The sequence below is a fragment of the Canis lupus genome, chromosome 8 (assembly GCF_003254725.2).
Source record: "Canis lupus dingo isolate Sandy chromosome 8, ASM325472v2, whole genome shotgun sequence".
NCBI classification, from domain to species: domain Eukaryota; kingdom Metazoa; phylum Chordata; class Mammalia; order Carnivora; family Canidae; genus Canis; species Canis lupus.
In genome coordinates, this window is record NC_064250.1 from 42,730,703 (window position 1) to 42,800,913 (window position 70,211).

The 70,211-nt window shown below is 51.2% G+C and overlaps 1 protein-coding gene and 2 long non-coding RNA genes across 14 annotated transcripts; 1 reads left to right on the forward strand and 2 right to left on the reverse strand.

The window, feature by feature from the left end:
* Window positions 1-4,343: 4,343 nt before the first annotated feature.
* Window positions 4,344-8,364, reverse strand: LOC112657578 (uncharacterized). Of its 2 annotated transcripts, XR_004818354.2 has the most exons (4): window positions 7,011-8,364; window positions 5,995-6,180; window positions 5,716-5,860; window positions 4,344-4,636 (listed from the first exon to the last, which is right to left on the reverse strand). It is a non-coding gene; the product is annotated as an uncharacterized LOC112657578 (long non-coding RNA). The 2 variants fall into 2 exon arrangements; XR_007412389.1 differs by lacking the exon at window positions 5,995-6,180 and having other exon boundaries at window positions 4,352-4,636; window positions 7,011-8,357.
* A 20,223-nt stretch (window positions 8,365-28,587) lies between these two features.
* ZFP36L1 (ZFP36 ring finger protein like 1) lies at window positions 28,588-33,967 on the reverse strand. Of its 2 annotated transcripts, none has more exons than XM_025444272.3 (2): window positions 33,831-33,967; window positions 28,588-31,404 (listed from the first exon to the last, which is right to left on the reverse strand). In XM_025444272.3, the coding sequence occupies exons 1-2, from the start codon at window positions 33,885-33,887 to the stop codon at window positions 30,445-30,447; spliced, it is 1,017 nt and encodes a 338-aa protein (XP_025300057.1). In that variant the 5' UTR covers window positions 33,888-33,967; the 3' UTR covers window positions 28,588-30,444. The 2 variants fall into 2 exon arrangements, with proteins under 2 accessions (XP_025300057.1, XP_048969255.1); XM_049113298.1 differs by lacking the exon at window positions 33,831-33,967 and adding an exon at window positions 32,779-32,895.
* Window positions 30,051-52,726, forward strand: LOC112658070 (uncharacterized). Of its 10 annotated transcripts, none has more exons than XR_007412398.1 (6): window positions 30,051-30,190; window positions 32,802-36,272; window positions 36,600-37,361; window positions 44,256-45,616; window positions 49,445-49,550; window positions 52,363-52,726. It is a non-coding gene; the product is annotated as an uncharacterized LOC112658070 (long non-coding RNA). The 10 variants fall into 10 exon arrangements; XR_007412396.1 differs by having other exon boundaries at window positions 49,448-49,550; XR_007412395.1 differs by lacking the exon at window positions 52,363-52,726 and adding an exon at window positions 49,992-51,738.
* Window positions 52,727-70,211: the final 17,485 nt, after the last annotated feature.

A 70,211-nucleotide genomic window follows, 5' to 3' on the forward strand; every position in this document is an offset into this window, starting at 1 on the left:
TTTGCTGTCCTCTGTTACGTGCTGGGCATTTTGCCCATGTTAGCACTACTTCCCATAACCCAGAGAGGATATTATCATCTCCGTCGAACAGATGAGGAGAAACAGGTTCCAAGATGCTATCCACAATCTCACAAGATGGAAGGGACGGAACGGAATGTAAATCCAGCATTCTCACATCTCAGCGTGGATATGGGGGTGGATTGCATACACCATGGTCATTTCCTGAGTCTATATATAGCAGATTTACTGGAGTAGATGGAAAGAAAAGAGAGCCTAAAGTTCTATGGACTTCTGGATTTTTTTTAAATTATGATCTCATGATAAATACTGGAAGTGAATATAAAAATAGTTGCTGTTAGCATAGATATCTTTAATTTTGTTGTGTTACCGTCTCAGCGAAGAACACCAAAAAGATCCCCTCCTAACAATTTCCTGTTTCAAAGTAAGCAGCTGATGTAAACAGTAGTAACTGATATTCAGTGATGAACTGTGCACTTATGGCGCACAAAGCCTTATACAGGAATCTCTCCTTTGATCCACCAACAGCCTAGGCAATAGGTCCTATTGTTACCTGTTTTGCAGATTAGGAAACTGAGGTGTAAAAGTGATTTCCTCCATGTCACTGGGGTGGTTAGAAAATTTGAACCCTCGAGAGGAGGGGGTGGGGTGACAGGGTGACAGGCTCTAAGGAGGGCACTTGATGGGATGACCACTGGGTGTTATACTATATGTTGGCAAATTGAATTTAAATTTTAAAATGTTTTTAAAAAGAAAATATGAACCCTCGTGGTTTGATATTGGATCCTGTACCCTGACCCATTAAACTTAATGTTACTAGCTCTGGGGCTTCCTGGACTGAGACTAGAGCTCAAGCCAGTGAAGCTACCCAGAGTGTGCTAATTCCAGAGAGTCAATAAGCACTCAATAATCATTGAAGGAGAGAGAAGAAAGGAAGGGATAAGTAGGGAGCAAATGGGTGATTTGCTGATGGGTCTTGGGGGTGACTCACACACATGAGTTGAGTTGGCCATTAGCGAGATATTCTGGATCCTTCTAACTGCTGCTCTATGAGGGCAAGTAGGGATGGTAGGTGGATATAGACAGCTTCAGAGGAATTGGGCCCTATCTGGGTGAGCTGCTTCAGAGATGCTGACCACTCAGGACAGCATCACAAGTCTGGTGTTATCTCACACCACCCGGGGCTAGCCTGAGGGACCAGAAAGATGCCTACCACAGATGAGCCTGAGGCCAAGAGGAACATCCATGGGAGGCAGCCCCAAACCCACAAGCATTTGGGGAGTGCTGACACTGGAAGGCAACCAGCTGAGGCTGGCGAGGGCTCTGCCCCAGGAGTTACCAGCCAAGAGTATCTCAGAAATGACTGTGGTTCTCATTTCTCTGTAGAGGAAAGTCTCCTGGAGTCTTCCTACCTCCCACCCCAACCAGTCTACATTGCTCCCACTCTTTTCCTCTCCCCAGGTCCCACTTCTTCCTTCTTTCTGCCCTCCATGACCCACCCCCGCCTGCCTCTGCAGCCCCATCTCTCACTACTGCTTCCTTCCCGTTTTGGGGCTCTTGAAACACCACTACTTTCTTTTTCCCCCAAATACCCCACTTTCTTTCTCCTCCCCAGTGCTTCCATCTGCAGTATTTCCTCTGCCTGGGATGCTCTTCCTCTGGACCTCCTTCAGTTGTCGAGCCAATCCTGCTCACACTTCAGAAAGTCTTTCCCAACCATCAGAAAGGTTAGGCGTCTGCTATGTGCTTCCGTAGCACATCCTGCCTTGGCCCGTGATTCATAGAATCACTCAAGTGCTTTGAATCTCCATGAGGGCATGGATTGTGTCTGTTTTGTTGTTTTTTTTTTTTTTTAAGATTTTATTTATTTATTTGTGAGAGACATGGAGAGAGAGGGAGAGACCTAGGCAGAGGGAGAAGCAGGTTCCCTGCAGGGAGCCCGATGCAGGCAGGACTCAATCCCAGGACCCCGGGATCAGGGCCTGAGCCAAAGCCAGACACTCAGGTGCCACCCAGGTACCTGAACTGTGTCTATTTTATTCATTACTCTGTGCCTATTCCCTACCACATAGCAACTGCTCTTTGATGGTTTTCAGCTCCTCAGATAATGGTACAGTTCAGACTCCATTTCCTTCAGGGAGGCTGAGGAATGCAGTGCAGAAAAAGCAAGGCAGGGAATATTTGGATTAGCTCAAGCGTGTTACCATACAGCTTGTTGGGGCTGGAGATCTTTACTCAGGTGCCCAGACACCAAGGAGGCCAGGTAAGAGACAGAGTCACCATGCCCTCTGCTTTTTGGGTGAGAGGCCCCACTCCAAGGGTGGAAAGCCTTGTATTTCAGCTCAAGCCATTGTCTAGCTGGCTTCTTGCAGGAAGTCTGGGAGTGGGGCTGGGAGGTAAGGGGGAGGTCTATAAGCCATCCGCAGACTTCAACCAGCTGAATGCAAATCTTAGGCCAGGAACCTTGCACTGCCTTCTACGCACACAGCTCCTTCACCGGGCCCCCAGGGACCAGCAAGAACCCAAGCTTAGGGAAACAAGGCCACAGGAAAGCAAGCATCCTTATCTGTTATCAGTTTTCTTTCTCCAGCTCAGCCACTTGGCTGGAACAGCAACCAGGAGATGGGAGCTGACCAGACTCCTCCCCTTCTCTCCCTTATCTTTTCTCCCTGGCCAAGCCTCTCCTCCCCCAGGACTTGAGCTCCCTGGGGTCAGTGCTCCTACCAGCTGGAGAAGAGAGGCAGTCCTATCATAACAACCCAAGTCAAGGCCGAGTCTCTGATTGTACTGGGGAGGCTCACTCCTCCCTCCTTCCTTTCCCCGGGTCCCCTCAGGATGGGGTCACAGATGTGTTTATCTTGCTGGAGGCGATGGGGAGGGGTAGCAGGCAGCAGTCTGGAAGTTGAAGGATAGGATGCGGAGTGCCCATGGGGTCTGCAGCCCTGCCTTTAACACCTAGGGCAAAAGGGCTGCATTTTGGTCCTCATGGTGTTCAAATCTCCAGTTGGAACCAGATGGAGGAGAGGTCATTACGTACAAGATCTCTTCCTGGTCTAGAATTCTGTGACAACCAGCTAGAAGGCTGCGAGGGGGGAAGGTTGTTGCCCAGGGTGAGTCTGACTGTCTCCCTGTTTCCTCTTTGGACTTCTAATTACATAAGCCTGGTACTGACCCAGAAAGAAGGGGTAGCTGCTAATACTCTCCAGACTGTCACATTATACTGGAGGCATTCCAGCCTGAAAGAAAAAAAAAAAATCTGTGACTCTGGGGCATCAGGTTCCATGAAATGAAAATATCTGAGCCATATCCCTAAGAAAATAGATTCCTGTGCTTCTCAGACCAGCTGACCTGTGAGGAGAGAGGTGAGGTCCTCCTCGTCACCCAGCCACATGCCCTGCTCTTCCCCCACAGTAGTCCAGGGGTCCGGGGAGCAAGTCAAACAGGGAGAGTGGGCACATGCCCCAAAAGCAAGACGAGTGAGGATGCCGATAGAGTGGAACATCTGGGATTTACAACAGCGCAGTGAGAGCCAAAACCTGGCCAGGTCAGGCTGTTGCGGGAGAGACATGCTCCCTGGACGAAAATAAACCAAAGCCCTGAACATCCCAACCAGACATCAAGAGGATTCAAAGCTATAGTGTCGTGGCACTTCATTTTCTGGAGATGAGAGTGATAAATGCATGCCTCTAAAATGGTCCTGAAAAGGACACTGGGGAAAGGAATGGCTTGAGAAGCCAGCTTTGCGGCTAGACTAGGCGTGGGCAAATGACCACCCCCCAGCCAATCCTGGCCCACTGCCTGTCTTCGCAAATAAAGTTTTCTTGGAACATAGCCACACTCAATCATTTACACGCAGTCTATGGGTGCTTTGCACCACAACACACTTGCATAGTTGTGACTGAGGCCATATGATGCCTGCAAAGCCTAAAATATTTAATGTCTGCCCTTTATAGACAGTCTACTGACTCTTGGGCTGGACACACAGCATCTCAAAGAAGAAGATGAAGTCCTGACTCACCTGGTTCTCTGACCATGTCCATCTCTATACCCAAAGATATCACAACATGGGACACAGATACTCCTTGGCTGAGGCAGGAAGGATCTTATTGCTTCTTGAACTCATTTATAATTCATGCGGCAATAAAGATATGATGAGGGACCTGCTCGTAGCCTTTGGGATATACCAGTGAATGAAATACACTTGTCCCTCCGGGAGCTTATACTCCTGCGACTGGTCTATAACTCCAACTTAAGACAATTGTTCACAACTGGATTCTTAAGTCTCTATATCTCATAAGAATTAGTGAGGCCGGACCCCAATATAGCCTATAGCAGAAACTGACTTTTAGGGCCTTTTTTTACGGTAGACTTTATTACTGTTCATTAGAGGAGAATTATCCTTTACTCTCCCAGGGGGAGTTTAGGCTCAGCCATATGACTTGCATCAGCCAATGAAACATGAGCAGAAATGACAGGTGTCACTTCCAGACAGAAGTTTTAAGGATCAGTGAGTGATTCATCGTGTCTCTCTTCCCTCTGCTATGAAACCATCAGAGTCCCAGATCGAAAAGTCCCAACATTTGTCCATCAGTTGAGGGGTGAAAACCGCTGAGCAGACCTACAGCCAACACACAAAAGACACGTGGTACAAGTGAAAAATAACCTTTGTTATCATGAGCCACCAAGATTTTGTGGTTATTACCACAGCATAACCGCACATACCCTGACTTTGTTTTTGCACACTAGATGTGTCCCAGCCAAGCTGACTATATGTTTTTCTTCTAGTTCCCCACTGACTCTCATTGGGGAAGTGATCACCTGATTCCAGTGGATGACATCAAATTCTTCAGACTGCAGTACCTTCCACCACTCTGCCCATGCAGCGCGGCTCTCCCCATAAGGCTTCTCATTGTGCTTGGGGCGCCTGGGGGGCTCAGCCGGCTAAGCATCTGACTCCTGATTTCCGCTCAGGTCATGATCTCAGCGTTGTGAGATCGAGTCCCCACCCCCACCCCTGCCCCTGTGGAGCCCCGCATTGGGCTCTGAGTCAGGCTCTGGGCTGAGCATGGAGGCTGCTTAAGATTCTCCATCTCCCTCCCCTCTGACCCTTCTCCCCACTTCTCATTATGCTTGACTGTTACACTCATGATACCCCATACTTCTGTTTGTGACTCCTAAGGGACAATGTCTTGTGGATCTGGGTTGCAACAGGACATTTTTTTAAATAGGTGGGACCATCCAATGCACTTTTATGTCCTAGCCTGAAAATTCTAGGTGAGTCCACTGGATGTGCAAAGAACACATCCATGTCCTGATCTGCCAGTCTTGATAGTTCAGGATCATAGACATCAAATTTATTTGTGCTTTCTATGTAGCCAGACCAGATCTGCACATCTGGGCTCAGCCGACTTTCCTCTTCCTCACACGACACTCTAAGCTCACAGTGTTTCATGTTGGCTTCTTTGCCCCATCAGGAGGCAATTCTCCCCTGTGGTCAACCATTCTTGTTCTTTGATACATGCGCCTGTTTTCTTGTCAAAAACATTTGTCTTCTGGGCTTCTGCAAACCTTTCCTCTGCCTCTGTTACAGCCCTGGCCAGATCAGGGCAGACCACAGGTGCTGGTTGAAGTTTCTGAAGCTAGAATCCCCAAGTTGGAAAGATCAGTATGCTTGTGGAGGAGTATCGGAGCACTTACCAAGCCCAGGATTGGGGCTGCCACGTGTGCTATTTGTCAGGAAGGAAGCTGAGATCTGAGTCAGTGTGGGAAACAGGTGCTGACCTGTGGGGCTGACAGAGCCACAGAGCCACTGGCAGAGCAAGATGGAAAGCCATGGGTGTACCTAGAAGTTAGAACAGGTGAGGAAAGAAGGAAAGAAACAGATTATCGTGATGCCAATAAGGTGCCAGAAGCTCCGGTCTCCTCCTAGCCCCATCTCTTCCCTTCTGGGAGTCACAGAAAGAGGAACCAACCTACCTTTCCTTCCTGGGAACCCAGGAAAGCCAGGTGTGGGAGCACCTGCCTCTGGGAAGGGGCAGGGGCAGGATTAAAGAAGAGGAGGTGGGGCTGCTCTAAGGAGCACCCCTGCAGAGCCTTGTCCCCGCTGCTCTCACCTTGCTCGAAATCTACTAGAGACAGTACATCCAGGACTAGTGCTCAGTCCTGGAAAGAGGCAGGAGAAATGAGAGGATCAGGGTTAAGGGCCTCCGGGAAGTGGATGGGGTAGAGGAAACTGAAACTCTCCACCCTCTCCCTGTTCCTGAGCTAGTAGGTGTGAAAGCTCTCTGTAAACTGGGAAACACCACTCACGTTGAAGCACTGCCATGGCCAGTATTATTCATTCTCCCTTTTTACCCCAGGGACCAGCTCAGGTCTGCCAACCCGGGGACACAGGGTGTGGCCGCATCCCCAGGCTTGTAGGAAGCCCTGTGGCCTGTGGCATTCTGAGTTCTTGCCTCCCCGCATCACTCCTGGCTTGGAGGCTCATCCTTTGGTTGTGCACACTCAAGCCCCCATTTGTCCTGAAACCACATCTCCTTCACACTTCTCCTGGACCCTCTCCCATCCAGCTGGAGGTCAGCAGAGGCGCACTAGGTCTGACACAAAGAGAGGGGCCACATGGGGGATTCCGGGGATGGTTGTCAACCAAGCTCTGACGTCAGCCAATTGTCTTCCTTGTTTCCAGGGCTTTCTTCCCGGGCTACTACCTCCTCTGGTTGTCCCCAGCACTGAGTTCCACTGCCTCGCCCCACTCTGGAGCCCACTTTCCTTAGGCAACACCCCAATCGCCAGCCCTTTATCAGCTTCCTCAAAACCTACCAACCCTGTGCCCCATCCTCTCGAGCTCTGCTCCCCCCTTAGAGGCTGCCACCCGACTACTACAGGGCCTCAGAGGATGCTTAAGAAGTATCCAGCACCGTGCTAAGTGATGCGTGGCTACCACGTGGGACATAATCCTCCCCGTCCAGGGAGTTCAAGAAATAAGCACGTACCTGGGAAAGATAGTCATTCATGGTCTCCGCGGCCAGGAGTGGAGCTCTATGGTCTATTCGTGGAGGTCTATGCAGTCTGTGGAGCTCAGACGTGGGGCCCAGTCCTTCATGGAAGATGAATTTCATCTGGACAGAGAGGACGGTAGGCCTCGCAGCCCTAACACATTCCAGAGAGATGAAACCCTATCCTGTTTGGGAAAGACCTCCAGGGCTGAAGTTTTCACGGCAGCCCAATAATGAGCAGGCGGCTTGCCTCTGGCCTCCCCCAGATAGGGCCGCCTGCTGCAGCCTGGCTCCCCGCGTGGCTCCAGGAGAGGCCCGGCAGCTGCTCACAGCCCCAGGCCCATCGCCCTCGTGCCCGTGCCCGTGCCCGAGAGGACAGGCGGTGGAGGAGCTGCTGTGCTGAGCAGAGGAAACCAGCCTAGAAGGGCCTTTCGGGAAAACGCTGAGTGAACAGTCATCTGATATCTGCCTCTGGTTTCTGTGACTGACAGACACTTAATTAACCACTAGACCAACAAGAGGGTGGGAGGTGTTTGGGGTTCTGCTGGAGACAAGAGAATCCCAAGTGTTCTGGGTTAGTGAGGACGGTTAGGAATGAAAACATGGCCCGGTCGTGGGAGGAGGTGGCCCCACAATCCCGGAGCCGGTGAAGTTAAGCCTCCACACTGAGGAGCTGCAAAATGCGCTGTCGTGGTTCTGTCGTGGCCACGGGCACGGACCCAGCCAGTGCCACCGAAGGCCAGGCCCATTCAAGCGAAGGAGCAGGGAGGGTGCCCCTGGGGGGCTGCAGCTCCCCGCCCCAGGACCGGGCTTCCTAAGAAAAACACGGAAAGAACCAAGTGGGAAAGGATGTCATCTTCCTGTCTCCCCGCCCCCCCACAGGCTCATGCAAGCCTGTCACAGGCCAATGTTTACTGAGCACTTGCCGCGTGCTCCTCATCGTGCGGAGACCTCATCTGACCCTCCCCTAACTCATGGCAACTCTGCTAAATGGGTCAGACACATAACCCCCACTGCAGACGTGAGCAAAGCTCAGGAGTCTGGTGGTGCCTTCCTTGCCATCCCCCACATCAGGAGCACAGAAACAGCCTATTTCTCCCCAAAAAGGAGTCCCCCTTCTCTGAGGGTAAGGTGATCTGTAACGTGAAAATACACTCGGGGGAAACACAGCCCCGTATGCGCCACGCGACAGTGCTCCTGTAGACACAGGTGTAAGCCTGGCGAGCACAGAGAGGAGTAGCACCTCGCCCCACACGACTAAGTGGACTTGGCACTCCAGCCACTCTTCTAACTTCAAAACCGGATCCCTTTTTTTTTTTTAAGATTTTATTTATTTATTCATGAGAGACAGAGAGAGGCAGAGACACAGGCAGAGGGAGAAGCAGGCTCCATGCAGGGAGCCTGACGTGGGACTCGATCCCAGGTCTCCAGGATCACACCCCGGGCTGCAGGCAGCGCTAAACCGCTGCGCCACCGGGGCTGCCCAACGGATCCCTTTTTAATGTCATGTGGGCATGGAGGCATCGGTGAGTGGGATAGCACCACGTTGCCTTCTTTATGGCCTATTACGGGTTCATTGTTCCTGGGTGGGGAGAAAAGTGGTGCCTTGGTAAAGCAGAAGGTCACATATACCAAGAGGCTGTGTTCACAGACACCAACACACGGTCACACGACAGACAAGGTGCCGTAAGAGAGACACAGTTTATGCAAAGGGAGGCAGAGGAGCTGCAGGAATGTACCTGGACCTCTGAGGGAGCAAGGTGGCTAGTAGGGGCCCAGCCTGGGAAGTGTGGGGAGGGCCTCGTTTTCCAACTTGCCACCCTCACACTCCCTATACTCTTTCTGAAACAGTCTCTTCAACCCAGGGAGGTCCACCTGACTCAGCCATGAGACAGTGGCACAAGAGGAAGCCAAAGAGAGAGACAGATCTGTAACCAAGGGCCAGCTCCTCTCCAAATCCCCCCAGCCCACAAAGGGTGTAAGGACTGGCTCTGTTTCCCAAGCTCCTGCACGCCCTCTCCCTGCATGCCCCCAGTACTCCCGGGGGGTATGAGTGGGGGGACACGGGTCGGGGAGGGTCCCAGCATGGCTTTGAGGTCCAATAGAGACAGGTGCAGCGGAGGCAGAGAGGGGGCACCTGGGGAAGAACTGCTTGGGCAGAAAAAAGCAAACTGTGGCCAGGCCTGGCCTCTGTCCTGCACCTTGCTAAAACAAGGCGGAGAAGCACCCTGGGCTCCCCAGAAGCCCGTCACCTGCAGGACTCTACTGCGAGTCTGAACCAGTGTCCTCCCTTCGCCTGTCCCTCTCAGGAGGGTTAAAAGCCACATTTCTCCCTCTGTGATTTCTTATGCCTTAGTCTCTAAGGCTTTTCTTACTTATTTCATTATCCCAAGTAATCTCTATACCCAACGTGGGGCTCGAACTCAACTCTAAGATCAAAAGTCCACACTCCTCCAACTGAGCTAGCCCAGGTGCCCCAGTCTCTAAGGCTTTTATCCCTTGGACCGTCATTTGACTCTCTGTGCCTGTTTGTGTCTGAGAGGGAAGGGCTGGATTGTATTCATAGCTGCATCCCCCGTAACACCCACAGGCACATAGTAGGTCTCAGCAGTAACTCAGCGAGCTCCTGTACCGGCAAGTGAGGCCCCGTCCCGTGTTCCCTGCTCTCTCCCCACACCCCTACCACGGCACCACACCCACAGCATCTTATGTCTCGGTTCATTTCTTTGCCTCTGCAGAGTCCTCAACTCTTGTCCACCCCTGTTGGGACCTTCCTTGCCTAGCACAGTGCCTGTCACACAATGCTATGAGTGTTTATTCACTTACCATTTATTCCAATCCTTCCACCATTTATGTCTTATGTACTTTGTACACATTTCTTTGACTTTTTAAAAAGATTTTATTTATTTGAGAGAGAGAGAGAAAGAAAGCACAAGCAGGGGAAGGGGAAGAGGGAGAGGAAGAAGCAAGCTCCCTGCTGAGCAGGAAGCCCGATGCAGGGCTCCATCCCAGGACCCCAGAATCATGACCCAAGCCGAAGGCAATGCTTAACTGACTGCGCCACCCAGGTGCCCCCATTTCTTTGACTTTTAAGCCCCAAGTCTGTAAGACTCCATTAGTTGGGTATTCTCCCATTTTACAGATGGAAAAACTGAAATTCAGAGAAGTTAGTAGAGGACACCCAGCTTACAAGAGGCAGAGGTGAGATTCAAACCCAGGTCTGCCTGGTTAGCAAAGCCAAGCTCCCTTCCTTCCGGGCCCACTGCCTCCTCAGCCCCAGGGCAATAGCCTCTGTCCTCAGCCCCTTCAGGCCCTGTGGGCGACAGAGGCATGTCACCCCCCTCAGGGAGCCTATTTCTCCAGGGACCCAGGGAGAGGTCTCGGAGCTCAAGCCTGGAGCTTTCCACCGCTGGTGCTGGGAGTATGGGAAGCGGGTGTTTTTCTTCCTTGCGGGCCGGCGTGGCTGATTCCTACAATGTATCCGCCCTGGAGAATGACCGGAAGAAGTGGCATCCGGCTGGTGCAGGGAGGAGCCGGCCTCTTCCCGCCCCACAGAGGAGGGAGTTTTGCTCCAAAGCACCAGCTGCAGCTATCTCTCAGGTGCCCTCAGACAGGGAAGACAAGAGGGTTTGGGTGCAGGGGCTGGATTCTGACCCTTGCCTCCTCGGGGGCCCGGCCAGCTTTAGGATCCACCATCTGAAAAGTTGAAAGGCCTCTATGCCTTCTGACACTTGATCTAGAAGCTCCCAAGGAAAATGACACGGGACCCCAAGACACCTTCTAGGTGGGGGGCTGCAGGAGCTGGTCATTCATGATCACTAAGCATCTTCTAGGTACTAGCGATTTTCCAAGAGGGACCTCTGGCTTTGCCACATACCAGCTGTGTGACCTTGAGAAAGGTACTTCATTGTGCTGAGGCTATTTCCCCAACTGAAAACGGGAGAAAAACAATCCTTATCTCAGTGAGTTGCTGGAACACCACTAAGAAAATATAAGCAAGGGGCTAGAACAATGCTTGGCACATCATGAGTGCTCAGCAAACGTTCACAAGCTATGTGTTCAACAGCGTGTGACGGATACAGCGGACACTGCCACCAGTGGCAATATGCTCGTCTATGCATCGCTCCCAATGTGCAAATGAGAAAACAAACACAGATAGCTGGGGTGAAGCCAGGACTTGAATCCGGGGTTCTCTTCACCACCCTTCCATTCTCCAGAGGGCTCCTCACTCCTTAGCTCTCACGGAACAGCGAAGGCACACAGCTGCCAAGTGGCAGAGCCAGGATTCCCTCCCAATCGTGGGGGATCAGACCTAGAAAGGGTTGGCCTGGGGGTACTTACTACATTTGCTTCTGATATAATTTATTTAATTAATTATGGTTGTCTCATTGACTATTTAATGATGGCTGTTTAACAGCTGACTCACAGAATTCCCGGGAATTTAGCAATTGGCCAATACTCTTGAACCAATACTCTACGTGACCGGTCACGGCCTCAGGGCTGTAGGAAAAGTAAAGGAGATAAAGTGAGTGTCAGACAATAGTGTGCTGGAACCAGCTGTGGGATCCTGAGCAAGTTTCTTAACCATCGTGTGCTTTAGATTTTCCCTACCCGTAAAATGAGTCTGTTGTGACAAAATACATGAGAAAATGTCTTCAAAGAACCAGGCAGGGCTGGACCAACAAGAGACCAGGAACCTATGGTACAAAATTCAACAAGGCCCTCTCTCTCAGGGTCCTGCTAGGTATAAGGTTGTTACCGGGTACGCCCCTGAGTTTTCTATACTAGGTACCTTGGTGGCCTCAGCCTTGTCCCAGCCCTACTCCGGGCACATAGTAGGTACTTGCTGTTACTACTACAAAAGCTTCAAAGTGGGTGTAACCTAACAGGATAGACTAGAAGAGTTATCTAACAATGCATGAGAAACACAAGAACTCAGTACATTGTCCTGGGGCATCTGGTAGACACCTTACAAGCCTTTCAGATAATGAGGGTTGTATTTCTGCAAATAACCCCCACAGTCTGCCAAGGAGACTGGGCTGTCTTTAGAAGGTCCAGGGCTATCTCTGGATACAGTTGCTGCAAGCAAGAATTTCTTTGCATTAACTTGAGAGATAAAAAAACACTCGTCTTCAAAGTAGACTTTCTCCTGCTGAGGCGGATATATATTGTAGTAGTAGTCTCCCCTCCAAAACTTTTCCAGTGAAGTTGACATCAGTGGAAGATGGATTTGCTGACCTGTAGTATCCCACTCCCCATTGCGCACTCAGAGGTAATGATGGGGGGAGGGAAGGGTACTGAGACACCCGCCATACACATCAGCAGAAGGAAAGCCGGGGTGAGTGGGAGGCAATGAGAACAGTGTGTTTGCAGAGCATATGGGGAAGGGGAACTGAGGTTTGTATTAGGGTCTCCAGAGAAACAGAATCAATAGGATACATGGAGATATAGAGAAAGAGACTTATTACCAGGGATTGGCTCACAGGATTATGGGGGCTGAGAAGTCCCACCATCTGTCACCTGCAAGCAAAAGGCCAGGAAAACCAACAGTATAGTTCTAATCCAAACCCAAAGGCCTGAACCAGGGGAGCTGATGGTGTAAAGTTCTGGTCCTGGTCTGAGTCCAAAGGCCTGAGAACTGGGGAGCCAATGGTGTAAACCCCAGCCCTGGTCTGAAGGCCTGAGAGCAAAAGCATCAAAGTCTAAGGGCAGGAGACGATAGATGGTCCAACTCAAACAAAGAGCAGGGTTTTTTGTTTTATTCTGGCTCTCATTGAATATTATGATGGGCACCTGCATTGGTGAGGGCATTCTTCTTTCCTGGGACTACCAATTCAAAGGTTAATCCCTTCTAGAAACACCTTAACAGACACACCCAGAAATCATGTTCTATCAGCTATGTGAGCATCTCTTAGCCTAGTCAGGTTGACACATAAAATTAACCATCACTGAAGTGACATCACAAAAAGGTGACCGGAACATTCCTGATGTGTATAACATTTGGAAGGAAGACTACTAACAAATCTCTAAGTCACTTCTCTTCAATGCAGTATTTGAGCAAATTCGAGATTAAAACAGTGAGGTATTATGATAAGAACATTGGATTTGGAATTAAAAGACTTGATTTCCACTCCTTACCACCTCCGTAAACTTGGCCAAACCATTTGATCTCTAGAAGCCTCAGTTTCTGTAAAAAGTCCCTGTAAAACAGGGACTGAGATGAAGAGCAAGTGGAAGGAGAGCACTTCAAGGCAAAGAGTTTCTACATAAATGTTCACAAACCAGCCATGGGCGAGGGAATACAAGCCCATGGCTGGTTGACTGAGTATCCCCAGTCAGTGGCACCAAGGGCCAAAAAGAAGTTTCCTTTGGTTTCCAGGATGCACAGTGAGAACCGCAGGTGAGGGCCCCTCACACAGATTCATCTTCACCCATGAATATTGGAACTGCACATGCTCAGTTCGCACCCAGCTGGTCCCACGTGGAGATACTGCAAGAGCAGTCTGCCTCCTGGGGTGGAAGGAGGGGCTTCCATTACAACCACCGCAGATTTGATGTGTTAATATCAAAGTGTTCTGCACCCTTCAGCAAAACCCACACCACCAGTGAACGGGCATGGGCCAGAGCCTCTCAGTCTTTCTTCACACAGTAGTCTAGCTCTCCAGGCTGGATCACCTCCCTCTGGAGGCAAGTTGGCCTGGGGTGTCTCTCCCAGGACCCTGCCCCCTCTGTAGACCCAGCCCTTGGAACAACACCTGAATTTGCTCTCTTTGGAGACTGACGGTGCCACAGGAACACAATGGGGTTCTACACGGCAGCTCAGGTAACTCAGGAAGAGCAGTGCGGGGAAGGAGAAAAGGCCAGGGACCTGCGAGAGGCACTTTACCTGGGTGATGGTGGGGAGGTGAGTAACCCAAAAGTGAAGTTATGACCCCAGGCAGCCCAAGAAGCATTACTGATAGGCAGCTACCCTCCCTCACCCATGTCTTGACAAGAACTATCATTCCACCCAAGATAACCAGCAGGGCCATATTGTACATTGTTTGGATGTTCTCTGACTTGCCTTTTGTAAGTGTATTTCTTTTGCATTTTATGTAGGAAGGTGAATTAATAACCTCCTGGCGATGCCTACATTTGAAATAACTGCCCAATTTCTCTATGCTCAAACGTAAACTTTCTTTAAGGGTTGATAAACCAAGAGAAGCAGTAATATCCTATGTGATCCACTCAACCATGGTTTTTCTCTAAAAGTATCTTCTATTAAGGAAAAAAATTTTGCTTATTAGCTAAGCAGGTACCAGACCTTAAATAATACATGTTCTTTACTCAACTTTGCTGTTGTAACATGTCCCCGTCCAACTCTGGATGCTCTTCAGAGGAAAATAAATGAATTTCATACTCTGTCCTTTGACTCGGGGATCCTCAGCTATGCTTCACATCACCCCCTACAGCCACCTCTGGCCTTCCACCAAGTCTCAGACATTTATGTCTGGCTCCAGGGCTCCAAACAGGAAGCACACTATGTCTCATATCTGCCCCTCTCTCTCAGAGGGCTATCCCTCAGTTTTTCAACTGGCTTCTTAAAAGGGCACAACTTTTATCTTCTGAAAAAATTGTTTGAAACTAATAGAGTGTCACATGCTTTCAAAAACAGCCAGTTTTCTTTTTCAGTTCCCAATGGGGCCACATGGGGCAAATTAGTGACATAAGAACCAGTTTCTCCTGTTAACTTCCCCCACTCCCGCCCCCTCCACCCTGACCATATAAGTTAGAGTTTCTTATCTGCAAGCAACAGAAATAAGGTCTAGCCGATTCAAGCAAAATAGAAACTCACTAAACGGCTACTTCACACACTTTACATAATCTGTGGAAGAGCTAAGGAACCAAGTTTGAGACTCTGTAGCCAGAATCTATTCCCCTAAAACACACCGCAGAACTTGTGAGGACACCCCAGCCACAGGCACTGGGCACAGTGGCTTATGCCACCGGTATACTAGCCCTGGACACTGGACCCAGCTCCTAGGCCCAAGGACACACTACCCAGGAACTCAGACCGCCTCCAGAGAGTTTGCTGATCCCCACTTCTTCACATCCCTAGCTCCTCCTTCTGAGCACGAGGGCAAGTGTGTTTGAATGGCAGAGCCCAGGTCATAAGCCCGTGCCCTGGCTGCAAAGGGAGACCAGGCGAGGGAATACAAGGCCCTTTCATCTTCTGAAGTGGCGGGCTCTGCTGCCACCCAGTAGGACTAGGATGGTAGGCATTCCCTAAACATGGGGAGAGGTTCAGACAATGGCCCGAAGTAAAGCAAACATAGTTTATGTTCTCCACACCCACTCAGCTCATTGCTGCCTCTCCCACCCACATGGAACCACTGCTGCAGTACATAGACGCTTAATGTGCTATCCCTCAGAAATAATTGCTTTCCTAAAGATGACCGAAGAAAGGACAACGTTAAGCAGAAAGCAGAAGTGGAGGAGATATTACAGGACAGAGACTTTCCCACACTTGATCCAGACAGCTTCAGACTCCTACTATGTCTACAAGAGTAGAACAAACACTGGTTTTGATTGTCCACCAGACCACAAGATGCCTAAAGGCATGGGACATATGATAGATCATTTGTAAAAATGGCTACAAACGTTCCTATCCTCCTAAACGTGACTTTGCAGCTCCTCCCACGGAGAGGCAGAGTCTCTTTTCCCAGCCCCTTGAATCTGGACAAGCCCGATGACTTGCTTTGACCAACAGAAGGCGGTGGAAGTGATGCCGTGTCAGTTCCAAGCCTAGGCTTCCAGAGCCCTTGCCCGCCGACGCCCATTCCCTTGGAGCGCAGCCACGGCCGTGAGAGCGAGCCTCGGCTAGCCTGCCACGGACCAGAGACTGTCAGAGACCGGCCGGCCCCCAGCCCACCTTCCAGCTGGCCACAGACACACGAGCAAGCACAGCTGAGGCCAGAATGACCCAGCTAAGCCCAGCCCAACTTGCCACCCCACCGAATTGTGAGCTAAATAAACGATTGCTATTTTAAGCCACTAACTTTGGAGGAAGTCTGTTACGTAGCAAAAGCTGATGATACAGGACAGGTGTAGAACCTCTACAAAGCACCCCAAGCTCCAGCCATGATGCTCCACCTACATGGTCAGAAGGGGAGTGAGGGGGGATTGCTGCCCACCCACGTCCCCTCGCCCTCCCCACTTCCGCACACGCCTGTCCGACTGCCAATTGTAGCACCTGTATCTCCACCTGGGGACTCTCTCTGGCCACCGGAGCCCCCCTGCCCACTCCCACGCCAAGCGAGAAGGACCAAGTGACTCTCAACCCACAACTGAGGGATTGTTATGTGCGTACCCAGCTCCCTTGCCCCGTGCATGTGCTTCTCTGAGGCATGTGTCCTTTACTGGCTCCTAGATCATCCCGGCAAGATCAAGGTCCAGCCACCCCCAGTGATAACAAACTTGAAAACAAAACCTTTGTTGGCTGCCTTCCCTCCTCTGACTCATTTCCCCAAGCTCCTATTGGGGCTTCCTCGGATCACCTCTCAAGTTAACTACTAGCGCTCAAACCCTTATCTTGGGGTTTAGTTCTAAGCAAGGAAGACCAGTAGGCACTGAGCAGGGGCTTCCACACGGGACCACTGCTGCTGTCAGCCTCGTAGCTCTGCTTCCACGGCTTCCTCCACTCCCGTCAGGGAGCCAGCTGCATAGACACTGCCCTCTAACCCACACCCACGGCCCCTGTGCACACACACCCCAGGACAGCCCCTCACGGGGCCTCAGTGGCTTGGAGAACCATCTCCTTCACCATCTGGCTTTGTCAACAGTTGCTGCTTTGGCCTTCACTCTGCCAGCCACCAACTGTCTCATCTCGCGGTCTAGGGGGTGAAGGCAGGTGGAGGTGGAAAGACTTACAGAACAGGAGGAGCCAGTCTTGGAAAAGCAAGGTATGGAGCAGGTGGGGCTATCCTGCCTGTCTCTTTTACCCTGCCCATAGCTGGCAGGAGGCCCAACCTGAGCCCCCAGCAGGATGTGGTTCTCAGAGGAACAAGTTCAGCAAACAGCCCCAGCCCCCGGGGGCCTCAGGAACCACCTGCCCAGCGCACACATTCAGAGAGATTGACTGTGAGCTTCTTAGCTGCCAAGACTGCTCTGGGTACGGAGACAGTGCACGCACGTACATGTCACCACGCAACATGTATCTATCACCCCGGCCAGGGGTAGCTGTCTTAGGGCCCCGCAGCACAGAGGAAGCAGCGGTAGGAATGGGGTCTGGGGTGAAGCAGACCCATACCCAAATCCTGTCCCCACCCTCAAGTAGCTGTGTGACCTTGGGCACATTGGGTAACCTCTCTGTCTCCCCACTCTGAGATGGAGATAGCAGTACGTCTCTCGTGGGGTTGTTGGGAAGGTTAAGCGAGGTAGCCTCTGACACCCATAGCCCTTAATAAACCTCAGCTAGGGGATCCCTGGGTGGCTCAGCGGTTCAGCGCCTGCTTTTGGCCCAGGGCGCGATCCTGGAGTCCCTGGATCGAGTCCCGCGTCGGGCTCCCTGCTTGGAGCCTGCGTCTCCCTCTGCCTGTGTCTCTGCCTCTTTCTGTGTGTGTCTCTCATGAATAAATAAATAAAATCTTAAAAATAAATAAATAAAATAAACCTCAGCTAGTAGGACGACTGGTAAGGCGGTTCCTCTCTGTTATTCAATCGTCCGTGTTTCCCGCAAACTCCACCGGCACAGGGCCCAGCAGGAATGTACATGAGGGAGGCCGGTGGGCTAAACTCCTCCAACAGTGCTGCCGTTTGTTTGCACGTTCTTCGTTTCTATGAAGGATGGGGCTTTTTCCTGTTGCTTTTTTTTTTTTTAAACACACAGCCCTCTTGGGCTTTTATTTTTCCTACTCTTAGTGGAGATGGGAGTACAGAGAAATATTTCTCTGCCACTGGAGCAAAAGGGGTAGAAGGTCTTGGAGACTAACAGGGAGAAGTGGGGACACGGACAACCCAGACAGCACAAGCCCTGTCTTAAAAGATGCTACTTAGATCCACATGACAGGCATCTCAATCGATGCCAAAAGGGGCTATGAATCTTCCATGGCCAGATATACCAATGTTTCAAGAGATGCCAGAAAACTTGATTATAATTTTTTAATCTCTTGATTTTTTTAAATGTTGGCTCAAAATATTTAGAAATACCATGTAAGGCACGGTACATGTTAACGGACCCAAGGGCTGAACCAGATCATGGATGGTGACCTTGAGACAGCTCCATCTTTTTTACCATCTCTACGTCTCTGCAATCTGAGCTCTTCATGATTCAGGGCCACCATGCCACACCGCTCCAGTGGGTGCCACTCACATTCAATTCCTTGAGATCGATGGCTTAGAGCAGTTGCAGGGTCCCTCCCGTACCCCCAGAACCAGGCCACGGTGGAGCTGCAAGCAAGCCTCTCTCCAGACAGACACTGGCCCTTGCCAACCTCTCCCTCCTCTGACTTATTGGCACTAAACGTACCACCCAATTCACAGAGGATCACAAGCTGCACCATCCCCTCATTATCTCAAGCTCTTGTATCAGTGCGGAATGCCATCAAAGCACAAAACCCAGTCTCATTCAGGATGGCATCATTAATGTACGCCTTACCTCCCCAACTGAAATGCAAACTCTTTATGAACAAGGATCACATCCTATATCTTTTCGAACCGTGTAGCACCTTTTACACCCTATTCGTATCCAATACCTATCTATGTGTTGATGGATTCGACACAGAGGGAATCCTGAATTAATTGCTGTTACGGGTGGCATGTGGATTAACACTTTGGGATACAGAAGAAATCTCTTTCCAAAGAAAGAGGACTATGTAGGGAAGAAAGAGGAATATGCAAAGGCTAGTCCCAAATTTATCTATCAACGAAAAATGAGCCATCTCTGTGGCTTGCCTATCAGCACATGCCAGCAGCCAGAAACAGCCGCAGGGGGCTGCTTTCATGATATCACGAAGAGTAGCTTATTTTTCATTTTCTCACCAGTAAAATGGAAACATCCAAGCTTCCTCGCCATCTCCTAGAGAGGCCAAAGAGAAGGAAGAATGTATAAACCTCTTTATAAAGTATATTTCAATAAATCAGAGATTATTAGGTGTGTCACAGCTGAGCGCCCTGTTAGGTGGCTAAAGTATATCAGGAAAAAAACATTCTCAGTTGTTAATTTGTGACTGGGTTGAACTATCTATATTTAACCTGAGGATTATTTAATTAAATAGTTTCCTTGGGGACTACCTGCAGTCCTTGTGATTTGTTATGTGGAATAAAACAATCCATTTGCACTTGTATTTACTCTTCACTTCCCAAGGCTACTTAGTTGGGGTTGGTTTTTTTCTTTTTCTGTTTTAATAGCCCTAGAACCCCTAATAAAAGGGAGTTGAACAAACAGTTTGAGAACAGAGGAGTGAGTACAAACACAGAGTACTTGAATCACAAGGTGGTCCAGCTGGAGTCAGCCTTGAGATGACTGAATCCAACCCGTTCCTTTTACAGATGAGGCCACCAAAACCCCAAAAGTTTGGGTGACTCCCCTAAGGATAGGGCCAGCGAGAGAGTCTCTGCCCTCGCCATCCCCAGTGATTGCTTGCTCTGCCCTCCCTCAGCTCCTTCCAACATCTGGAACCATGCTCCTGAGGGGCCTAATCCCGTAGGATGAGGGAGGGGCTCATAGGATCAGAAGCTATAAAGCCTATACCAATAGCAAAATTGTACCCAGTATGTGCTGCGTGTCTGCTAAGTGCCAGGAGGCCAAACACCGGAGACAGAGTGGGGAACCAGGGCCCGGGTGCCTGCTTTGCCAGATTGACCTTGGAGTTTGGCAAGATGCTGAAGGAGAAAAATAAATAAATAAATGGGTGTGACACCCTCAGAGAGTGACAAGTTCTAAAGCAGTAAGCCAGGATGGTAGGACAGGGTGAGGAGAAGGGGGCTGCTTGGGATAGGGGGTCAGGGAACCTGACTGGTGGGCAGGAGGGCACTGTGGGGGCCGGGGTGGGAGGTTGGTAAGCCCCTGGCATTGGTTTGAACATCACAGCTGATGGGAAATTCCCTACCTCCAAAGGCCAGCTTGGCTTGGGCAAAAGCCCTTTCCTGAAATGAGCTGAAATCTTCCTCCCTGGGACTTCAAATTTCAGTAACTCATTCTCCCAAGTGTCACAGAAACCAGGCAGCGAATGATGTTAAGCAGTGTGTTCAAATGCAAAGCACCATCCCAAAATAAGACAGTTGTTTCAGTGTTTTGATTTTAAATGGTGTGTTTGGGAAAATACAACATACCAAGGAGATGACTTACATGTTCTCATTCAAGCTCCAGTTCATAAAAGTGTTTCAGACCACCACTTCAAAGGAGGCTCAGACAATCCACTTCTAGAGTCCCGGATCTGTCCTCGTGAGTCACCTGACATCATTAACAAGACCCATCAGGTCCCTTCTGCTAGAACTGTAGTTGGGGCTGTAGAGCATCAGCCGTGCGGCTCCATTGCCCCATCATTTGGCATGGCAAAGGAACCTTGGCTCTGTGCGTTCTGCTTTCTAAGATATTCATGGAATCATAGGACTAAGGACTCATCTGGTCCAAACCTCTTATTTCAAAGACAAGGAAATGAAAGGCTGGAAATGAGAAGTGGCTACTCAGGTTCACAGCAAATTATGGCCAAGGTGGGACTTGTCTTCTCCAGTCCCCAAACCAGGCGAGCCACAGCTGGGCAGTGGTCCTACTATAGAACTCTCGGGGTCACTTGCACGTTGGCATGGACTTCTGATCCTCCGGTGATTTTTAACGTATGTTTAAGAAGAGAAAGCCTAGATTCCTAAAGCCCTCTCAGCCTGTGGACCTACAGCCTAAGAGTCCTCCTGAGCATCTGACTGTGCGCCGAAGGGGCCAGGCCCCCTATTCGGCTCTGATGTGCGTTGGCCAGTGCGCAGGGACCATGCGTGGTGCGGGCAGACTCAGCTCCAGCCCCAAACCAGGGCAGAAACTGCAGGATAGAAGGAAAGAAGCAGAGGCAAGGACAACACAGAAACCCAAAGTATGTTGGCTTTTACCTGAGTCCAAACCAACTGCCTGGCGGCCCACAACGCCTCAGGGCACTCAAGGCTGGGCAGCAAAAGGACCAGGAACACAGGGAGAAAGAGGCCTGAGGAAACAGGCCTCTCGGAGCCGGTCACGGAAGCGGCCTGCGCCCTGCCCTCCTGCCTCCAGCTTGAGGCGGGAGCTGATGGGCAAGCGCCTCCTTCCTTTGCTTCAGGGACTGGCTGGAGCTCAAGGGCCTACAGTTTTTCTCCCTCTGACCCCTGCACTAGCAGGAAGACATGAGAGGTGAACCGGGAATGCTGGAGTGTGGACAACATCTCTCAGCAAAGGGTGCACCCCAAGAAGGCACACCAGTTCGAGCAACCATCCAGTGCCTTCCAGAGAAGGCCCACCCAGGTCCCCCCTTCAGGTGGACAGGAAGGCCGCTTAGACAGGGATCACCCTGGCCCTTAGGGGGCTCCTGCAAGAGCCTGGATTTCTCCATCACCATTAGGCAGGATGACACCCCTCTGAGGGCTAAAATATTATTCCTTCCACCGCTGGCCAGGTGGCAGCACAGCTCCCCCACCCCCACCCCGGGGACTTGGTTTTCAAGGCGGCTGCTGCACTTGAGGGTGATCCCCAGGCACTCCCCACTATTATATTGTACCTCAGTTTCCCCATTTACAAAAGAGGCAGAAAACAAGCATACCCTCTGCTCACCACTCTGATCCCCTGGGCTGTGGAGAGGGTAACCAGACGGGATGGCAACATCCCAAGAAAGGACAGGCTGAGGGGGAGACATATTCTCCTCCATGCCTGTGGGTCCCCAGGGGAGGATGAATATTAGAAACCCAGATCTGCTGAGTGACCCCAGTGCCATCTGACATCTGCCTCCCGATTGGAGTGTGGGGGATGAGCTTGTGTGGTGTGGGGTCAGACACACTAGGTACAACTATGTGATTGGGAACACAGACTTTGTCCTGAGCTTGACTTTCCCCATCTGTAAAATGGGTCTAGCAATAGTACTTGCTCATAGGTGCTATCAAATGAGACTGTGTGACGGAGGGCTGAATCCAGCACCACGCATGCATGGTAAGTCTCCACAAACACTGAGCCGTGTTAGTATGCTTATTAGGTAAATTTTGAAGAATCACCTACAACATATACACCACCCATGAATTTAAGGCAGGACAACCAGAAGGTGAGCCACAGCAGCCAAGCGCACCAGGTTGTGACACTAAACATCTGCAGAGAAGGGGCTCTGTCCCTCCAGAGGGCCACAAGCTACTCTCACACTCTCAATGCCACCTCTGTCCAGGGGCTTTCATTCCCAAAACTCCTTCCTCTCCACCTCATCTGATCCTCACCACAGCCCTATAAGGTGGGCAGGGTAGGGTGTGTTTCCTGTACCCATGCTTAGAGGAGGAAAATGAGGCTCAGAGAGGCAAAGTGATTTGCCCAAGGTCACACAGCTTGTAAGTGCCTGAGCAGGGTTACACATCCAGGCCTGCCTGACAGGGTGCCAAGAGTGAGGTGCCAAGCGTGCCTAGTTTAAGGAGGCACTCGCTTGCCCCACCCTGAGAGTGAACATCTTATCTTCTGCCCTACTGCCTGAGCCCACTAAGCAGCCTCGGGCCCTTCCCAGGGCACTGAGACTACTGTCTCCACACGCTGCCCTGGCAGATCAACCCTGCAAGAACCTGCCCCCAGACCTTCGGGTGGACAGATCTCCTGGCTGAACTAGGTGTCTCCCTCAGTCAGGATCCAAGAACATTTCCCAAAGCCTCAATACGAGAGCCACGTCCCAAAAGAATGGAATGGAACAGAGGTCAAAGGTGGTACCCTGACAGCCACGTGAGGCTTCCATGCACCCTTGAGGCTGAGGGCCAGGGCAGGCAGGCTGGGGCTGGGCCAGCCAGGCCCCTCGGAGGCCTCACAGCCCCCATCAGCCTTCAGGAGAGACGGGCCTGGACAGGCAGGCCACACGGGTGAATCCCGGGACAGGGATGCTGGCCTGCCCAGCCACGCCCTCCTCTCCGCAGCCCCTCAGAGCTCAGCCAGGCTCCAGCTTGGCCTCCCTCTACCCCACACAAAGTGTGGGAGGTAACAACTAGCCACAGGAAATTAATTTTGAATCCGCAAAGTAAAAAACTCTTTTCTAAATGCAGATGATTATATTTACTAATTAATTTTTTTTTAATTTACTAATTAGCTTGCTGGAGTCTGGATTACTCTGTATTGAGCTTTTCTAAGGAAGCAACACCTGTGCACTGAGGGGCATCTAGGGTAGTGAGCAGCTGTGTGGGCTTAAAAGCCGACGTGCTGGAATGCAAATCCCACTTTGCGTAGACAAGTTGCTCAGCTGCTCTGAACCCATTCCCTCCTTCTATAAAAAGGGAGCAGGACTGCTATCCCTCAGGTCGTGGCTACTACAAAAACCAGCCACAAGGTACTAAGTGCCTACCATGGGCCAAGTCTTCGTTTCATTTCATTTTTCCCTTTTTTTTTTTTACGAATTTCACTTTTCCTGAATGTATATGAGCACTTAAAATAACACTATAGGAGCTTACATTTACGTGTAACTTACACTCAGTAAAGTACATACATCTCCAGCATGCAGCTCCATGAACTTCCGTGTGTACCCACTCTATCTTCTAATGGAACCTCTATCATCGTAGCTGTTTTGCCTGCTTATGAACCTCATATAAATGAACTTATACAACCTGCACTCTTTTTGACTGGCTTCTTTCTCTTAACCTTATGAGGTTTTAAAATTTTTTTTAACAGAGACACCTGGGTGGCTCAGCATTGAGCGTCTGCCTTTGGCTCAGGGTGTGATCTCGTGGTCCCGGGATCGAATGCGTGCATGGAGCCTGTTTCTCCTTCTGCCTCTGTCTGCGTCTCTCTCTGTGTGTCTCTCATGAATAAATAAATAAAATCTTTCTTAAAACATTTTTAACAAAAGATTTTATTTATTTATTTATTTATTTTTGAGAGAGAGAGAGAGAGCAGTGAGGAGGAATAGAGGAAGAAGGAGAAGTAGAATAAGAAATGGGGCTTGATCCCACCACCTGGAGATCATGACCTGCACCGAAATTCAGAGTTGGTCACTTAACTGACTGCTACCCAGGTGCACCCCTCCCCTTTATGTTTTTGTGATTCATCCATGTTGCTGTGTTTACCTGTCACTTGTTTTTGTTTTTTTTTTTTGTTTTTTTTTTTTAATTTTTAAGGTATTTATTTATTTATTTATTTATGATAGTCACAGAGAGAGAGAGGCAGAGACACAGGCAGAGGGAGAAGCAGGCCCCATGCACCGGGAGCCCGATGTGGGACTCGATCCCGGGTCTCCAGGATCGCGCCCTGGGCCAAAGGCAGGCGCCAAACCACTGCGCCATCCAGGGATCCCTGTCACTTGTTTTTGTATATGGCTGCATAGTACTCCATTGTGTGACTGTGCCAAAGCTCACCCATAGATGCAGTTAGCATCATCTCCTTGTCCTCATCCCATCTTGCAAATGGGGAAGCTGGGGATCTAAGCTGCTCGCTAAGTTTTTAAAAAAGCCAGAGGTCGCAGAGTGAGGATGACCCTGAGCAGGGATTTGAACCCATGGCTCTCTGACTCCAAAACCAGCTCCTCACCTGGGGCAGCAGAGCCTCTCATCCCCCTGAGCACTGGGGTGGGCAGAAATGATGAACTCTGTCCCATCTGGTCATGACCTCCTTCTGCCTGGGGTACAACTGGGAGTCAGAGGGACAGCTACCCGACTGGCCCCAGATAGTGAGAAAATTGCCTCAGATTTGGCCATGGCCAATATTTATTTTCACTGTACCCCAAGCTGATGGCGTAGGTACAGTTGTCACTCCCAGCTCTGTACCTTGAGACCTGGTCTTCGCCAACATGTCGAAATAACTGCAAACATCCTAAACGTGGTGGGAACATCCTCATCCCCTGACCAGCAGCTGGCTCTCATGGGCAGGAGGGAACGTGGCCTGGCATGTGGACAGCTCTTGCCCTGGCTCCTCAGAGATTAGTTTCCCACAACAGTAACTCAGAGGTAACCCTTTGTGACTTCTGCAAAAGGAGTATAGGCCCTTAGACCAGAAGGTTTTCTGTAATCCAAGCTTTACCCACCAAAAGGTGGGTCACCACAGGAACTCCAAGAGCTAGCCTGACCTCAAAGAAAGGCCAAGGTTTTGTCCTGCTTCCCAATGCTCAAGGTACCTACTTGTGCCCAGCAGACCAGAAACCTGCCTGAGAAAGGCCATCCAAAAGGCAGCAGGGGGAGGTGAGGAGCCTGGGTAGTATCTCCCCTCCCCCTCTGAACTCAGGCACTGTTTCAGGCAGTCCAGCCAGACGTGATTAAATGGTTGGCTACGTGCAGGGGAGTGAGATCCCAGGGGAAGAAGGGCACAGGGCCAACTCTCCAGGTGGCCCTGGGGCACCCTTTGCTCTGTTGATCATTAACAGGAGCCACCCCATGGCAGGCAGGAAAGGGGAAAGTCCAAGGGGGTGGCCCGCCCCTCCTCCCAGGCACCATCCTCCAAACATGCCAACTCCAGGCCGCATGGGACATGAGATCATGATACTGGAGGGGTGTGTGCAGAGTCATCTAATCCAACTGGCTGCTTCTTGTGTCCCTACAAAGTCTCCACGGGCCAAGGGAGACAGGAACTGACACCGGTCGATTTGCAGTTACTATGTGCCAGGGACTGTGCCAAATGTACTCAGTATGCCAGCCTGTGATATGGTGGTGAAGTGCAATGAGGGAGCTGGCCTGCCTGGGTTCAAATCCCAACACTGCTAGCTGTGTGACAAATTAGTGAACTTCTCTGCACCCCAATTTCTCCATAAGGAAAATGAGAATGTCGAAGTGCCCCCTCCATGGGGTGATATGAGCATTTGATGAGTTAACACACACAAAGTTCTCAGACTACCTGCCACTTATGAAGAGTTGTCATTGCTAATGTTCACTTGATCCTCAGTCACCTCTTGAGATATAGATGAGAAATCCAAGGTTGTGTCACCTGCCCAAGGCACAGCTGACACAAAAGTAGCTGGGATCTGAACCCAGGTCAAAGGGTTCCATTTCCCTTCTTCTTCCTATCATGACTCTCTCTGTCCCTTTGACAACCAGGGCTTCACGATCCAGTGGACTGAGAAACCTTTCTCATGTCTGCTTCCTGGTCTCTCAAAGGCCCTCTTTTCACCAGAGTGCCAATAAGCTGCAGTATGCCCCTAACCTTCCTCCTGAAGATGAGGCTTCCCGGCCTGGGGAAGTAAGTCATTGCTCAGTGGCCAGAATAGCTTGCTTCTTTTTGCTGCTCCAAGAGAAAAAGACCTGTAGCCAAAGGGCCAGACCATGAGTTGCCAGGTCAACAGCCACGGAGGCCCTGCCCTTATGCAGGCCCCCAAACCAGAGATGCCCCAAGGCCAGGGACAGGAAGTGAGGAAGTAGTGGTTGTGCCCAAAGAACTTGCTGACAAAGTCAGACCTGGCCTTTCCTGTTCCATTTCTTTAGTGTAAGCCTTACCTCCAGCTATCTGCATGGCTCCTGTCCTCCCCATTTTAGAGGCACCCAGGCATGGAGGTCTCCTGCCAGCTCTGGGCTCATACCTTCCTGGACTTCTGCCATCCTAGAGCACAGGCTCATTGCCAAGGTCCTTCCATCTTCTAACATCCTAGAAGGAAAGGCCCAAAAGTTTCCTGCTAGGTCCTTTTCCACAGAGCTTTGGATCTATCTCCTCCCATACCCGGAAGACCTAGATGGCAAAAAATCCAACTTTGTGGTGATAACCATGCATGGGCCTGAGCAGCTGAATTCGCAGCCCATGTAGACACTTAGGTGGGGTAAAGCATCAAAGTTTGGGGACAGGGAACTTCCCAAGGCCATAGGGAGCCTCCCCTTGCCTGTACAGGCAACCCCTACCCTCCAGGAGACCATGCTTCTACCTTTGGTATCACTCAAGGGATCGACTCCAACTGAAGCAATTCTGGGCAGGCCAGTGGGTATCCTTAGCCCCTGTGAACCCAACCCTTGTTACCATGAGCTACAGAACTAGAAAGATGTCTGCCGTATGTTCATCTATGCCTGCACGGAATGAGCTCAAGGTAACCATTAAATGTCTTTGCCTTTAGTCAGTGAGGAAGATCACATGCCCCAACCACCACCATCACCACCCAACACACACACACACACACACACACACACACACACACACACACACACCTCATTCCCTCCTTCAGGGATGAGTAGCTTAGGTTCACTCCAGTCCCAAGAAGGGCTGCTTTTCCCTTACCTCCACTGGCAGCCCCTGCTCTAGGAAAGGTCATTGTCCTTTTTTCTCCATCATGCCTCTGCCCCCCAGCTGGAACCTGCTGTCCAGGGAGGTAAAGTTGGGTAGGTAAGGTGGGTCTTCCCAAGCCCCAAGGGCAGTCCAGCCCATGTCTGCTGCAGATCTGCCTTTGGGAGAGGTCAGGTGGAGTCAAGGTAGAAATTCAACTTACTCCCTGCACACACACCCCAACTCACTGAGTGCAAGGAAACAAAGGCAGCCTCAAATAGCAATATCCATCCCTGCCTCTCCAAAAAAGAACTGCTCTCGAGACCCAGATTCAGGGTCTTCTTCAGGCTGGATCCTTTTCACAGGCTGGATCCTTTTCAGTAGGATCCAGCCTCACGGGCAGGCAAAACAACCCCTTCAGAGTGGTTATCTGGCCTTAGCTGCAGTGCTTCTAGGCCAAGGGGAGCCCACTCTTCCCAAGATGACAACCCACGTATTCCACTTGACATTAGAGATGTAACAAGAGTAAGGGGTTGGGAACTCCTAAGGACTTCCTATTAATGACTGACCGTTCTCATAGCTGCTTCTCCTTAACCAGCCTTCCAGATATGGGAGTACATGTCAGCTCCCTGTGGAACCACCCCAATCCCCAGTGCTGTGGTTTGGGCCCCTAGCCATCTTAGCTGCCCCTCACCAAGTCTGCAATGCCTCATCATGCCTACCCCAGGCAGGCGTTGAGAGGCTAGAGATTCAGGTTGATTTCATGTGAGAAAAATGAGACTGGAAACACTCAAAAGAACTCATTCAAACCCAGAATGGCTGAAGTACCAGGTGCTAGGTTCCCCTTCCACCATTTTGGGACTCCAATCACCACCCAGAGGATTGAAGACCACAGACTGGAGAAGACTGGCAAACCATGGGCCTCATCAGCTCTTCTGAATAACCTCCAAAGCTGCCCCGGTGCCCAAGGCTGGTCCCGTCAAGAACCAACACTCTGGGAGGATAACAGAGAAGCCCGGGGTTCCTTTGCAATAAGTTTCCATCCCATCCCTTCTAAGCTGAGACTTCCAGCATCAACAGAGGGAGCTACAGCCCTGAATTTAGCTGTAAGGAAGGGGGGAAAAAAAGCAACCAGGGCCCCCCCACTTCTCCCCAGCACCTGCATCCCATACAAAGAAAGGACAAACCTACAGGCAAAGTGAAACCACAAATGAAGTAAAACTAGCTTCACCATCCATGTTTCTTGAAAAAAAACGGGGTTTATTGATTTTTAAACTGCAAATAGTCGTTACAAAAAAGTTTTTTTTTCTTTTAAATAAATTCACACAAAGAAAGAGAAATAGGAAGCGACGGTAGTGACCAGCAAGAGGAATAATTACATTCATCTTAATGTGTGTGTGCCAGTTCTGTTTGCATTAACATTGGAGAACTCCAAGCCTGGAATCCAGAACCTCAAATCTGCAATCGGAATGTCTTGAGATGGGCACGTGGAAGTCAAAGGGTTTCTTTTTTTTTTTTCCCTTTTAGAAGCCATACATAAAAGTTGTTTTCCTTCTGTACTGTCACAGAACTTTTACATACATTCTCAGTCCTAGTTGTGGAAAGGCCTAAAGAAGAAGAAACTCAATTTGCAGTCCAACACAAAGGGGGGAAATTTCTAAAATAAATAATCCAACAGTTTTTTGCATTTTTTTAAATTAATTTTTCATTTTTTTAAAATAAAATAACCAAAAAAAGTGTAAAGTTACAAAAAATGTCGTTGAAGAATAATATATTAAAACTGTGGAAAAAAAAGGAAAAAGACACGTCACAAAATTTTAAGATTAATATGAAGATCATAATTTAACATAAAAGAATATATTCTATGGATTTGTCATCCCGATAAATATGAACAAAATTAACAAAAAAAAAGCATAGTTTTGGCAATAAATACGTTTTGATAAGTTAAATAAGCTTTTTTATATTGATGTGCAGTGACAAGCAAAATTTTTGCTCTCCAATTTCTGAAAGTTATATGAAGTTTAAAACCCAGGGAAAAAAGCATGGCGTGAGTGCTCTAAGGATAGACCTACGGTATTCTAGAGCAAAAACCATTAAAGCTACTTCTACAGGAAATCGTTTTACACAGATATTGTATGTGGAATGAATACCATTAACTGCTCACCCCTTACATGTTTTTTTAGCTTTTCTCTCTTTTTTTTGTTATTTTTTTGCTGTTGTTGTTTAAAGATGTCACATATGAACTGGGGAACTTTAGCACCAAAATCAAGTCTCTCATAGTCCATCTAGCTTCCCCATCCTCCCCACTTAAAAAAAAAAAAAAAAAAAAAAAAAAGACAAAAAATTAAATCACAAAGTCCCACTATGTCACAATCTTCATCCACTTTTTCAGTCTTCCTTCCTGTAGACCTACACGAACCCAGGCAAGATTAGTCATCAGAGGTTCAGGTCGGGAAGAAAAAGGTTTTGAATGTCAAGAAAGGTTTCCCCAAAAACCCGAGTCTGGCAACAACGCTCCCAAGAAGGGTGTGGGGGTCATGGGGAGAGGGAGGAGGAAGTGTGTGGGAGGCTGAAATAAGGGAAGGTGCAGTTGGGTCGCCAGTGGAGGGAGCTGCTGGTTCTGGGTCCCCTCCCCCTCCCCATGGGCAGAGGCTCCGGGAGGCCCACGGGTGCCCTCTGGCGCTGAAGAGGTAATGTAGTCACAGTGACAAAGTTAGATTACAAGGCACTAAATTGCTTCTGTAAACTGTTACTGCTTTTTCTTTTGTGATTTGGCACTTAAGGCTTAAGCCGGGGGGAAAAGGCATCTACTGACAAATATGGGACTTGTCTGTTATGCGTGGTAAGTGGACTATAAAATCGAGGAGAGGGGGTTTCAAGCCAGAGGAAGCTACTGACAAATTGACTTGTCCTTATGTTAGGGAAAGGGGGTGGGGGTTATGAGGGGGGAGGGGGCATTCCAAGGTTCTGGGGCAAAGGGGTTGAGCTTAACCTTGTTAACGTTGGGGTTGTCAGGATGTTGGGAATGGCTGGGTAGGGAGGTGAGGGTAGGGATGGGAGGGGTGGAGTAGGCAGGGGGTCCCTCCCTACCCTGGTTTAGTCATCTGAGATGGAAAGTCTGCTGAAAATGGGCAGGCGTCTTGAGTTGTCCAAGGTGGGGGAATCTGAGCCACTGTGGCTGCTGCTGGAGCTGCTCAGATAGCCCTCCTGGTCCGAGAGAGAATCCTGAGGGCTGGGGGGAGAGTCAAACATGTGGGGGGACTCGGACACGGGCCGGTAGAGGAAGGTGGTTGGGGAGCCACCCCCAGGCAGCCCCACACTAGGGGCAAAGAGGCTCGCCAGCTCCTGGCTGGAGAAGGCGAAGGGGTTATTGGTGCCATCGGGCAGGGTGGGTGAGCCCAAGAGGTCATCGGCGCTCAGGATGGGGGGTGGGGTGATGGACGTGGGGCTGTCCAGCAGCCCCGTGGCGGCAGCGGTGGCGGCGGCACTGGGAAACCCAGCAAAGCTAAAGCTATGCTGGAGGCGGGGACGGTCGGCGGAGAGGTCCCGGGCCCCAGCCAGGGCGCGGCGCTCCTCAGCGTTGTGGATGAAGTGGCAGCGGGGCCCGTAGGGGCAAAAGCCGATGGTGTGGAAGGTGCGGCACAGCTCCGTCTTGTACTTGGGGTGGCGGGTCAGACTTCGGAGCTCGTGGATGCCGTGTGCGAACTGGCACTTGTCCCCGTACTTACAGGCGCCGTTCTCCTCGAAGGGGCGGCACAGCTCGGTCTTGTAGCGGCTGGAGTTGACCTGGCCGCTCCCCGGCTGCTTCTGCGTGGGCAGCAGCCGCTCGCCCCCTTCGGAGAAAGAGCGGTCTCGGAAGCGGCTGTCGCGGGAGCTCAGAGCTGGGGCCGGCTCGCCCTTGAGGCTGCTGAGGAGCTGGTTCTGGTGGAACTTGGAGCTGGGGAGGGTGACCGAGTGCCTCCGGGGGAAGCCCCCACCGGCGGGGGTGCCCACCGCCTTCCTGTCCAGCAGGCAGCCCCCTGCACTGGGAGTATTGTAGTTGAGCATCTTGTTACCCTGGAGGAAAGAGAGGGAAGAGACAGGATGGTTAGTGACAACGGCCATCCACCAGGGCCAAGGAGGTACCACTAAGGGCAGCCCCCTCCAAAAGCTGCAATGCCCCTTGTATCTCTAAGGAACCATCTCTAACTCTGCCTCTGGTATGCCCCCTCCCCCTCTTTCTCCCAAAGACAGGCCACCTAGCTTTACTTTGGCCCCATACAAAAGAAACCACAAAATCCCAATCCATATGGAACTGTTATATGTGCACCCTACTCTCTGCAGACCCCTGGGATGTGCCCCCATATCCTGTTCCCGAAGGTACCACTTTTATCCACAAAATCTAACTTCTTTACCTCCCAAATGGATTCCTTAGCTCAAAAGATCTCAGATAACTCAGACTTCTCTAGATTCCCCTTACCCCTAAACAAAACCAGGTAAATCTCAGGAGACTAGGAGTACCTCCCTTTTCATCAGTCCCTCCTTCGTGGACACTCCATACACACACACACACACACACACACACACACACAGGACCTGGCCTAAGACTCTCAACTTCCTCCTTTAGAAGTGTTCCCTTCCTTTGGCAAAAGGTTTCCAGACTGCCTTGGCTTTATCTTGCTTAGGGGAGGAGAGGAAGGGGCAGAACACTTTGGTCAGAGGTAGGGGTCAGGGCCAGGAGAAGGATGGGATTCCAAAAAACAAAATTCATTGCCCCATGCTTAGGGAAGGGGTGTCTCCTACAGTGATCTCCCCACCATTCCCAGCCCACCCCACCCCCTCCCCTGGGAAGATGCCTTTGCAGTTAGTCTTCTGGCTGCAAGGGCAGGCTTGGATAAGAGTGCCAGTGTTTAATCTTTAACGCAAAGCTGCAGGTGGGAAGGAAAAGGAAGGCATTACATTCCCCCCACCCGCCTCCTAGTCAATAGTGGATTTAGGGGGGAGGGCAGCAGAGCCACCACAGATAGGTTTCTGTTCCAGTGGGACCCTGGTCACCTGCCCAACCCGTACCCAAGATTTGGAAAGGGTGCAAGCCGGGGACCTGGGAGTTGGCTCCCAGCCCATGTGGGTGTCATTGTGCAAATTCTAAAGTTGGTCCCTTAGGATCAGCTGCAGGGGATCGGGAATCTGTAACAGCAACCACCCCACAGAGCGGATTACAGGAACCAAGTTGAGAGCTGGTTCCCAACAATAAGGTTCATTTAAAAAGTCCTGGGGGGGGTGGGTTGGTGGCAGGGGTGTGCAGAGAGTGGAAAAAAAGAGAAATAGATCAAAGAAAGAGAGAGAGAAAGCCGGGAAAAGAAGTAAGAAGTGTAGGTTGAGTTCAGGCCCCCCGCCAGGGCAGCTGGAGTCTGGGAAAGCCAAGGAGGGAAGGAAGCTGAAATTTCAAACTTTTTTTTGATGTTGCTCTTCAGCTCCTCGGAGTCCCTGCACCCCAACCCTGCAGCCCTGGGGCCCTGGCAGCTGGGCCGACTGGAGAAGCAAGCTGAGAAAAGAGAGCGACATGACCCGACGTGTTTAAAAGAAGGCCAAACACTTTAGCAATTAAAAGCAGCCTAGCAGCTCCCTGCTCTCAAACTGGGGCGAGGGGGCGAAAATAACAACATCCATCGACTTTTGCTGTGTACACTTAAACCACACGCCTGGAACATTCAGTGTTTAAAATCTGCCTTTTTTCCACACCGGCTGGCAAGCTACACCTCTTAAGGAGGCCCCATTAAATCCTTCCTTGCAGAGCCCCTCGAGCTCGGTCCGGCATTTTGTTGTCGAGTGCCCCCACCGCCTCGGAAAACAACCCTAGTCCCATTTTCACCCCAAAGTTTGCAGCACTGGAGGCTCTCACGGCAGGAAGCCGGACCGCGCTGGGACGAACTGCAAACCCCACTGCAAACCCGTCTTGCAACATCCTTTTGAATTACAACTCTTGGTCTTTTTCGCGCTGATCCCCAGCACTCAGATTCGACATCAGAGAGGGCAATCTCCCAGCAAAACGCCCTCCCGAGACTCGCTAACCCCAAAGGCTGGCGGTGTGGCTGGAGAGACTCGAACCCCTCCCGGCGGCGGCGGCGGCGAGACCCAGAGCGCACGGGGCAACCCGGCTGCAGCAGCTCAGGAGGGACGGCGGGATCAGCGTGCAACTGCCCCGGTCCCGGCCAATGCCCCGCGTCCCCGGGACAGCCCCGTCACTCAAACTTCGCCCCCCAAAACTCTGGTCTCCAAATTCCCATGCAGTCGCCGCGAGGACCTGTTGAAACTCAGAGTGGAAAGGAGAGAGCCACATTCCTTTAAACTGGGGGGTGAAATGAGGCTGGAAAAAAAAATAAAAACCCTATCTCGCCTCCCCCTCCTCTCCTCCCTGCCTTCCAAGCCCTAAACTTTTGGGAGGATCTTTCTTTAGGCGAAAAAAGGAAACTTTGAAAAGCAAACCCTCCGCCGCACTTTACCTTGCATAAAACTTCGCTCAAGTCGAAGATGGTGGCAGACACGAGGGTGGTGGTCATCCTGGGCGCTCGCACGGGGCAGGGACGAGGATCTGGCGTGTCGCGAAGGTCTCGGTGCGGGGAAGGCGCAGCCTCCGGCTCTCCGGTCTGGAGTCCCACACGCCCGCTCCCGGCGCCCCTCGCCTTTCTGACTCTCCCCGGCTGCGGCGCGCGAAGCCCAATTTATAAAGTTCAGATTTGGTGGGCCGGGGAAGGAGGAGCTTTAAACTTATTTAAATGAGGAAGAGGAGGGGAAAAAAAAAGTTGATTGACACTGAAGTTGAATCAGCCATGCGGTCAAACTCGGGAAAGAAAAAAAAAAAAAAAAAAAAGAAACTTTCAAAAGGAAGAAGGGGGAGGGGAAACGAGGAAAGAAGCCGAAGGGGGGGGGAAAAAAAAAACCAACTGCGAGCCGCGCACAACTTTTTTTTTTTCTTAAAGAGGAAAAGTTTCGAGTCCGCTCGCTTGGCTACCCGGCGCTTGGGGCGCCCCTCTCTCCGGGGCCGCCGGCGCGAGGGGGAGGGGCGCCCCCCTTTGTCAGCCTGCGAGCGCGGCTCTGTGACATCACTCATTCCACCCTCTTCGGGGTTCTTGTTGTTGTGTTGTTGTTGTTTTTTGTCGGGCAGGAAGGCGGGCTCGACTTTCTCTTTTTGCAAGCTGGAGCAGAAAGAAGCCCGTCCTTAGCGCCCGGGCTGCGGTTTCCATCTTGAGCAGATCCCCCCCCAAACTTCTCCAAGTGTCCCCCACACCTTACTTTCCCCGAGTTCTCCTCCTCACTCGGCCGCCTTCCGCAAACCAGGCAAGGCCAGGAGATCGGGAGTTTGGGACGCACAAAGCATTCAGGTCTAGGGGGTTCGGGTTTTTTTGTTTTTTTGTTTATTTTCCAGCAGGACGTGGCGGAGGTGGAGTGGTAGGGGAAACCAGGGAGACCTTTTCCCCCCGGGGAGGGCTCGGCCCGGCGGGACGAGCCCAGCACGATTTCGCGCGCCGCACGCGACTTTACCCTCCTGCGCTTTGCAGCCAGACGGCGGGAGGGGAAGTCGCGGAAAAGACCACCGCCCGGGCGGATTGCTTGTTTGTTTAACAGGCCTGGGAGTGGGATTTGTTTGACACATCCAACCTTAAAAGTTTTTCATAAAGAAAACCCGAATCTTCATGAATGCCCTTTGCCAATCCGCCCCCCTCCCCGCCCAATTAAAAATCATTAACGCACAGCTCTCCACGCTCGCTCTGAACTAGGACACACACACACACACACACACACACACACACCTCTCGATGCTTGAACAATGAATAAAAAAGTTACTTTGGCAAAAGAAAGAAGGTAAAGAAATGGGGGAGGCGACACTTTTAAGTTATTGTTGCTTCTCCCCCGCCCCCACGGGAATGGAACATATGGCTTGTCACGCTGCGCTGTTTTGGCGGGATGGGGGGAGGGGGGGCATGGGATCCTCGAAACCGAAAGCCCTCTCCCCCATAGATTACTCCGTTTAAGACTGTAATATAGATAGATAGATGATAGATAGATAGATAGATGCTGTTAGGTTGGGATGCTTCTCCATCCACCCAAATAAAAAGTTGCGAACGTGTCGCCCACGGCCCCCCGGGTGCTGGAGCGAAGACCCAGGCGGAAATCGCGGGGCTGTGTTTCTTTCCTATTTCCCCGCGTGCCCGGCCGCCTCCTCAGCCCTCGCACGTTTCTTCCCAGCACTCGAGGCCGCCGGGTCTGTTATGAAACCCCGTGCGCTGAGTGGCTAAGAGCGGGTTCCATTGCGATGTAATTAGGTCACCCCATTATGAGCACGTTTCTTTGGAAAGGACAGGGCGGGCGGAGCAGAGCGCTCGAGTCGCGCTCTCACCACCACCACCACCACCCACCCACCCACACACACACGCATTTTTATTACATTTCTGATGTATTCGTCAACCTCCGAGCGGACTCAGGGAAACCTTTCAAATCACAACGAAAGGAACCGGTTTTTCTTTTTCTTTTTTTTTAATCTTTGCGAAACACACCACTTTTGCTGCAGCCACGAATCTACGTGATCCCAGCGGCTCTGCTTTTATTTGGCCCCTCTGACTTACACTGATGGCTCCCATTTCTAACCTGGCTGCTGCCCCCTCTGCCTTTCCTTCTGCTGCTGTCCAGCCTCCTGTTGCTTCCCTCCCCCTGCTCCTTTTTTTTTTTTTCAGCTTTTCTTGAAATCTGGCAAGCGCCAGAAAGGGAAATAACTTCCATCCACCTTAATTTAAATCATTCAAGTGTAGGTTTCTTTCTTAAAGGGGTGTTTGCTAGCTCCTTTCCCCAGCTCCAAGGCGGGGAGGGGGCCATCGTGCAGTTTCTGGGTGATGAGGTAATGAGTTCCAGATTTCAGGACAGACCAGGCCGCGCGTTAAAACCACAAGGTTAGTCTGCGTCCTGATGTGAAGCTATTTGGTCTTTTTATCTCCCTCCCCCTCCACCACCAAAAAAGGCCCGTTGGTCTTTAACCCTGGAGGGTTCGCGAAGCTCTGCTGGGGGCTCGGAGGAGGGGTGGAGCAGCGAGGGAGAAGGGGGACCAGGAGCGGGTGGGGCCGCCCTCCCGGCTGCAGGCCCAGCCCGCACCCGCGGGCCCGCACCCGCTGTCCCCCAGCGGCTGCAGGACCGGCCAGATGAACCGTCACGCGGGCCCGGCGCCGCAGGCTAGCTAAAAAGTCTTTTTTCTTTTCCTCCCTACCCCCCCGCCCCGCAAGGAGAACGCCGATTCCTCGAATTTCCTCCGCTTTTCCAACTCGCGGCCGCCGCTCCCCTCCCCCGCTCCCGGGCGCGGGCTCCGCGGGGCGGCGGCCGGCCTGGCCCGCTCGCTCCGGAGTTGTTTACCGGCCCCGCCGACCCGCCGAGTTTGTTCCAGCTCCCAGAGCCTGTCTCTATAATTAAACTCTCTTTTAATTGTCGGGTTGAAACGTCATTTCGGGGACTTTCCAAGGGTGAGGGAGCCGAGGGGAGGGAGCGAGCCTCCTTAACCCTTCGCTGACCCGGCGGCCCTGGGAGCGGCGTCCGGCGGGGCCGAGGAGGGCTGGGAGTCCCGGGGTGCGGCCGCCCCGCGCCGGCCGGCCGAGCTCCGCAGGTGCCCGACGGCGGCGGGGAGGGCCGCGAGCGCCGACCCCGGCAGGAAGCCGGGCCGACGCCGTGCGCCGCCCTCCCCGCCGCCTCGGCGAGGCAGGCAGCGCTCCGGTTCCTTCCCGCGCCGGTGGGGAGAGGCCGCGCCTTCACCTGCACCGCCGCCTGCGGACCGGGAGGCGATCTGCCCCCCCGTCCTCCGTCCCAGGCCCGACTTCCGGGCCCTGCTGGCTCCCTGGGAGCCGATCCCTTCGCCAGGAGGGGCTAGCCTAAGGTATTTTTGGCTTGGAGGTGACAGGTTTTGTTCAAGGAGGAAAGTGAAAGTCTTCGGAATTAGGGAAGCGCGATGGACATATTCATGGGCCAATCTGGACCGTGGGCGCACCTCGCAGCAGGTGAGAGACAGTGGGGGCGCCGGGCCCCTAATGGGCTGGGCCTTGTCATCAGCGCCCTCCAAGGCACCCCTTCCTGGGATCCCCTCCTGGCCTGGTTGCAACACAGGACCTGCCATCCCAGAGCCCTTCAGGCTTCAGGTCACTTGCACAAGCTCCCAAATTATTTGGATGGGGCCTCGCCCTGCCCACCCCAACTTCTTCTACCTGAGACCCTGGGACTGCTGCAGGGTCTCTGGATTAGAGGGGGAGGTGTGGCCAAGTGCAGCCTGAGAGTTACCTGGCTTAGATCCACCTGTAGTGTTTGTAGAATGCATATTCCTCTGTTTGGACCCCGGCCCAGTGAATCAGATGTCCTGGGGTGGGGTAAGGAATCTGTATTTTCAGTTATTTCCTGCCAGTGACTCAGACATTAAGGTTTAAGAATCAGTGGTCCAAGACTTGGAAGTTGGGCCATTCTGGATCCAAATCTTGGCTCTGCCATTTTCTAGCTGTGTGACTTTTCAAGACCATGACCAAAGCCTCTGTTTTCTCACCCCTAGAGTATGGATAATAAGACTGCCTAAAATTGGCTGATAAAGTACTTAGTTTCAAACCTCACAGAACTGTTTTATATGCCTAGCCATTATATGTAAACTAAACAGTTTTGGGGGGGCCTTATTACACCACAGATCATATTCTGAGGAGTATTCACTTTGCAAAAGGATTCTGCGTAATAAACATCCATGAAATGGTCCAGCTAACAACTTTGGCCACTGCTGTACCTCCTCCTTTTTTGCCTGGGCCTGCCTAGAGACACAAGAAAGCCCATGAGTTTTCAGCCACCTAAACTTTGATGGGAAGCCCAACTCTGCCAGCTGGCCACTGCTTGCACAACATCTAGCAGGTCACTTAGCCTCTGGGATGGTGGGGAAGGTTAAACTCTTCCAGCCAGTGCTTAGCCCAGACAGCCACTTGCCCTCCAGTCACTCCAAACTGCTAGCAGTTGCTGGTGGTTGCTGCACACCCCTCCCTGGGGCTTTGCTCAAGAGGTTCCTTCTGTCGGGATTTCAGGCAGCGCCCGAGCTGGCAAAATGCCTCTCTCCCAGCCCTGCCACTCTAGCATTCGGCTGCATTTGATGGGAATTAATCCGCTTATTTCCCCTGGACTGTAAACTCCTCGAGGACGGGCAGCTCTATTACTCAGGCCTCAGGAGTAAGTCCTGGCACGCAGTACTTTTTTTTCAATTTTTACTGAACCTTGCTGTTGAAACCATTTGGACACATCAGTCACCCTAAATTTGGCAATGGGATAGAAGGATGGCAGAGGTTCCAGGAGTGGCAGAAAGGGAGGGCTTGGGCTCTGCCATAAGGGGAGATGGCAGTCTTACTTACCACTGGGAGGTTCAGAAAGCCAGAGCTGGTAATTCAGGGAAGCAGGGCTTCCACAGCTGGCCCAGGGCATGTTCTATGCAGCTGTTAAGAAGTAATACTCTTAAAAAAAAAAAAAAAAAAAAAGATTTTACTTATTTTTTTGAGAGAGAGAGCGTGAGCACAAGTAGGGGGAGGGGCAGAGGAAGAGGAACAAGCAGACTCCCTGCTGAGCTGAGAGCCCCACTCAGGGCTGGATCCCAGGACTCTGAGATCATGAGCTGAGCAGAAAGCAGATGCTTAACCACTTAATCCGCTATGCCACCCAGGCGCCCCAAGAGGTGATATAGTCTAATGGACTGAGCACTGGTCTAGGAGTCAGGAATCTTGGATTCTAGAACTACTCTGCTTCTAGTTTAGTAGGTCATTCTCTACCCTGGGCTTCCCTGTTCTGCTCTGTGGATAGAGAGTGTTGGACTGGACAGGTGATACTCAAATAATCACTCTGAGCTGAATTGTCTGGGGAGCTATACAGATGCCCTGCCCCACCCCATCCCACCCCACCCCACCCCCAAAAGATTCCACTTCAGTTGGTCTGGGGTGAGGCCCAGCCTATGCATCTTCTAAGCCCCCCAGATGATTCTACTAGGAAGCCAGAAACACTGGATTTGTTTCTTTTTGAGCAATAGTTCTCAACCGGGAATTATTTTGTCCTGCAGTAAACATTTGGCAATGTCTAGATACATTTTTGGTTGTCACTATTGGAGGAAGGAAGGAAGGCCAGAGCTATTGGCATCTGGAAAGTAGAGTTCAGATATGCTACTAAACATCCACACAACAGCCCCCAAAACAAAACTTATCTGGCCCCAAATGTGGAGAGTACCAAAACTGAGAAACCTGGTTTTCCTTTTTTAGGATATTATTTATTTATTCATCAGAGACACACAGAGAGAGGCAGAGACATAGGCAGAGGGAGAAGCAGGTTCCCCATGGGGAGCCCGATGTGGGACTTGATCCCAGGAGTCCGGGATCATGACCTGAGCTAAAGACAGACACTCAACCACTGAGCCACCCAGCTACCCTGAGAAACCCAGTTTTGGAGGTTCTTTCCACCTCCAAGATTCCTGTGTACTTACTTAAGCTCTATCCCTGCTCTCCCGAAAACCCCTCAAATTAGGGCAGCCCAAGAGATTTTTCAAAACGAAGATCTGATCTTGTGGCGAACTTGCCTACAGCCCCATCTAAAAAGGATGGGATCCTTTTAGAATAAAGCCATCCCCTCAGTCCAGCAAAATCTGACTTTTTGTTCCAGCCTGGACTCTTATACCCCTCCCTCCCCATTACCACCTCTCCCATCCCACCAGGGCACTCCCTGTGCTCTGGTCAGTTTCAGATGAAAATAAAGGATACTTCCTTCTGCCCTAGGTCCTTGACACTTATTTCTTCTATCTGAATTGACCTGCCTTTGGCCCAAGTAAGTTCTAAACCATCCTTTAGAATCCAGCTCAGGGGGAAGCCTGGGTGGCTTAGTGGTTGAGCATCTGCCTTCCGCCCAGGGTGTGATCTTGGGAGTCCCAGGATAGAGTCCCACATGAGGCTCCCTGCATGGAGTCTGCTTCTCCCTCTGCCTGTGTGTGTGTGTGTGTGTGTGTGTGTGTCTCATAAATAAAATCTAGAAAAAAAAAAAGAAAAAAAAAAAAAAAGCTCAAGCATCACTTCCTTAACCATTCTTGGAGTCCCCCTCCCCCTCAACTCAGCCAGGTATCTGTCTTCACTCTTATGTCCTCATGCCATGTTCATTTCCTTCAGAGTAATTATTTTGGTTTATGTATAATATTCATTCCTGTAACCGTTTTTTTTTATTTTTAAATTTCACATACAGAAAAATTGACCTCCATTTGGTGTACAGACTTTTAGCATCAATAGATTCATGTAACCACCACCATGATCAGGAAACAGAATAGCTCTGTCACCCTCAAAAACCTCCCTCATGCTACTGCCTTGTAGTCATGCTCTTCCTTGTCCTTTAGTCTGTAGCCACTGATCTATTCCCTATACTTTAGTTTGATCTTTTCCAGAATGCCATATAAGTAGTACCACATAGTATGTATGGTTTCACAGGACATAAAGCCTTCTAGATTTATCTGTGCTGTCACATGTATCAATAGTTCATTCCTTTTTTAGAAGAATACTGTTTCACTGTATGGGTACACCATTGTTTATTCACCTGTTGAAGGGCACTGGATTTCCAGTTCAGAGCCATTATGAATAGAGCTGCAGTAAACATTTGTGTACAGATTTTTGTGTGAACACAGTGCCTATTTCTCTAGGGTATATAGGTAGGAGTGGGACTGCTGGGCCAAATGGGAAGTCTATGTGGAGATTAAGAAACAACTGCCGAACTGTTTTCCAGAATGGATATACCATTATGCATCTCCAAAAGCAATATATCAGAGTTTCTGATTGCTCTGCATCCTCACCAACACTTATAATTGTCAGTATTTTTTACTTTAGTCATTCCAATAGGTATGTAGTGGTATTAATTTGCATTTAATTCATGGCTAATGATGTTAAACATCTTTTCATGTGTGTACTTGCTAACTGTGTGTCCTCTTTGGTAAAGTATCTGTTCAAGTGTCTTTTACCCATTTTTTTTTTAACTGGGTCATTTGTTTTCTTACTGTTGAGTTTTGAGAGTTCTTTACCTATTCTGGCTACAGTTGCTTTGTGGGATGTGTAATTTGCAAATATTTTTTGCAGTCTGCCCCTTATCTTTTCATTCTCTGCGCAAAATTTTTTTCAGAGAGCAGAGGTTTTTAATTTGGATGAAGTTTAATTTTTCAGTTTTATCTTTTGTGGATCATGCTTTTAGTGGCACATCCAGGACTCTTTGCCTGACCCTGTATCATTAAGATTTTGTTTTCTTCTAAAATTTAATAGTTTTATGTTTTACACTTAGATCTATGATATATTGGGAGTCAGTTTCTATATACGATGGGAAATTTAGGTTGAAGTTCATTTTTTTTTGCCTATATGTGTCCAATCCCAACACTGTTTATTAAAGAGACTATCATTTCTCCATTGAATTCTTTGTACCTGTCCAAAAATCAGTTTGCCATAGTTGTGTGAGTCTCTTGATTCTGTCCATTGATCTGCGTGTTCGTTTCTTTGCCAGTGCTACACTGTCTTGATTATTGTAGCTTTATGGCAAGTCCTAAAATCAGTATAATTCCTCCAACTTTTTTCTTATTTCTCAAAATCGTTTTACCTATTCTAGTTCCTTTGCTTTTTCATATAAATTTCAGAATCAGCTTGTCTATATCTACAAAAAAAAATAGTACGAGGAATTTTATTAGAGTTGCATTAAATCTACAGATCAATTCAGGAAGAAATGACATCTTTACTGTGTAGAGTCTTCTAATCTACACACATGATATGTCTATTTATTGAGGTCTTTGATTTCTCTAATCAGTGTTGTATAGTTTTTAGCACATGATTCTATACATGTTTTGTTAGATTTATACCTAGTATTTCCCTCTTGGTGGGGGGGAACTTTTAATTTGTTTCTAATTTTTTCATGACTAATTTGTAGAAATACAGTTTTGTGTACATTGGCCTTATATCCTGTGATCTTACAAAAGTCACTTTAATTGTAAGGCTTTTTTGGTAGATTCCTTAAGTTTTGTTTTCTGTGTGTTTGTTGAGAGAGAGAGAGAGAGAGCATGCGAGTGAGCAGGGGCAGTGGCAGAGGGAGAGGAAAGAGAGAATCTTAAACAGGCTCCACGCCCAGAACAGAGCTTAATCTCATGACCCTCAGAAGATCATGACCTGAGAGGAAATCAAAAGTCAGACACCCAAACAAGTGAGCCACCCAGGTGCCCCTGTGTGTTTGTTGTTGTTGTTTTGTTTTTGACATAGACAATCATGTTATCTGCAAATGGGAAGAGCTTGATTTCCTCCTTTCCAATCTTATGCATCCTGTTTCTTTTTCTTGCCTTATTGCTCTGTCTAGGACTTACGGTATGCTATTGAATAGGCACAGTGAGAGTAGACACTGTAACCTGATCCCAATCTTAGGGGAAAGCATTCAGTCTTTGACTATTAAGTACAACGTTACTTGCAAGTGTTTTTTTTTTTTTTTTTAATATAGTCATTTAACTTTTTGACATCTCCCCTTCCCACTAGGATGCATGCTCCATGAGAGAGCAGTCTCTCTCTGCTCTCAACCTGCAGTGCCTGGAACAGGACCTATCGCGCAGCAGGCTCTCAATAAGTAACTCTCTACTTTAGGGACTTAGCCCGCTATAACCGCTGCCCCTCTCACAGACAGCAGAGGGACTTGGCTGAACGTTCAGACATCCTGAAGAATAATCTTACAATAAATACCCCAGTGGATCCACTGAGGCATTAGCCCCGTAGAGTTGACTATTTGAAACTGCAGTGCATCTGCAGATAAGCTTTCTAGCAAGCCATACTGTGTCAAAGTCATAGTCATCAACGAGGAATAGGTGACTGCAGGACAGTAATTATTTCAGACTGAGAGCGTTCCGTTCCCAAAGGGAATTTAAACAAAAAGCTCTCAGCTCTGAAAAACAGGGGCTTTCAGGGTATAAAAGTCACACTGCTCTGAAATCTTAGGCCCTCAGACGGGTGGGGTTGTTTCGCTAAATTTATTTCAGCCGCTTATAGAAACACAAGGAGGAAGGGGGGTGGGTGGCTGCTTGCACACCAGCCCTGGCTCTGGAGTATTAATATCTGCCGGGTCAGGCTTTTATTTGGGTTTTGTTTCACCTTTTGGGGGTGGGGAGGCAGGCAGGCTGGCAGGCAGCAGGAATATCTCGCAGCTGCAGAGCTTCTGAGCTGCAGTCTCCCACCTTTCTCCCTGTGTCTTCCCCAGCAGGCCAGACCTGGCTCCCTGCCCCCTCACTTGAGGGGGCTGTCTACCCCCTAAACACCAAGCAGTCTCATCCAGGCCCCTTTGACCTCTGCTCTTCTCCCATTCCCAGAAGGGGTCTGAGCACCCCAAAGGAGTGAGTGATTGAACCTGGTTGCTTACTTGCTGGTGCAAGTGTGACAAGAGAAAGATAGGGCCCTGTGTCTGGGAACTTGGTGCCATGCAGCCCGCTCTCTGAGGACAGAAAAAGAGACACACAAGGAAGCTAAAAAATCTTCTGGGCTTATGACTCAAATAATTATATGAGAATATGGGGAAGTACCTCACACGGTTCTCCACCCATGGGAACCCAACAAATGCCAGTCTCACTCCTTGGCAAACTGTTGCTTTCAGGGTCACCAGGGAAGATGGGGTAAGGAGAGTTGTCCTCTCCACTCCCCAGCCCCCAGGTAGAAAGACTGAACAGGTAGAAAGACTGGTGGCAGGGAGGGAGGGTGGCCTGGGGCAGGAGGCCGGGAGAGGCCTGACATGAAGATTCTCCAAGGGATTCTTGCTCTGAACTGGGGTGGCTGCTTCAGGAAGAATAAAGGGTACAGATATACTTAGAAATTGGAAAGGGCTCACAAGTAAACAAAGTTTCTCTTTTGTCCTAGCACCATCCAGTTTGCTTTGGAATTACCTTCCAGCCCTCTCCAGCAAAGCCCAGCCCAGAAATGGATCAAGCCCACCCCTGGGAGCTGTTCCTTTGGGAAGCAGGACCTCCCCCCTCCCCAGCCACAGCAGCCATCAGACAGTTCTTGGAGGGTCATCACATGGGCAGCCAGAGAGAGAGGATGGATTTTTGCCACAGCCCTGTGACTTTCTCGGAGCTGAATTTCTACTGCCAACTGCACTCTCCACCCCGCGGGAACCACGGGCCCCCAAACCAGGGCCTACCCTGGTCTGACCAAAGGCAACCAGATCTGCTGCAGCTGTTCAGAAAGAGAACAAGCTCTCCCAGAGACGGTGGAAGCAGGGAGGGAAAGATTCTTGCCAGCCTGGGGGTGTAAATATTTATACAACGCGGTATGTGGGAAGAGGAAAGGCAGAGGGAGGTGCTGAGACCACAGAGTAGGAGCTTGCTCAGGTGGGAATCAGGTAGAAAGGGCAAGAGGCTACTAGGATCCTAATGCCCCCGTCCCCCCCACCAAACTGCTATATCAGAGAGGCTGATCTTTGCCCCCATCCTTCTTTCGAGAGCTAAGAGAAGACCTTAGAAAAAAGTTCACCATCTTTCCCATTAGTCCCCTAACCAGAGGCTCTGCCTTCAGCCAGAGAGACAAAGCAGGTCCACAGGGCTCAAGAGTAAGGACCTGTGGGCTCCTGCAGCTTCTGGTTCTAGACTCTTAAAGGATGCTGGACCCCAAGAGTTGGACTCTAGGGCTGAAGGCTTAGAAAACAGAGGTAAAACATAAAATAAGCAAAGATCTTTCTCAAGCATCTATGTCCTCAACGATATTTTTCTGAAGTAGCAGTAATGTTGGACATGGATGAAGATGAAGAGGAACTGATGGGACCTGGCAGGAGAGCAAGGGGTGGAGAAGGTGAGGGAGCCTTCGATGGTGCTTCCAGAGCAGCGTATGGCCCCCATCGCCACAGGGCTTAGGAAAAGGCGGTGCAGCCCCATGGACATCCACCTGGGGAGCACCCCAAGATGCAGCTCAGCTTCAGGTGCATATTGACCCAGGCACTCCTTATCTAGGCCCGCCAAGAGCTCAGCCAGGCCCCAGTGGCACCAATGTCCCAGGGTGGGAGACAAGCATGGGTGGGGGCGGTGGGGGACGGCCAGATGGACTCCAGTCGATCTGCCTCAGACAGCTGGGGAGCAGAGCCAGGATGCGCCTCTTCCCCCTCCCCTGTCACTTCACACAGGAGGGGTGCAGCTGCGACTTCTAGGGTTTCTCTGCCACCGCACCCTTCAAGAAGTGCCACCTGCTTCTATCAGTATGGGGCTGACCCTCAGGGCCTCCCACAGGTGAGTCTGTGTTGCAACCACCCTTAAGACACCTTGAAATGATCAGCCACTATTTGCATTCTCCTTGTGCTCTAAAAAACACCCCCTGGCTGGGCTGGGGGTATTGGGAGGGTAGGGCCTTCTGCTGGAAGGCTGCCTCAGGTCTTTGGCCATAGAGCTAGTATCATAGCACACCTAGATTCCCCCAAGAGGCAGCCCCCTATGCTGCAAGGCCCCCACCCACAGCACAGAGCTTTGCAAGTAATACATTCCCAGTGTGTGCAGCGCCTCCCCTGAGCTCCAGCCTTTAGCGTGCAACCTGATGAATCCCCCACCTGTCCACTCAGAGAGGAATGGGACCCAGGCCCACACACCATGGAGGAAACACCATCTGCCCCAACCCTCGGCCCCAGCCTGGCAATGAACGCTCACAGGAGGACAGCCTCACTGTCCCTAAGCCCCCCTCTCCAGAAGCGAGCTCCTCTTCCAGGGATACCAGGGCTAGAGGAGACTCTTCAGATGCTCGGGTCCTCTCCTGCCACCATGGCCCTGCCTGCCGGCTGTGGCCTCCTTCTTGCCAGCACTGCTGAAACAGATGAGCAAGAATAAAAGCCTGTGTGGCCCAAGGAAAGCTTTAGGGGAATGAACTGACGCTGAAGGAAAAGAAGGGGAAGAGGAGAGGAAGGGAGTTCAGGAAACTGACAAAGTAAACCATCCGGGAATCCAGATGTAAAATAAGGCAGGCCAAAAGAAAAGAAAAATTATGCTAAGAAGGCAGAGTCGGGTGGGGAAGGGAATTGAGAATGAAAAAGAGGGTGAATGTTATAAATATTCTGAAAAGGAAGAAGAATGTGAAAGCAAACAACATGAGAAAAAAAAAAAAAAAAAGACCCAGGAGGGAAAGAGGGGCAGCAATGAGTTTAAAACTGCTTTCACCCTCAACCAACCACACTCAGTAATGTTCTGAGTCTTACTGCACTTGTGGATTTCAGACTCTTCTAACACTGAGCAGAGGATGCCCTAGAAAACAAGCCTTCCTGTGTGCCCATGTTTTTCCTATGAGTCCCCCAGCTCACCCCACCGTTGGTCCTTCTCAGGAGGAGAGGTCATCTTCCTGGGGCAAGGCTGAAAACCATTGCCGTTCGCCCCAGAGCCGAGTGGCTTCCATCATGGTGCCCTCTGGAGGGCCCACTGGGGAAACTGAGCTGGAGGAGCCCTGGCATGGAGAAGCACTGGGTGTGATGCAGCTGTACCATCAGCTTTTCATCTTCCAGCTCCACCTGTCTGTCGATGGACCAGGGCTAGCCCAAGCCTCAGACCCAAGGTGCCTGGAACAGCAGGGGTTCCTGGAAGATGGCATACCCAATTCTGTGCAGAGCCTGAGGAGTCCCAACAAATGCAACTTTTGGAAACAACTTAGACGATTTAAATGCCCTTCCAGGCATTCCCAAGGGGACTGAAATAGCTACAGTTTTCTCATTGCTAAGGTGGCAAACAGCTTAGCTTTTTGAAATTCACCTTCCATGCCTCCAATTCATGTATCAGCAAAGAAGGCTTGCAGAAGATGCTGGTTCCTCTCCCTTTGTCTGCCTGGCCTTTCAGCCTTCGATTGCCCCTCTTCCTGTGAGTCAGCCAGGGCCTCTCCTCTGTGTCTGCTTAGGTCGCTCGTTTCCCTTACTTCATCACACCCACCTCTGCCCACTAGTCCATTTTTCTATGAGCGCAGCAGGAGTCTGGAGAAAGCTAAAGCAAAATCGAGAAGCAAAGGAAGTAAGAAATGCAAGTTTGGTTTAAGCGCCCAGCGTTGGCGTGCCCAGGCTGTCTGGAGGCAGGCTCCTGGTAGACAGGGGTCCGAGCCTCACCAGGCCACCTAAAAATTCTCTCCCAGAGTTCAGCTGAAGGGAAGCCACACAGCGTGATGAGGACAAAGGAAACAGTGCCCACACTGGCCCTTCTCCCCAAGAATTCTTAAATACTTCACCCTGGTTCTGTACATTCCAAAAGTCTTATTTTTTTCTATAAAAAACCTAAGAGATGTGGCAAAATGTACAGCAGGTATCACGGTAGGTTGTAGCCTTGGATACTCAACCCATTTTCTTCTCATCCCTCCTAACCTTCCAATCTGCCACAGTCGTATAATCTATGACTCAAACTATTATTTAACCGTGAAAAAAAAAAAGACAAACCAGGAAATTAGAGGCTGAATGACCTAAAATTTATTCCATTCAACTGAGCTAATCTCCTAATAAGGGTGTGTATAATAATAAGTCATGCTATATCTGTTCTGGAAGATGTGAACATCGCAGGGAAGAGTGCATGGTGATTGCAGATCCCAACTTGTTGAGATTTGTCCTCAAAAGGGTAAGTGCCTGGTCCTGGGCCAAGCTGCCGTGCAGTTTGCCAAACAAGTCTTAATGTTTGCCCGAGTTAGGCCTGACCACTTTCAGATCCCCGGCACTGCCACCGCCTAGGCAGACAAGGGACTTACCTGCCTTTTCCGTCTCCTCCGCTATGAAATGGCAGTGACAGCAATCCCCATCTCCTGGGGCTGCTGCTGTGAGGACAGATGAGCAAGGCGCTTGGCACATGTGAGCAGCTCCCCTCCCTAAAAGCACCCCCCTAGTCAACTGTTGCTGTATGTTCTGCAGCGAATTGGCAAGACCAAGGAGGAGGCTGGAGGCCCCACAAAGTGGGGTTCCACGGAGTCATTGGAACGCGGTCAAGTATCCCGAGCAAGAGAGAGAGAAGAGGGTCCCAGAGGAGGCCCAGGCAGCTGGCGGGTGGAGACTGCAGGGAGAGCCAAGGACAGCCACTCACAGCGTGGGTGGGAGGACGCAGGGGGCTGCGCTCCAGTCCTCCCGCATTAGCTCAACTCGTCAGTGTCCCCACCCTTGCATGTGTTCATCCTTCCATGGACCCCAGCGTGTAGTTACCTAGCACCCACTATGTGCACCGCACAAGCCAGGCCAAGGGCCATCGTTGGGGAGCAAGCTTGAGCAGGGATCACAGGCCTCAGAGAGTTAATACCCGGGCCTTTCTGCCCAAATTCAGAGATCTGTCCTTTTAGGAGCTAGCCTGCGAGGATATGACCAAATGCTGAGAAATTCTTATTTCAGGGCCAATTTTCTTTCTTAAAGTAGAAAGGCAAAGAGTTCAAAAATGTTCTGGAAATGTGAATGCTAACTGAATCTTGTTAACATTTAAGGGGTATTATTAATTTTTAGGTGAAATAAAGACAGTGTGACAAAGTGTAACCAGCCCTTTTCTTTCGAGGTACATACTAAAATACTAGCAGATAAAACAGTGTGCCCTGATATATAGGATTTACTTCAGTATGATATGGGAGGTGGGGAGGCAGATGGTGGAGTCAGTGGACAAGCCTGACCAGGAGTTGCCGATGTTGGTGATGGGTATGGGGGATTCATCGTACTATTCTGTCTTCTGTATATTTTTGACATTTTCCATAATAAAATGTCTTAAGTTCATAAAGGCTGAACCATCTTAAACTCAGGGATTCTTGTCTTATTGGTTCTTGCAACATGATATGTTACTTCCTGAGGACATGTGCTCTCAGACAAGAGATGAGGCTATGGGAGACCTGCCAGGAGTGGGGAGAGCTGGGGAAGAGGCAGGAAGACCACCACCCAGGGGGCAGGAAGGCACCCCAAGCCCACCTCCCCGCACACACAGGAGACCCAAGAGTGGTGTCCCATCACTCAGGGCCTCCCAGGCTAGGAAGAAACATTCAAAGAGACTGGTGTTCATTTGGCACTGCTTTTAAACTCAGTGAAAACTGTTCTTAGGTTGGTTTCAATGTATTTTAAAACACAATGCATTTTTTTCCCCCAGCAGATAGCGATTATAGCAGAGTGGACAACTTCCCTAACCTCAAATGGAAAATGAGGTGAATCAGACGTGCCCCACTTCCAAGATCGTGAGGCTACATGAGATTAAGGTACGTGAAGTGTCTTGGTACTAGTAAGCACTGATGAAGAATGGGTAGGATTTGAGGAGTTATTGGCAAATGTCAGTATTTAGCCTCTCAGGACCCTAGTGGAGGCACCCCATCTTAAGTGTTCTATTTGAACTGCAGTGGCCTCACTTAAACACTGAAATTAGTTACAAGTCAAGGCACACATACTCTGAGACCTCTCTGGCCAAGAATCCTACTGGGTGTCACAGAAGCCACTGCTGTCCTCTCCCTCTTCAGAAGGGCCTCCTGCTCTGAGAAGAACGGGCCACCTGGAATGGAGCCCCCACTTCCTCTCTCTTTGAAGAATTAATTGAAAAATGAGGACTAGGGCACTCTGCACTTGGGGGCCGTGGCTTTGAATGGCAAGATGGGTCGGTCCTAAGAAGGCAGACGTTCAGCAGTTCATCTTATTTCCAAATACAGGGGCAAGGAGTTCAGGATACACAGATGGACAGCAGGCCCTGTGCTCTGCAGCGCTCCCCAGCAGGGAACTCCTGAAACCTTCCCCAGCTGAGTTATAGGCAAGTGGTCATGAAGGCCGCCAGACCCCAGGGAGCAGCAGAACACAGTTTCCCAGGTCAGAGGGACGAGGTGCCAAATGGCTGGGCAAGGTGACCGAACCACTGACACCCTTCTAAGAACAAAATTAAATAGCCATGGCATCCAGAGGCAGGGATCCCAGAAGAGGCGGGTGGCCCACAGAGCCAGTTCATAAGTCTTTGCCACTTGTCCCCAGGCAACTGGTTAAGTGGCTTCCTAGAGACAAGAACCAGTAAGGAGGAGGTGTTCATGAGGCAAACGGGACTGGAAAGCACAAGGGGACAGAGCAGAAGGCAGTCCTGTTGCTGAGAAAGCAGCCACCCCAAGTCCTTAGATTCTTGCTCTGTGGCCTCCTACCAAGCGGTGATAGTGTTTGTCCTATCCCAATCTGCTCATGCCCCAGGCTCTCCTTTATACCATTGTCTGCCCAACCTGGCTGCATGTTCTTTGCACCTTCTTCCCTAGAAGAAACCAGAACGGAGGGAGGTATCCCTACACAGAATGTGAACACTCTCAAAATGTCCTTGGGCATTCACAGGATTATTCTAAACTCTATGAAAGTGTCCTGGCTCCAGAGAAGAGAGCAATCTCTGTTGTGAGACCTTGAAGGGGGCGGAAAGTGGGGGGAGGGGAGACTAAGAGCAGAGCACAGCCTTTGGAGCCTCCATGCCTGAGTTCGAATTCCAGCTCTGCTACTTATCAACCCTGTAGCAACGGACAAGGTGCTTAGCCCTCTGAGCCTCAGTCTTCTCTGTGAAATGAAGATAACAAGTGGCTCTATAGGGCAGAGCTAGGGCTTACAATGATGGCTAAACAGAAAAGGCCCTCAGTAAACATCAGCAAGGGTTCCTCCTCAGCCTGGTGGGGATGCATTACTGACAGCCCCACGTTTCCTGGAAGAAATAACTGTGCTACAAGGTGGGAAAGTATCTGAAGGAAGCGTAAAGTCTTCATAGAAAGTAGCTCAGGGACATGCACAGAGTGCTGCAAATCAGAAGCCCCAAATATCTGTGCGTCCTGCCATCTGAATGCACCTCCTAGAAGCCACCAGCTTCGGAAGGCTGCCTGGAGGAGGGGCCCTGAGTCTGGAGTAGAAATGATACCTAGTGTTGTCTGTGGACAGGTAGAGAAGGAAAGGAATACCCAGTGGGTGCAGCCCTCCTGTGGCCACTTTGACTTTTGTGCTGGACAAGCAGAAAACATCACTTGACTCTAAGCGGGGCTTATTAAACTTATCAGCCAGAGACTGAGAGGCAGGCAGGCTGCCCCATGGGGAACAGGCCCACCTGGCCAGGCCTGGGGAGAGCGAGCCTTGCCCTTGCCGATGCCAGCCTGCACCATAGGGTTGGGCTTCCCTGGGATGGGAAGGAAAGAGTTAAAACGACTCTGGGCTTCAGGAGGGCGGCTCTGCAGCTATAAACAGTGAGCCAAGGGAGGGAGGGAGCTGACACAGGATGTGGCCAGGGCTCGAGCTGTCTGATTATTAACTTCACTTTTATTTGGAGGGGGATTCGATTCTCTGTTTTACTTCCCATCAAGGAAGTGAAAGCCCAGGTCTCAGAGGGGCCTGGTTTCAAATTGTTTTGTCACAGCTCATTCATTTTTCCTCTTAAATAAATAAACAAAACCACCTCTTTGTTTTCCCCTTAATGAGCGTTCAGCAAATCATCTGTGGGTGAGGCATGAAAGGGGTTTTCTGGAGTCCTTCATGAAGCATTTGGCTTATTCTTTTAAAAGGAAAAAGGATTCTTCCTGTAGCTTCAGCCTCCTCCAAGACTCTCCAGGCACTTTCCTTTCTGCATCCTGTGGGACCTCAGCCCAAATACCACCTCAAGCCCTGCTTAGACCTTTCTTGGCTGGCCCCTGGGGCCTGACCTGCAGACTGGGCATCCCTGTCACAGGATCCCACCCCGAGGCCACACAGGGGAAGCAACATCCCAGGACTCAGTGGTTAGTCTTCTTGGTCAACTCAGCTCCATGGTGTTTGTTCCTATGACACCCTGACATTTCCACTAAAAATAACTTAAAGCAATTAAAAACACAAAAGGATTCCATTACAGGGCTTAAGAAAACACCATTATATGTTCCTTTGCCCAAGGTTCAAAACGTTTGAGAACTTTGTTTCCAAAGCCAAAACCCATTCAATAATTTCATGATTGTCTGGCAACAACCCTTTACTGAATGACCTACATGGGTGAGGTGCTGTTGTCAGGGACACTAAGACCACTGCTATCTCATGGTCTCTCCCCTCAAGGTGCCCATAATTTAGTGGGGGAAGACAAACACAAGGAAGAAAACAGAGTCCTGTTAGCAAAGGCTAATGGTACCACCCGTGGGCAGAGAAGGAGGGACAGAGTCTGCTGACAGCAAAGAGAGGGAAACTGAGGAAGGCTTCCTGCTGGAGCTGATATGTAAGTTAGAGCTTGAAAGACTGATGATATTAAGAATATTCTAGGAGCACGTGGGTGGCTCAGTATTTGAGCATTTGCCTTTGGCTCAGGTCCTGATCCTGGGTTCCTGGGATCCTGCCCTGCATCAGGTTCCCTGCATGAAGCCTGCTTCTCCCTCTGCTTATGTCTCTGCCTCGCTCTCTGTGTCTCTCATGAGTAAATAAATAAAATATTTTTTTAAAAAAGAAAGAATATTTTAGAAGCTGAAAAATCCCAAATGACGAGAGAGAGAGTGTGGATGAGTGAACCAGGTCAGATGGAAGACAACAGGTGTGGTGTGGCCCGCAGGCCTGAGGCTCCTGGAGGGGCATTCGGAATGGCACTGAAAGTCCTCATGGTGGAGAGGGACGGAGAGGAGACTGGCACTCAGATTCAGACCCAGGCTGCCGGTCCTTGACCCTTGGCTCGGACACCCGGACACCCGTGTGGCCTGGGGAGGAGCGGCACTCCATGCTGTGAGCACCAAGACACGCACTTGGCTGCAGCTCGCCTCGGATCCGATCCGACTGCAGACCAACACCTGCTGGCCGCAGGAGCCGCTTCACCGCCTCTGTAGGCTCTTCTAACCCCGGGCGAGGAGGAGGAGGTGCGCCGCAAGGGGCCCGCTGCGCTTCGCAGAGGCCTCGGGGGCTGGGGCTGCCCGGGCCCAGGCGCCGCCCCCCCCGCCCCTCCCCCGCCCGCCCGGCCGCCAAGATGGCCGACTTGTTTTGCAGGCCGGAGGGGTCACGCGGGAGGCTGCCCTTTGCCTTGGGGAGGCTGTCAAGGTCCCGCCGCCCTCTCTGGCGCTGTGCCCCAGGCGGCCTGACGGCATCTCCTCCCCTGCGCGTCCTGCAGTCCCGCCGAAACTTCCAGGCCCACGGCGAGCCACACTGGCCACCAGGCCGGCACCGGACGGCGAGCAGGGAGGGCCGTCGGGAGCCGGAGGACGGGGTGCGCGCGCCTGCGCCCTCCGCCCCGAGGGACGCCGGGGGCCGCGGTCGGCACCGGCTCGCCCCCATCTCCCTCCCCGCCCCGGGCTGTAGCCGCCCAGCGGGTCCGGGCGGCCTCCAGGGCTGCTCCCGCCCCGCCGCAGCCTTGGCACGGGCGCCGTCAACGTGGCCGCACTGCCCTCCAGCGGCCAGCCCGCCAAACGGCGCGCGGGGCCGGCGTCCCCCTCGCCTGCCTCCTGCGGGAGGGGCCGCCCCTCCGCGGGGTTGGACCCTGTGGCTTTGCTCACCCCCGTGCCTCTTCTGGAGGCCCACGCTGCCGTCTGCCACGGGGCACGCCGGTGGAAGGGCAGGGGATCTGCTTCCTCCAGGGGTTCTCAAACTTCAGTACGCACCAGGGTGCCGGGACAATAGGTTCAAACCCACTGTTGCTGGGTCCCACACCTCAGATCAGAGAATTTGCATCTCTGACCAGTTCCCAGGGGCTGCTGCTGCCACTGCTCCTGGGACCACATTTACAGAACCGGCTCAGTTGGCTCATCCTGTCCTAGCGATTCTGGCATCAGTCGTGAATAGATAATGCACCTGCTGGGCCCTAAGGACAAGAAGTGACCCATGACCAAGTTTCCACCCTTGTGGGGCCTATTCTCACAGAGTAGACAGTCTTGTTTTGAACAAATAATCTCATAAATGTAAGATTCCATTTGAAAAGTTTTCGAATTCCTGTGAAGAAAAAGAATAAAGTGCTCCAAGAACATATATATAGGGAAACTCGTTTCAAATTGGGATGGGCTGTTGGAGAAGGCCTGAAGAAACCCTTAAGCTGAGGCCAGAAGGAGGAGAGAGATCTGGGTAGGAGGGGTGAGGCTGCAGGTAGAGCAGGGAGACGCTGCAGAGTCCAAGGGAAGTGCAGAAGCTGGAGGGGCAGAGCTGGGGGGCAGGCACCCAGAGACCTGACCCTTCAGAAACGTCAACACTCAGAGGGGAAGAGGAGAGAAGGTGGTTATTGAGCATTTAGCCATCCCCTCAGCACCCAAGAAGGGTGTCCCACCTGTGGGAACCTCAGCTAAGTGCCTGTGGCCCAACTTACTGCTGCCCAAACCAGATTTGCTTAGGCCCCTTCCTAACATCTAAAGGAGAGCCACATTTGATGGATCCAGTTCATCCAGCAATGGGGAGAAGACATGGCGTACCCTCCTAACCTTCTGTACATTCCACACTTCATCTCCCGCACTGTGGGTCCAGGACACAGCCATTTCTCCAATGACCATTTTTAAGTACCTACTGTGGGTCTGTAGTAGAGTCCCTCCAGTGACATGTCAAGCATACCACAAGGGGGAGGCCTGCCCTGGACTGCACCTTGCGGGGCAGCAGATGAAGTACCATCCCCCGCCCCCAGTCTCGGTCCCTAACCTGTAGCATGAGACCCCTATCCCACCTACACATCACTTGGGCAGCTCCTCTGGCTAGGACAGCTGGGTAAAAGGAGGCCATTCTGGTGTAAGGATGCTCTTGACTTGGTGTCAGTGTGTTTAATGGGAGCAGGAAAGGCATCTTCCCATTAGGCCCATCCTCTTGCACAGTCACTGCCCTCCCCCATTTCCTCATCTGAAAAATGGGGGGCAGGGATGATCCCCAAGGTGTCTGAGTGCAAGCCTGGCTCACCTGCACACTACGGGGGTGATAGATGAGTAAAAGCCCCTGCTCAGTGACCCGCAACTATGCAAAGGAAGGCCTTTGGGGTGTAATAGCCTCAAGGGGAGGGAGGAAAGAGCACCTGAAAAGCAACATGCAGTTTTATTTTTTTTTAATATTTTATTTATTTATTCATGAGAGACACAGAGAGAATGAGAGGCAGAGACATAGGCAGAGGGAGAAGCAGGCTCCATGCAGGGAGCCCAATGTGGGACTCGATCCCAGGTCTCCAGGATCACGAACTGGGCTGAAGGCGGCGCTAAACTACTGAGCCACCCGGGCTGCCCAACATGCAGTTTTAGAGTCAAACTAATCCAGGTCAAATTCTAGCTCTGCTTCCCACTCACTGTGTGATCTCCAGCAAGTGGCTTAACTTCTCTGGGCCTCAGCTTCCTCTTCTGAGAAATGAGGATAATACAGTACCTACCTCACATGGTGGCTCTGAAGATTAATAGTACTAGCTACCATTTACCAAGTGTTTATTCCACGGGAAGCACTGCGCTAAGGGCTTCCTATCAGTTCCATGAGGTCCTTTGTGAAGCACTGGCCCCTGTGGCACAAGGAGGAAGGTTTGATAATGGGAGTCCCGGGATCCCTGGGTGGCGCAGCGGTTTGGCGCCTGCCTTTGGCCCAGGGCACGATCCTGGAGACCCGGGATCGAATCCCACGTCGGGCTCCCGGTGCATGGAGCCTGCTTCTCCCTCTGCCTGTGTCTCTGCCTCTCTCTCTCTCTGTGTGTGACTATCATAAATAAAAAAATAAATTAAAAAAAAAAAAAAAGAATTCTTGCCTTAAAAAAAAAAAAAAAAAAAGATAATGGGAGTCCCATGGTTCTCATTTCACAATGGCCCCCACTGCTGTGTGCACACATGGCTACATCCAACAGAAGGGGCTTAGCCAGCCCTTGGAACATGGTAAGCACTCAATAAATGGTGACCTTCATGATCAGCCAGAGAAAGGGGACCCTTGTGAAGAGGTCTGGTGGCAAAGAGAAACATGAAGGGGTAAGTGACCCACGTGGTGGTGCGCCCACTTCTCCCTGGGAGGGCCAGCCCCAGCTCTAGTTAGCCAATGCCCATGCTGGGATGTCAGCTCTTACTCACTCTTCCCAGAGAGCAGCTAATTAGCCTCCCCACAGCCAGGAGCTCCCCAGATGAAAGGTGCTTAATACAAATGCAAGGTGTGACCCCCGTATTTATAACCAAGGTTCCCTTGGGTGAGGAAGGCCTGGGGGTGGAGAGACAGGCCAGATCAGGGCCTCGCCCTCTTTATGACAGTGATTCTCAGGGAAGGAAGCTGGGCTGAGGTGGTTGTGAGCCTGAGAAAAAGGCTCCAGGGCGGTGAATGTGGGGCCGCCCAGGTCCTGGGTGTGGGAGGTGCCAGCTGGCTGAGGAGGCAGGAGATGCTCCAGGCCCCAGGCTGCCCTCTAGACCAGGAGCTCTGAGGGTAGGAGACAGCCTACTAGGGTGGGTCACAGTGAGGACTCTGATGCCGGCCTGCTGGGTGGAAATCCCAGCTCTATGGTGGCTGTCCCATGTCCCAGCGCCTCAGCTTCCTTATCTGCAAAGTGGGCATGACAACAACCCGGACCTAGTCATGAACAAAACAGATCACGTATCTACTTCTGTGGAACTTGCATTCTTTTTTTTTTTTTTTTTTAATTTATTCACAAGAGACACAGAGAGAGGCAGAGACATAGGCAGAGGGAGGATAAGCAGGCTCCATGCAGGGAGCCCTACGTGGGACTTGATCCTGGGACTCCAGGACCACGCCCTGAGCCGAAGGCAGCCGCTCAACTGCTGAGCCACCCAGGCGTCCCTCTTTTCTTTTTTTAAGATTTCATTTATTTCAGAAAGAGAGAGAGAGCATGCGTATCGTATGACCAGGGGGAGGGGCAGAGGGAGGAGGAGGAGCAAACTTCCTGCTGAGCAGGACCCTGGGATCAGGACCTGAGCTGAAGGCAGATGCTTAACCGAATGAGCCACCCAGGTGCCTCAGAACTTGCATTCTATGTGGAAGACACATGATAAACACAACCAAGAGGTTCCTAATACATTGTCCGACAATGGTGTACACTGTGAAGAAGATGGGAGTTGGGCCACAGTGATGTGACAAGGGTGACATGTCCAATACAGTGGCCACATACTTTCCAAGGCAGGCAGAGGCAGGTATGAGCAGATTGAGAAATGGGCCAGGGTTGAAGGGCCAGCCCAAAGCTGCCCAGCAAATCGGAGGCTGGAGCCTGGGTCTGGAGCATAGGAACCTGGACCACAGCTGGTGAAGTTCCCTTTTCCCTTGGCTGAGGGGATAGGCCTGGCTAGGCCCCCTGCCCTCACCTCCACCTGGGCCTCTGTGTCAGACCCCACAGTCCAGGGCAGAGCAAGGAAGGGAACTGGTAGTATGGCCGCCAGGGTGATGCGGCTTCTGTTCCCAATTGCCAGCATCCAGCCAGGGCTCTCACGCACCCGCTCCCCAGATGCTCCCAACCCCCTAGTGAGGTCAGCAGCAAGCCCATCATTTTTACCAAGGTGACATTTACGCGACAGAAAGTGAGCCGTTTTAAAGTGCACAATTCAGTGGCATTTAGCATGTGCACAACGTTGTGCAACCATGACCTCTCTATCTTGCCATGAATCAGGTTTCCCCCAAAAGGGGACTTGCAGCCGTTAAGCAGTAGCTCCCCATTGCCTGGTCCCCACCAGTCCCTGGAAACCACCAATGTGCTGTCTCTATGGACTTGCCTATTCTGATACTTCATGAGCCCAGACCTTGTGTCTGTCTTCTTTCATTGAGCACATTTTCAAGGTTCATCCATACTTTAGCACGGATTGGTATTCCATTTCTTTTTACGGCAGCATAGTGCTCCATGGTGTGGAAGCACCTCCATTTTACAGACAAGGAAATGGACTCAGGACAAGCAAGCAACACCCAAAGGTCACAGCCAGTAGCCAGTAGCCAAGCAGGATTTGGTCACAGCCGGAGCCCCACGGTGGAGACATGGCATGTGAGCATGCCTGTTCCCCAGGGGGCCCCATCCTGGCACTACAGTCCCAAGAGGAGGGCTCACTGGTGTGGCTAAGGTGACCTCCCAGTCACCCTGCTCCAGGCCAGGCCAGAGGATGGTAGAAGAGGCCACCTCCTCAGGGGAAATTCCAGTTCTTGGCCAACCTCCTGGGGTTCAAGCCATCTGTCTCCACTGGGTATGAAACTGGGTGGTGCCACAGCCCTGGGGCTAGCCTACTGGGCAGGCCAGGTCATGAGCACGGTCCCTGGCCAGCTCCCTGGGCAGAGCTCCCAGGCCCAGCCGGCAAGTGTATGCCTCAATGGACAAGTGTTTCTTAAGCACCCATTCTATGTCAGGTGCCATGTGGGCCCTGCCTTTAAAGCACTCCCTTTCTGAAGAGGGTGCCCAAGCTCCAAATAGGAAGTGGGTGTTAGGACCCAGGAACAGGACAGAGGAAATCCCTGAGCTCACCAAGAAGGCTGCACACATGCCAGGCCTGTCAGCCTCCCACATCAGTACAGGTAGAGAGCACAGGGCAGGTGGTGCCCAGGCCTCTAGAAGACCTGCCTGAGGTGCCCACCTTGGCTCACTCGATGCCTGACAAGACATGGTAGTCACTGTCCCTTTACCCTGTTCTGACCATGTGCCTGCCTAGTGGTCTTTCATTTCATTCAGTCCGTCAGAGCCAGTCACACTATGAGGCAACAAGAAGACTGAGGTTTAAAGAAAAAAAAGCCCTTGTCCTTTAGAAGCTTCAAATTGTGAACGAGGGTGCCTGGGAAGCTTAGTTAAATGTCCAAGTTTTGATTTCAGCTCAGGTCATGATCTCAGGGCCATGAGATGAAGCCCCACACCGGCTTCCATGCTCAACACAGAGTCTGCTTGAGATTATCTCCCTCTCTCTCTGCCCCTCCCCCCACTCACTCGATAAATAAATAAATAAATAAATAAATAAATAAATAAATAAATAAAATCTTTTAAAAAAACTCAGTGAACTAAACACACTAATACTGACCACGTTGCCAGGGGCGAGGAGCCCAGAGGCGGGGCCCCAACCCCATGGGCAGCGGCAGCTGAAGTGTGGCTGTGCATCTGCTTGCATGGGTCCCACAGCTGAGCCCATCTTTAGAGTATAACCCCCTAGGCAGGTCCATTCAGTAATGGGCTTTGGGCTCCTTAACCACCACCCCCTCCCCACCACCAGCACCCCCATCCAGGATGCAAAAAGCTTCTCCCAACAAGGAAAGGTGCTCCAGAGATCTGGCTGAGGGGAGAGATAGGCTCTGTCTGAGCACTAACAGGACCCCATCTCACACTCCAGAAGGCAGCTGTAGGTAGGGGTGCTGGGCTGAGTCAAATGGCCAGGGGACACCAGACTGGTATACTGCCATTGCCCACAGCGGCTGCCCCTGATGTCAGAGCACTTCCCAGGTGCCAGGCTCATCTCAGGCTCAGCACATAACAGGAATTTCTCCCCAACTCCCAGGGAGGGGCAGAAGGAGAGAGAGAATCTTAAGCAGAAGCCTGCCTCAGGGCTCCATCTCACAAGCCTAAGATAATGACCTGAGCTGAAATCAAGAGTCAGACAGTTAACCAAATGAACCACCCAGGCTTAAACCACTGAGATTTTACTGGTGACTTGCTCAATGTCACAAGGCTTGTAAAGGATTTACATTCTTGTCTAACCCACTCCAAAGTCCACATCCACAGTTCTACACGTCTCCCCCAGCCAAAGCTAGCGTGCCACACTCCCCCATGTACTGTGCAGCCTCCTGGCCAGGCTGTCTAGGGGCAGGGGCAGGGGTAGGGGTGGGGAGGTGGGGAAGAAATCCCTCAGACAGAGCTTCATTTCAACCATGCTCCTGTCTTCTCCCATCTTCCCACCCTTCCAGCTCAGCCAATTTTTCTGCAGCCAGGAAGCATCTTCTAACCCCAAGGAGCCCCCAGAGCAGCTGAAGGGAAGAGTCCACAACAGGCCTGAGAAGGGAACAGGGTAGGGGCTAAGTCCTGGCCAGGTATAGGCCTCAGACAGGAGGGGAAATGACCCCTCAAGGGATCAGATGCTCTAGGCCTGTCTCCACCCCCCACAGCTGTCATGGAGAACTAGGCAGCAAAAAGGGAAGGAGCAAGCTGGATCTTCCAGGTGTTTGGCTGACCTGACGCAACCCGAGTGCCCCGTGGGCAAGAAGGCAGAGTGAAGGTTGTGTGGGAAGGCAGTGATTATCGCCTTCCATTTCAAGGCTGAAGGAACATAGTCTGGCTGAGAGGCAGGGATGAGATGGGGTAGCCATGGGGAAATAGGCCAAAGGCAAACCCCATGGCCAGGACATGGCCCCTGAGAGGTCCAGTAACCACAGCTCCAGTTCCCAGCCTGTGGTCAAAGCACTTGAATTAATCCTGAAGCTAATTTTCAAACCCACCCTGGGAGGAAGAAGACGCATGGGGTCTCTATTTTATAGATGAGGAGACTGGCACTCAGAAATTTGAGAATGTGCCCCCACAGTCATGTGGCCAGGAAATACTACAACCAGGAGTCACAACTGGTCCCTCTGACCACGGAGGTTCTGCCCTTCACCACTTAGCACTTCCCTGCTGGCTGTTCCTAGCACTGGACTGGCACCTGATGTATTCAGACAGTCACTGGACAAGAGAGGGAGTGGACAAGCAAGTAGACAAGTGGACTAGCACAGGGATGAATGAGAGGACCAGTGCACAAGTGGACAAGTAAACTAGTAAACCTGTAGTTGTATGGTTAATGGCCCAGCTGGAGGGGAAAACAGTAGCTGCTCTGTCACATGGCCTCTGGGAGACAAGAAGGAATGTGGCTTCTGAGAAACTGGGTGGCCCACTACGTGATGGCTCACCATGAATTCCCCCCAGGTCTCCTTCCCTAGACAGCAAGTCTCCAGAATAAGGGGCTCTAGAGGCCCCGGGGCCCCTGCCTGCCGGACACATGCACGTTCGGTGACCAAGTAACAGGTTGGCCTGGTCAATCATCGACTGGCCACTGAGAGCTCTATTGCTTAAGAGGACCCTGGGCCAGGAGGTATCGACCTGCCCACCTCTGCTGGGAGGAAAAGAGGAGCAAGAGATCCATTGGCCCTGCCTGAGGTGGAGGTGGGGGTGGGTGGCCAAGAGGCCTCACTACTGCCCTGTATAGGCAGGTAAGGCCAGGCCAGGATAGCACCCCTGCCCACTGTCCACTGGGCCCTGGGGTCAGTACCCTAGCCTGTTTGCCCAAGGGGGTGGGTTCGAGCTGGCATGGAAGTGGCTTACCAAGGGCTTACTGCCATGGCCGAGGAGAACCAAGGGCCCCTCCTTCTGGGGTAAGTCCCCACTTGGGCTCTGGACTGGAGGTGGGGCAGACTAGATGGTGCCAGGAGTAAGGATAATGTGTCAGAAACTGGGTGATGAGGAAACTGCTGCTCAAATGTGGGGCCGTGTACCTTAGAATTGGAGGGAGGGGCACCTATGGGTCTACGAACTCACCCCCCCCCCCCAATACCTTCCATGAAGCACAAAGGGAAAGTAACTGGACCAAGTCAAGGGCTATTCTGTACATTAAAGGGCACACAGAGAGACTCCCCACCCCCACCCCCAGCCAAGTTTCTAGAGGAGACGAAGCAAGTAAAGGGCAGGGGGGAGCCCGAGAATCTCCAGAGAACAACTGCCAGGTACTCCACAACTTTGAGACAGAGGAAGCCAAAGAGGAGACTAGAGTCATGCCTGGTCAGGCACAGGCCTGCCTTGCCATGAGTTGTTATCCCTACCTCCACCAGAGTGTGTGGGGGTATGTGTGGCATGTGGTCCAGAGGGTGTTACCAAAGGGGGTGTGAAGGGTGTATGTGTAGGGGGGTTCACAGCAAGCTGCTCAAGGGCTTGGCTCCCCCCGTGCCCTCGGGCCCTGCATGAACCCCCTGATCCAAGGAAACCTTCCAGGGGAGTAAGACCAACACTGCCCTCCCCGGCTTTCCTGTGCAGGGTCCTGTGGGATAGTTGGCCCCCATCTCCAAATGGGGACCTTCTGGAGATTACACTCCATCCTCAATTGGACACGGAGCAGGTGGCAGTGGGAAGCTGAGTTTGGGGCTGGGGACCTCCCAGTCTCCGCACGGGGGAGGGGGGGAGGGGGGGAGGAGGGGGGGCCCTCTGGTGGCTCCTTGTGGCACAGGCGCATAGAGCTGCACTCCCCAGATGGGACTCCTGGGAGCACAACCTCAAGGCAGCCTCCTACAGGCTCCTGGAGCATCTTCTAAGCAACCAGCAACTGCCTAAAACCAAAACAGAAGGTGACACAACTTACATCAAAGGGTCACCGTGAGGAGTGCCCAGCATCTGCAGCCCTCTCAGCATACCGTTCTGCAAATAATAACAACACCAAGAGTAAGAGTTGTTTTAATCCTCACAATGACTGGGCTGAGGTAGGTGTTGTTTCCAGTTTCCAGATGCAATAAGGACTTGCCCAAGAGCATACAGAAAGTATCTGGCCGAATGTGGACTGGACCCTACATGTGATAACCAAGCCTGTACTGTTTTAGGTGCTCCACTATAACACTCAGATCTCAGCCAGAGAGGCCACCTCCAGCCAAGGGGTAGCTTTTTCTCTCTAGTCTCCTGCTCCCAAGACACACTGCACTGTTGGAGAAAGGGTCCTTTCTCCTGTCGTGATTACAGGGTCAATGATAAACCTCTGCTTATCTTGTTATACTTTACAAAGGACTTTTACCCATGTTCTCTCATACCCTGCACAGGAAGGCCGGGGAGGGCGGTGTTGGTCTCACTCCCCTGGAAGGTTTCCTTGGATCAGGGCGTTCATGCAGGGACCGAAGGCACAGGGAAGGGAGCCAAGCCCTTGAGCAGCTTGCTGTGCACCCACCCGCACCCTTCACACCCCCCTGTGGTAACACCCTCTGGACCGCATGTCACACCAGCACTTTGAGGGAGGGACTCGCAGCCCCAGAGGAAGAGCAACCCCAAAGCCAGTGGTCCACTCCCACTCTGCTTCCAGCCACACAACCACACCAGCCCCACCTGGAGCCAAACCCAATAGCCAAGATTCCTGTAAAACTCCACTCACAGAAAATATTTGCAAAACATATCTGACAGGGGACCAGTATCCAGGATATAGAAATAACTCATACAACTCAAGTTGTAAAAAGACAAATAACGCCGTTTTTAATTGGGCAAAATATTTAAACAAAAGGTTTCAAAAGAAGACATGCCAATGGGGGATCCCTGGGTGGCTCAGCGGTTTAGCGCCTGCCTTTGGCCCAGGGCGCTGTCCTGGAGTCCCCGGATGCAGTCCAATGTCGGGCTCCCGGCATGGAGCCTGCTTCTCTCTCTGCCTGTGTCTCTGCCTCTCTCTGTGTCATCATGAATAAATAAAATGTTTAAATAAACAAACAAACAAAAAGACGAAGACCTGCGAATGGCCAATAAACATACAAAAAAAAAGACAGCGATCCATTACTAGTCCTTATCAGGAAGCGCAAAATAAAACCAGAGCAAGACGCTCTCACACACGCACCAAAATGGTCAAAAACTAAAAAACCTGACAAGACCAAATGCTAATGTGACTGTTCGGTCACACTTTGTTGCTGAAAGTATAAAATGGTACAACCGCTCTGGAAAAGATCTGGCGGGGGCAGCCCAGGTGGCTCTGCCTTTTAGCACCGCCTTCCGCCCAGGGTGTGACCCTGGAGACCTGGGTCGAGCCCCACACCTCGAGGCCCACGTCGGGCTCCCCGTGGGGAACCTGCTTCTCCCTCTGCCTATGTCTCTGCCTCTCTCTGTGTGTCTCTCGTGAATAAATAAGTAAAACCTTAAAAAAAAAAAAAAAAAAAAAGATCTAGCGGCTTCTTTTAAAGCTAAGCACACACCTCCCCTAGGACCTAGCAAGTCCACCTCCTACGTACGTTATCTGCCCAAGAGACCCGAGGGCCTATGTTCACAAGAAGACTCACACGGGAATGCCTCTGGCAGCCTTACTCCTCAGGAGCCCCAGTCAGAGGTAACCTAGCGGATACTCAGGCCGGCGAGCAGCTGCAACAGAACACAACTCCATGAGGAAAAGGGACGTGTCTCAGGTACACACGACGCCGAGCGTGTTACCGCCGTTAGCCTGACGGAAACAAGTATTGCCAGGAGACCGGCCGCGCCGTTCTGTTTCTATGCGGTTCTGAAGTGGGAAGAGAGGGGCACGTGGGGGGCCCAGTGGTTGGCCACGTGCCTCCCGCTCGCTCGGGTCGTGATCGCGGGGTCCTGGGATCCGGTCTCGGATGGGCCTCCGCGCGGGGAGCCTGCTTCTCCCTCGGCCTGTGTCTGCCTCTCTCTCTCTCTCTGCGTCTCTCGTGAATAAATAAAATCTTTCAAATAAAGCTGGCAAAACCAGGGGCAGCCCGGGGGCTCAGCGGTTTGGCGCCGCCCTCAACCCAGGGCGTGACCCTGGAGTCCCGGGATCCAGTCCCACGTCGGGCTCCCTGCACGGAGCCTGCTTCTCCCTCTGCCTGTGTCTCTGCCTCTCTCTCTGTGTCTCTCAAGAATAAATGAATCGGGGATCCCTGGGTGGCGCAGCGGTTTGACGCCTGCCTTTGGCCTAGGGCGCGATCCTGGAGACCCGGGATCGAATCCCACGTCAGGCTCCCAGTGCATGGAGCCTGCTTCTCCCTCTGCCTGTGTCTCTGCCTCTCTCTCTCTCTGTGTGACTATCATAAATAAAAAATAAATAAATAAATAAAGATTAAAAAAAAAAAAAAGAATAAATGAATAAAATCTTAAAAAAAAAAAAAAAAAAACTGGCAAAACTAGCCTTGGCGGGAAAGAAATCCGAATGAGGCTGCCTCGGAGGGGCCGGGGCCCAGGCACAGGGGAACTTACCGGCTGCTGGTAACGTCCGAGATCTTGGTCGGAGTCTGGTTTCATCGGAAGACGCGTTTGTCAGAACTCACAGGGGCAGCAGGTACGTGCATCTCACGGCGTCGGAGTCTCGCCTCCCAGGGCGGGGAACCGGAAACAGACGCCGAGCCCAAAGCGCCGCGTGCACGTGGAGGTACGCAAGGGGCCGCGTGCTGATGGGCCCCAGCCCGGCTCTCCGCCTGCCCCTGAGTCGCGGCGCGACGCCGCCCCGCGGCCGCCAACGTGCAAACAGAGCGTCGGCACACGGCCTGACGCACGGAACATTCTGAGTCAGAGGGCCTGGGCTGGGGCCCAAGCGTGTGCGTGTCTGACGAGCTCCAGGTGCCGCCGCCGCTCCTCGGGCTACGCCTGCAGGAGCGGACGAGGACGCAGGCCAGGCCCTTCGGAGGAAGGGAACTCGCGTGTGGCGGGCCCACAAAATGGCGGCTGCCGCACGGCGCGGAGCCCGTCACAAACCTAAACGACGTCAGAACGTCAGGACGCCAGAACAGGAAGTGCGTCACTATGAGGAACCCGAACGTTAACCAATCACAGTCCTCCCCCCGGGCGCCCCCTTACCTGACCCTGGCGGTAGGACGCGCTAGCCACTTAAGGGAATCAGCCCCCTCCCCGCCAATCACGCCCTGTTTCCGCGAAAAACTCTTGCCCCAAATCCCAGGGAAAGCCTGCCCCGCGCTTGGGAGGCGCTATACTCCCCCCGCACCCCCAGGGACGGTTTTTCCTCAAAAGACACCGAACTCATTGCTAAATTGCTCTGCCTTGCCCACCCCATGACTTGGCTTCTGCGTGCCCATCCGCATCTTAACCTTTGCCCATCCTTCCTCTTCCAGCAGATGACAACAGTCATGACGATGATGATGATAAATGATAGCAACAAACACCATTTGAGACTGTACCAGGTGCCAGGGGCGGTGCTCCGTGCTTTACAAGCATGATTTTGTGTTTCACCCTTTTGTAAAAAGCAGCCCAATGAGGTGGCTGCCAATATTGTTGCCATTTTGCAGATAAGGCAACTGAGGTACAGAGAGGCTAAGTATTTGCCCAAGGTCACACAGTCTTGGCCATCTGGATGCTTCCTTTGGTTCTAATTACTGACAGCCTTAGTGACAAGTGCCACCACCACCATCACCACCACCACCCCCCAGTTCCAAGCTCCCTACTCTCCCCCACTGATGGGTTGTAGCTGGCTCTCCTGCTGTGCGGGCCTTTCTAGGCCATCCTCTCTGGTTCAGAGCACTTCCTCCAGTCTTTAATCTCAAGGTGTCCAGAATCTAAGGCGACTGACCTGGGTGCCCTGACTGGGAGGAGACCCTAGCAACAAGGCTGCTCTGCTTCCACCCATAACTGGGGGCTCTGTGAAGACAGGACCAGACCCACCTTGTCACAGCTGCATCTCCAGTGACATTTGCTCACTGTAGATGGGGGGCGGGGGGGGGGGGGTCAGTCTCCTGCACTGGCCTGGTCCCCATAGGTCTGAGCCGGGCTCAAGCATGAGACCCCTTCCTCACCCAGCCCAAGTAATGCTGCCACTCTTCAGTATCTCCATCACCCTCCCACCTAAACCCAGAGACTGACAGGTTGGGGACTGATGTCCTCAGATCCGAGGCACTTCCCACCCACCCGAGCCCTAACTCCGCTCCTGCAGTTCCCAGCCCTCCCTCCCCACCCCTCCCTCCCAAAGGCCTTTGGTGGTTTCTCTCCACCCCCCAAGACCGCTTAGGGAGGATATTTTACTTTCCCAGTCAAGCTCGGGGATGCAATTTCTCCTCCTAAGAGGTTAGGCTAATTGCTCTTCCCAGAAGAAAATCCTCCGAGGTTTTCCTTGTGGTGGGATAGGAGGTTTGAAAATTATACGTTCAGGGCAACATCGGGTTACTATATTAAGGCCTGTTTCACAGCGGGGCGGCCACTGGGGAGCACAGGCGCCATCTGCTGGCCAGAAGCAGGATTGCGGCTAGGTCCTCCCAGCTAGCCTCGATTTTTCTCATTAAAAAAAAAAAAAAAAACCCGAACAAAAAGATAAAATAAAATAAAATAAAAAATAAAAAACCCCGAACAACAGCGATGTCTAATTTATTGGCCCCCACATACGTTAACTGTGTGATTTCCAGGGATGGAGAGACTTAAAAGGTGTCAGACACAAGCGCATCAACTTGTGTACGTTAAATACCCACAGCTTTCTATGTATCAACCAGACCTCAATAAAGCAGTGTATTTAAAAAATCCCAGGCACATAATTTATAAACCTTAGGCAATGAAAAGATTATATGTTTGTATATATACACACACACACACACACACAAAAAAAATACGCTGACATCTAATTGATGCTGATCCCTACCACTTTTTATATCAAATTAGTTATGCAGCTTTTATCCTATTTATCCTATTAGATTGCCCTAAGCTCATCTTTAAACAAATGGGCTCTCTCAAACATTAAGGTGGGAACATAAATGAAAGGTAGTTTTTAGGCTATTTAGGCTAAAAGCACATACTCATCAATGCTGCAATCCCATTACTGGTAATGAGGCTTACAGACACATCTGCATTCATGGGTACAAAGATCATGTTCAGGGGGTTCCTCTGTAGCTTCATTGATAACAGCAACACACCGGGAAGTGTCCCGCTAATTCTAAAACTCATACTCTTCAATTAAAAAAAAAAAACTATTGTACATTTTCCAAAGGAAACCACTTTTCTAGGTGTCCAAGTACCCAGAATAAACTGGGGTCAGGGTTAGGGTTTCAGAGTGCACTGAGGAACTCCATGGGATTGGTCAATAGTTTTTGAAATGCAGATATAATTTTCATACAGAAAAACAAAACTACCAACCATTTAGCCAAGATATCTCAAAACAACAACAAAAATATTTTGGAAACAAATTTTTGCTTCAGAGCCATCAGCCTTACCTTAAGAGTGTAGCAAAAGGGGAGTGAAGTTGTGAGTTGTGCATGAAAAGAAAACATTTGACAGGACAGAACTGACAGGAAAGTCAAATCGGGGCATGTTTCCAGGTGGCATCAGGCTCAGGGACTGCCACATGCCTGCATCAGCCCCTAGGGCACAAATGGTCAGTGCTGCGACTCTAGGGAGCCCGTGGCCTGTTTTACTGTATCTTAAACTTCTGCATGCTGTAGCTGGGAGAAATCATATGAGCATGTCAGCCTCCCGAAATGTGGGAGACCCATGCGGGCAGTGGATATGGCCCTAGGAGGCTAGAAAGTCCTGGACACAGTGTGAGCTACCGCAGACCCTGACTTCCTGGGCCCCTTGAGACTGATGTCAAGAGGGACATTCAAGCAGCCAGAAACCACGTGCATCATCCAGCCCCCAAGCACCAGTCCAGAGAGGGCAGTAGTGTTTTTGGAGGGAAAGAGAACAGAAGATCTGAAACTATTTCTCCAGGCCAGCTGGGGGTGGGGTTTTTGCACTCTATAATATTCCAAAGGCAGAAAAGTCCTGAAGCATAAAAATCACAGATGAGAAGAAAAAAAGAACGACATTTCATCAGGGCTAAGATGGACTTTTTTTTTTCATATTTTATTATCTCTGGAATCTGGGCATATCTTACAATGGATGGCAGGTCAGTTTATTTGGTAGCTTTGTTTTCTTTCTTAGAAAAGTATAAAGATGACTTTATGTTTTCAATTGAAGACAAACTGACAGATAAAATCGTGAGATATTTAAAGTGTACGAGATGCATGTACATGTTATAAAAGCATTCTCCCCCAAAAGATGGACTCTTAAAATTGGTGGCATTCAATAATATCTCAGTAAACTGAGAAAAAAAATGATGACATGTTAGGTTCATTGAAATCCAATATTATTTATTGAACACTAATTATATTGCTGGCACCATGTTAGTCAGTTATCATACGTGATTACACAACCCTGGGAGCCTTATCTCACAGATGAGCGACGAGACCCAGGGTAAACAGCCTCCCCAAGGCCACAAAGCTAGTAAGCAGCAGAAGCAGAATTCAAATCCAGGTTTGCGGGCCCCTATGCTTCCCTGTATGTAGCCCAAGTCTCTTGCCTTCTAGCTAAAGTGAGAGAGGCAAGAGCAAAGTCAGTTTGTCATTTCTGTCTTCAGGCTCTGGCTAATTCTCCAGGGTAGGTAGGTCATTCTCATCTGCTTTTATTTTTTTAAAGATTTGTGTGTTTATTTATTTGAGAGAGAGAGAGAGAGAGAGCACATAAGCAGGGGAGAGAGGCAGAGAGAGAGGGAGAAGCATCAAGCAAGGAGCCCAGTGCAGGGTTTGATCCCAGGATCCCGAGATCATGACTTGAGCCGAAGGCAGATGCTCAACAGACTGAGCCACCCAGGCACCCCCATCTGCTCTTTTTGAATCCTTAATATGCAGAAGTGCATATTAAGTGCAGAAGTGCAGAAGCTTCTGGAAGGCCTGGTTCATGGCTCCCAGCTCACCTGGTTCTGCAGCGGCTCAGTGAACTTGGCCTCCTGGCCTGTCTCTACCTCCCATCCTACCAGGCTCTTAGTGTGAGTTTCCTGTTGCCCTCCCAGCCCCACTGGGGCTTTACAGACCCCGCTTACTTCCTGCTTCTCTCCTCAGGCCCTGGAGAAAGAGGCTGCAGGAGCTCCCGAAGGTGGCAGTTTGGGGAAAGGAACTGATTGCAAGTTCTCTCGTCAAACTAGAACTAACAGGATACCAGGTCAGGGCTCCCATGTTTAAAATAGCTGGTGGGCCACTGGCAGGTTCTGTCTGGGTTTCAGCTTTGGGGGTAGGGAGGGCCAGTGGGATAGCAGATCACACTAGGATCGCTGTTCCCCAGAGACTGAGGGACACCTCTCCTTTCTCCTCCTCTATGCTGCAGCCACCTGCTTCCCAAAGACCTGACATTCCCCCACATTCCCCCTTTACCCCAATCAGTTTTTATTCTTGCTGACCCCCTGTATGTTCAGTTTCTCCCTGCCAGGCCTGGTGGATTCACAGTTAATGCTTGAAGACTCAGGTCTCGGCCAGAAAACTACCTCTAGGTAGTCTTTAGCTCTCCCAGGCCCATGGGTCCCCTTCCCCTCAGCCCAGGCACATCTTGACAACAGTTCTCAACTCTACAACCACCATGGTTTTACTACTCTCATTGGCTCAAC

Bases quoted from the DNA above. Each gene is read 5' to 3' on its own strand.
- ZFP36L1 (XM_049113298.1), bottom strand. From the start codon at position 32,892: ATGTCGCTCTCTTTTCTCAGCTTGCTTCTCCAGTCGGCCCAGCTGCCA. The intron at 31,405-32,778 runs GTTTGAAATTTC...TCTTTCCTCCAG, and splicing joins AAGAGCAACATCAAAAAAAA to GGTAACAAGATGCTCAACTA.